The 72,089-nt window shown below is 43.7% G+C and overlaps 3 protein-coding genes across 3 annotated transcripts; 1 reads left to right on the top strand and 2 right to left on the bottom strand.

The window, feature by feature from the left end:
- The first annotated feature begins 35,168 nt into the window (after nucleotides 1-35,168).
- nog1 (noggin 1) lies at nucleotides 35,169-35,834 on the top strand. The gene has a single exon (XM_034539928.1). It carries the CDS (start codon nucleotides 35,169-35,171, stop codon nucleotides 35,832-35,834), a length of 666 nt encoding a protein of 221 aa, XP_034395819.1.
- Nucleotides 35,835-50,758: 14,924 nt separating this feature from the next.
- cbx2 (chromobox homolog 2 (Drosophila Pc class)) lies at nucleotides 50,759-56,205 on the bottom strand. Its single transcript, XM_034539925.1, has 5 exons — nucleotides 56,075-56,205; nucleotides 55,835-55,878; nucleotides 54,367-54,432; nucleotides 54,210-54,279; nucleotides 50,759-54,132 (listed from the first exon to the last, which is right to left on the bottom strand). Exons 1-5 carry the CDS (start codon nucleotides 56,144-56,146, stop codon nucleotides 52,792-52,794), a joined length of 1,593 nt encoding a protein of 530 aa, XP_034395816.1. The 5' UTR covers nucleotides 56,147-56,205; the 3' UTR covers nucleotides 50,759-52,791.
- Nucleotides 56,206-57,899: 1,694 nt separating this feature from the next.
- LOC117734710 (ectonucleotide pyrophosphatase/phosphodiesterase family member 7-like) lies at nucleotides 57,900-65,980 on the bottom strand. Its single transcript, XM_034538963.1, has 6 exons — nucleotides 65,710-65,980; nucleotides 65,206-65,351; nucleotides 64,345-64,974; nucleotides 60,833-61,079; nucleotides 58,178-58,280; nucleotides 57,900-57,957 (listed from the first exon to the last, which is right to left on the bottom strand). Exons 1-6 carry the CDS (start codon nucleotides 65,978-65,980, stop codon nucleotides 57,900-57,902), a joined length of 1,455 nt encoding a protein of 484 aa, XP_034394854.1.
- Nucleotides 65,981-72,089: the final 6,109 nt, after the last annotated feature.

The raw sequence follows: 72,089 nt of genomic DNA, 5'->3' as shown, positions 1-72,089 counted from the left end.
TAAACCCAACTAAGTAGTGTTGTTGTCTAAACCTAACTAAGTAGTTTAGTTATTTAAACCTAACTAAGTAGTTTTGTTATCTAAACTTAACTAAGTAGTTTTGTTATCTAAACCTAACTAAGTAGTTTAGTTATTTAAACCTAACTAAGTAGTGTTGTTGTCTAAACCTAACTAAGTAGTTTAGTTATTTAAACCTAACTAAGTAGTGTTGTTGTCTAAACCTAACTAAGTAGTTTAGTTATTTAAACCTAACTAAGTAGTTTTGTTATCTAAACTTAACTAAGTAGTTTTGTTATCTAAACCTAACTAAGTAGTTTAGTTATTTAAACTTAACTAAGTAGTTTTGTTATCTAAACCTAACTAAGTAGTTTAGTTATTTAAACCTAACTAAGTAGTGTTGTTGTCTAAACCTAACTAAGTAGTTTAGTTATTTAAACCTAACTAAGTAGTGTTGTTGTCTAAACCTAACTAAGTAGTTTAGTTATTTAAACCTAACTAAGTAGTTTTGTTGTCTAAACTTAACTAAGTAGTTTAGTTGTTTAAACCTAACTAAGTAGTTTTGTTGTCTAAACCTAACTAAGTAGTTTTGGCTAAACCTAACTAAGTAGTTTAGTTGTCTAAACCTAACTAATTAGTTTTGTTGTCTAAACCTAACTAAGTAGTTTTGTTGTCTAAACTTAACTAAGTAGTTTTGGCTAAACCTAACTAAGTAGTTTAGTTGTCTAAACCTAACTAATTAGTTGAGTTGTCTAAACTTAACTAAGTAGTTTTGGCTAAACCTAACTAAGTAGTTTAGTTGTCTTAACCTAACTAATTAGTTGAGTTGTCTAAACCTAACTAAGTAGTTTAGTTGTCTTAACCTAACTAATTAGTTGAGTTGTCTAAACCTAACTACCTAACGTGTTGTTGTTTAAGATGGTTGATGAGGATATGTTGTATAGATTCAGTGTTATAAGTTGAGTATAATTATCAGAATAAAACAAACATGCAGGCTCCCTCTTGTGGCTCAAAGGTGAACTGCAGATAAATATAAGACTAAGAAGAAGTTCAGCTTATTTATTTGATGATATTAATAAAGCCTGGCCCCGGTCCTTTGGACATGGTTTACAGTAGAAGCCCACAGCTTGCTGCCCCAGAGGAGTTCTCAGTGGAAACAATGAATTACGGGGTCATTTCCTTGTTGCCCCGATAATCGCTCCTCTACCACGGAGTTAAAAGTGAAAACCCGGATGTGACAACGCCCTCCCACCCCTGATCCTGTTCCTTCTCTCCGCTGATCAGTTGTGAAACTGAAGTGTTGGCCCAGATGTTTCCTGAGGGAAGAACAGGTCACTGTTTCCTATGAGGTCACTGTGATGGTTTTGCTGTTTCACGGTCTGTCTCCCACCGTCTCTTTACGTTGATCCAAATATTGGACCCGGAGAAAGTAGTTATCCAAGTAAACTTGTGGTTGAACATGGACAGCAGACCAGTGTTAAGATCTCCACTTAAATAATAAGCTCCAGACCAAGTTGATGGTCTTTTTTTAAATCTTTAGTCCAGTAAAGAAAGCTTAAATATAATTAACACATCAGCTGGTTCGAGATGGAGGTAATAGTGATGCTGATGAAGTATTAAATTGCACATGCAAAATGAAAGCAGACTATAAGGAACTTTATTTTTTTGCGTGGATTTTGGCGCACCCTGTGGACAAAAGCGGTAGTGCATCCAATGAGCACCAGCAAAGATGTGGATCCGGCTAACGCGTGCATGAACTCACCTCAGTGGTGCGGCCTCTCGACTTTATACAAGCTACCGTCGCTCGTGTGCGTCGGTCATTGTGTGTTTGCTCAAAGCCGCTAGCGTTAGCCACATTCAACTGGCGTTAGCTGAAGCGTGAGCTAGCTTTGTTTTAGCTAACAGCGTAAATTCACATGTCGGTGTAAAACCATGTATTCTAATGTATTTTATGAATGAAATACACATATCGCATACCGGTCTTGGAGGAAGGGGGCCGAGTCGGGATCTGTTTTTAATCTTTAATCTGTTTTTAATCTTCTCGAATCCTGCACAACTCTGTGTCTGTTGCTCCATCACTGTCCCTTTTTAGTTTCTTAGTGTTTAGTCCAAAGACATGGTGAGTCGACTAACGCTCATTTAGTTGATTTTAAGCAACAGATCTGTAAAACTGAGTTTCTCCACAAGGAATCACACAAAAAAGCAACGGATACAAAAAAAGGATGAAAAGGATTTCCACACGATTAAAATGCTTTCTTTAAGCATGAAGCAATTGTGTTGGTCCAACTTAATTTACTTGGATTGGATCAACTTAATTTACCAGGGTTGGGTCAGACTTAACTTAAATAGTGTTGGTGGAACTCGTTTTACTATTAACATTTTTTTTTTAATTCCTTAAAGACAGTTAACTGGCTATCGAACTTCTCCCTGTGAAACGGGTGAAAATATAAACATGATGCCGGGGAGAATCGAACCAGGTGGCTCTTTAACGTGTCACATTGGGAAAACATGCTTTTTCTTTATAAGAGAAAGCCTAATAATTAATATTTTTGAAGGTTCTGCAGTTTAGTGTGCATGAACCACAGCAGGTTAAGATGTTTGCATGAGATATTTATCTGTTTTTCATACAAAGAAATACAAAACAAGGCGGCTCTGAATGAGGAGGAGCTGACAGCTCAGACAGATTTGTGATGTTTTTACTCCCCCTGCTGGTGGAAGTCGTACATTGACTGTTTAAAGCGTTGCCTTTGGTTTATTTACTCCATGAAGTATCAACAACAGCTTCCACATGTATTTTATTGTCAGGGACATTGTTTTAACGCCGGCCTGGAAACATCTGAATGGGGAAATGAGCAAAATATAATGACAGTTACACTTCTATCCTCAATGCATTGATTTATTAACAGTTTCTTAATCATATCGGAGACTGAACAATATGCTATTTACATTTATTCATTTGGCAGATTTATTTTTGTTGCAAAAGTACATTTCAATGAAAGCCTCAGTAAATAAACATAAGTGGAAATTACAAGGCAGGACACTAAAGGCAAAATTAAACAATCTCACCTGGCTTTATCTAATTTTCTGATTTATTTTCTGGAAATGTTTGCAAATTAGCACATAATAAAAAAAAAAAACTGAAAACTTGTAATACAAAGAAATTATAATCTTAATTATTATTATATGATGATAATAAGTATTGTTATTGTAAAATGTCTCTTATCGGCGTGTACCTCTTTGAACCCTTGTGTAAAGTTTAGATCCCCCCAAAAGAAATGCATTCATCCCTAAAAACAACAACCTATACATAGTGTCAGCAGTCAGTTATTAATGTAACCCTGTAAAAAACGTTCTGACTTAATCCCGGTTTTGTGGGAGTGAACCGCCTCGATCTGAAACGGCGAGATCGAGTTTCAAACGAAGCTCTCGTCCGTTCGTTTTGGGAATAAAAAGCGTCGGCGGTGACAAAAGTCAGACGTTCGAATCCCTCTTCGACGCAACATTGTATCCACTGGAATGTCTCGGTGAATAATATTCAGCCCCGGAGTCTTTCCACCGAATGGAAGGCAAATATGTTCCTTGGCCGGCCGTCGTGCTTCAGAGTGGGTTCTTTTGATTGGTAATACACAGAGCTAATTAGCTAAAGAAAGTGATATAGTCTTTCTGCTGGACCAGCTGCCCCCCCCCCCCTTAACATCAGCTCATATTTCCCAGGTGCCTCTCTGTCTGCCAGAGGTAACAGAGTAATGGTTTCCCTGCTTGGAAGCCTATTGCTCAACGTATTTAAGTGATTTTTAATAGATTACTATTAGAGATATTGGTGCACTCGAGGGGAATCGTTGACCCTGGCCATGTGTTTTCTTCTTCTTCTACACTCCGTGCCTGATACATTTGGGTGGAAGGCCGCCTGCACCATTATGCATGCAGATTCGCGTGAAAGCTCAACGTGAGCCAGTTTTATAGAGAGAAGGGGAAACAGGAGGTACCCGGTTTCATTCCTTTTCTTCTTGGGACCCTTTTCTAGGGAGTCCTATCGAAGACGGTCATGTGTTCATGAGGTTCATGAGGTTCACGGTGTTTGTGGTGTTCATGAGGTTCATGTGTTCATGGGATTCATTTTGTTCACGTGTTCATGAGGTTCACGTGGTGTTCATGAGGTTCACGAGGTTCACGCGGTGTTCATTAGGTTCACGTGGTGTTCATGAGGTTCATTTTGCTTATGTGTTCATGGTGTTCATGAGGTTCACGGTGTTCGTGGTGTTCATGGTGTTCATGAGGTTCATTTTGTTCATGTGTTCATGAGGTTCACGGTGTTCATGAGGTTCACGTGTTGTTCATTAGGTTCACGTGGTGTTCATAAGGTTCACATGGTGTTCATGAGGTTCACGGTGTTCATGTGTTCATGAGGTTCACGTGGTGTTCATGAGGTTCACGGTGTTCATGTGTTCATGAGGTTCACGTGGTGTTCATGAGGTTCACGGTGTTCATGTGTTCATGAGGCTTCACGGTGTTCGTGAGGTTCACGGTGTTCATGAGGTTCACGTGGTGTTCATGAGGTTCACAGTGTTCATGTGTTCATGAGGTTCACGTGGTGTTCATGAGGTTCACGGTGTTCATGTGTTCATGAGGTTCATGGTGTTCATGAGGTTCATTTTGCTCATGTGTTCATGAGGTTCACGTGTTCGTGGTGTTCATGAGGTTCACGGTGTTCGTGGTGTTCATGGTGTTCATGGTGTTCATGAGGTTCATTTTGTTCATGTGTTCATGAGGTTCACGGTGTTCATGAGGTTCACGTGTTGTTCATTAGGTTCACGTGGTGTTCATAAGGTTCACATGGTGTTCATGAGGTTCACGGTGTTCATGTGTTCATGAGGTTCACGTGGTGTTCATGAGGTTCACGGTGTTCATGTGTTCATGAGGTTCACGTGGTGTTCATGAGGTTCACGGTGTTCATGAGGTTCATGGTGTTCGTGGTGTTCATGAGGTTCATCGTGTTCATGAGGTTCATGGTGTTCGTGGTGTTCGTGAGGTTCACAGTGTTTGTGAGGTTCACGGTGTTCATGAGGTTCATGGTGTTTGTGGCGTTCATGAGGTTCATCGTGTTCATGGTGTTCGTGAGGTTCACGGTGTTCATGAGGTTCATGGTGTTTGTGGTGTTCATGAGGTTCATCGTGTTCATGAGGTTCATGGTGTTCGTGGTGTTCATGAGGTTCATCGTGTTCATGAGGTTCATGGTGTTCGTGAGGTTCACAGTGTTTGTGAGGTTCACGGTGTTCATGAGGTTCATGGTGTTTGTGGCGTTCATGAGGTTCACGGTGTTCGTGGCGTTCATGAGGTTCACGGTGTTCGTGGTGTTCATGAGGTTCACAGTGTTTGTGGTGTTCATGAGGTTCACGGTGTTCGTGAGGTTCATGAGGTTCACGGTGTTCATGAGGTTCACAGTGTTGATGAGGTTTGTGGTGTTCATGAGGTTCATGGTGTTCATGAGGTTCATGGTGTTTGTGGTGTTCATGAGGTTCACGGTGTTCATGAGGTTCACAGTGTTCATGAGGTTCACGGTGTTCATGAGGTTCATGGTGTTTGTGGTGTTCACGGTGTTCATGAGGTTCATGGTGTTTGTGGTGTTCATGAGGTTCACGGTGTTCATGAGGTTCATGGTGTTCGTGGTGTTCATGAGGTTCGTGGTGTTCATGAGGTTCATGGTGTTTGTGGTGTTCACGGTGTTCATGAGGTTCATGGTGTTTGTGGTGTTCATGAGGTTCACGGTGTTCATGAGGTTCACGGTGTTCATGAGGTTCATGGTGTTCGTGGTGTTCATGAGGTTCGTGGTGTTCATGAGGTTCACGGTGTTCATGAGTTTCACGGTGTTCATGAGGTTCATGGTGTTTATGGTGTTCATGAGGTTCACGGTGTTCATGAGGTTCACGGTGTTGATGAGGTTCATGGTGTTTGTGGTGTTCATGAGGTTCATGGTGTTCGCGGTGTTCATGAGGTTCACGGTGTTCATGAGGTTCATGGTGTTTGTGGTGTTCATGAGGTTCACGGTGTTCGTGGTGTTCATGAGGTTCACGGTGTTCATGAGGTTCATGGTGTTCGTGGTGTTCATGAGGTTCGTGGTGTTCATGAGGTTCACGGTGTTCATGAGGTTCACGGTGTTCATGAGGTTCATGGTGTTTGTCGTGTTCATGAGGTTCACGGTGTTCATGAGGTTCATGGTGTTTGTGGTGTTCATGAGGTTCACGGTGTTCGTGGTGTTCATGAGGTTCACGGTGTTCATGAGGTTCATGGTGTTCGTGGTGTTCATGAGGTTCGTGGTGTTCATGAGGTTCACGGTGTTCATGAGGTTCACGGTGTTCATGAGGTTCATGGTGTTTGTCGTGTTCATGAGGTTTGCGGTGTTCATAAGGTTCACGGTGTTGATGAGGTTCATGGTGTTTGTGGTGTTCATGAGGTTCATGGTGTTCGCGGTGTTCATGAGGTTCACGGTGTTCATGAGGTTCATGGTGTTTGTGGTGTTCATGAGGTTCACGGTGTTCGTGGTGTTCATGAGGTTCGTGGTGTTCATGAGGTTCATGGTGTTCGCGGTGTTCATGAGGTTCACGGTGTTCATGAGGTTCATGGTGTTTGTGGTGTTCATGAGGTTCATGGTGTTTGTGGTGTTCATGAGGTTCATGGTGTTTGTGGTGTTCATGAGGTTCATGGTGTTTGTGGTGTTCATGAGGTTCACGGTGTTCGTGGTGTTCATGAGGTTCGTGGTGTTCATGAGGTTCGTGGTGTTCATGAGGTTCGTGGTGTTCATGAGGTTCATGGTGTTTGTGGTGTTCATGAGGTTCACGGTGTTCGTGGTGTTCATGAGGTTCGTGGTGTTCATGAGGTTCGTGGTGTTCATGAGGTTCGTGGTGTTCATGAGGTTCATGGTGTTTCCAGTTTGATACGGGAGTTTTAGTTCTGATATAAAGGCTGTGAATTTGTGCAAAATTAATTTACGAGTATTAAATTAATAAAAGATAGTCTCAAGTTAGAAATGTTCCCCGGGGAATTTTTAATTATAAAGGATCGATAAACATATTTCGATAACTTGTGTCCACGCATCGATCGTCATGGATACATTATATGAAGTATTATTTATCGGTGGCTTTGAAGCCGATGTTCTCTTCACTGCTTTTTTTGACTAAATTTCGTGCGGTTAAAAAAAACCTCATCGGCAACACATTTTTTTGTTGTTGCTCGGTTCAAAAACCCACTTGTTTTATGAGTTATAGACACCGGACCGTAATTGTCGCGACGTCTGCTGATCATTAATCTTCAGACGACGCAGGTTTCCTTGCAGTCGGCCGGCTCCGGCTCCACACAGCTGCGTTTCTCTGGAAGGGAGCGGCAGGCGAGTAAATCAAACGCCGAACACTCTGACAGTAATTCCGCCTCTCGGTGATTGATAAGATTTAACTTGTTATTCCGATGAGGGGTTTCCTATAAAAGAGGCCGGTTGTCTTCGGGAGCCGTAATTTAGATTTGATCTACGCGAGCGCTTCGGGGACCCGAGGAGGCCACTCGCGCTTGTTTTCTTTACTCTAGATTCCCCCTTAAATTATATGTGAGACATATTAAAGAAAAACAACATTACTTTATGAATGGCAGCTGTCATGTAGCCCCCCCCCCCCCCCCCCTAATGGTCATCTAATGCTGTGAGATCAAAATATAAGATTTTAGTCGACGTGAAAACTATCTTTGAAGCAGTTTTTCCTTCATCGGTTAATAAAAAAAACCTATTTTTTCTTTTTTTACACACAATATTCGTCTCCTCCGCTCTCACCTGCTACAAAAAGCCGTCTTTCGGCTGTTTTATATTCTACATTTTGGACCACGGTGACTTTTAAAACCTGAACCTGTTCGGTCCGGTTAGTTGGGCTCGTTTTGGGCATTGGTGCGAAAACAAAATGGCCGAACCCGGACCGGTTATTTCCTCGCTAGATCTTTGTGACGCCTGTCAGTCAAAATGTCAGAGTGAACAGAACCGGAAACAGAACTCATCATCATTTACCAAACTGAAGGCGGGACATATCGTTGGATTTTAACTTATAGATTTGTTGAAGTCTTTTGGCCCGGCACGCCTCATTGAAGCTTTGTTCTCTTCCTTCTACACCAATAACACGGGGAAGAAGTCGGCCATCTTTTTTCTCAAAAGCAGCCGGCTTGGTGTTCGATGTGCCGTACGAGTGCAAACCAAAGAAATAAACCGCATGCAATGAAGTTAAAGGGAGTTTTGCGGAAGGCCGTCTGGTTTTTAAAAAGTTCTTATTCTGACTTAATCAATCAACAATTTCTATCGCCGTTAAAAAGCAGCGACTGTCGGGACACGCTGCGATTAGAAGACCTCCTTTTCTTCTTTTTTCTACCGTACTCTGTGGATTGACGCCGGCTGCGCGAGCCGCCTGTCTGTGCCGGTGTAGATTTGATTGCGCAACAGTAATAGCACTAACAGCTCTTGGGGGCTGCCAGCGTAATGCCAGCTATTTGTTTTTGCTGCGTCGCGTTCATTAAACATAATTGTGTTTTTCTCCCCCCCCCCCCCCCCCCCCCCCCCCCCCCACACCGCAGACTTGGCACCTCCTCTGGAGTCACAGCTCCCTCCGTGTGGGCCAACATAAGCCCCGCATACCAAGGAGGGGACCGAATACCGGCCGACTGAGGGTCCTCTCTTTTCTCTTTTCTCTTTTCTCTTCTTGCTTCTGAGGCTTCTGGCACCAGATCCCTCCGTCGTGTCTATCGCTGCAATCAGCAGGCCGGCCGAGCAGCTTGAAGCAAAGCAGCGTTTCTTTGGGGAGAGCAAGGATCTCTTTCTCTCTCTCTCTCTCTCTCTCTCTCTTTCTCTCTCTCTTTCTCTCTCTCGTCGTCGGTGTGTTTTTTTCTCTGCGATCTTGTCGGACACACGAGGTGATTTAGTGCGATTGCCGATTGGCTCCCGAGCTCGTCCGTCTCTCTCTCTCTCGCCGTCTCTAAACGCAGGATTCCCATAAACCTCAAATTGAGTCTTCAATCCCTCCAGCAGATGATTGTTTTTCTTTTCTCCTCACCGCGCACATAAAAACCAAAAAGTGTGCGTGTGCTGATGTGCTGAAATGTCTTTTATTTAAATTGGAAGAAGGTGTAAAGCATCCAGAAAATAAGGGCGCGGGGTTAAAAATGCATGTAATGCAGAGACATGTTTACCGAGGAATGATAAATAGCATGATTTGCGCTGGCACCGCAGAAGTGCTTTTCTTGGAGCGCAGCTTTGCCTTCAGTGAGTATTTGGATTACACTAAATCACACTAATTCCCCTCGAGAAGCGGCAGAGACATTCGAGACCTGCGGTGAAACAAGGAGAAGTTTTCTGTCTTTGAAAAAGGAAACTCTTCTGGCCCCGTGACCGGTGTCGCTTTACCGAGTCGTCCTACGACAATAGGGAGGCTTCGGAAAAAAATCATTAAAAGGATTTTTTTTTATTATGTTGCTCAACGGCGAATCCCTTTGCGACAGATCGTGATTTTACCATTTTAGGGATTCTAGAATATCTTTTCAAATGTATGTTTGTTTTTTTACAATCAAATGGTGCAATCAGCTCTTTAATCCGTGTCCTTTTCTTATTGTTCTAATACAACTACACGGGAAGACAAAGGTTCTCTAATTCTACACATGCTGCCTTTAAAAAGTAGCCTCGTAATCAGACTTAATTGATTATTATTATTATTATTATTATATACTAGGTCATTCTTTAGTGATACAGGGTAACTTATTAGATACTAAGTCATTATTAATAGATACTAAGTCTTATTTTGTGATACTAATGCATTACTTTGAGATAATAAGTCATTATTTAGAGATAATAAGTCATTATTATCAGATATTAGGTCATTAGTTTGTGATACAAATGCATTACTTTGAGATAAGTCATTATTTAGAGAAAATAAGTCACTATTATTAGATAATAAGTCATTATTATTAGATAATAAGTCATTATTATTAGATAATAAGTCATTATCTTGAGATATTATATAAAATACTGAATAAAAAAAGGTTTTGTGTCACTCCATTCTCGTCTTCCGACCCCTCAAAGCACTTCACACCACATGTCGTCATTCACACACTCATGCACACTCACACACAGTCACACACACATTCATGCACACTCACACGCAGTCACACACACATTCATGCACACTCACACACATTCATGCACACATTCATGCACACTCACACACTCATGCACACTCACACACTCACTCACACATTCATGCACACTCACACACATTCATGCACACATTCATGCACACTCACACACATTCATGCACACTCACACACATTCATGCACACTCACACACACTCATGCACTCACACATGCATGCACACTCACACACATTCATGCACACTCACACACATTCATGCACACTCACACACACTCATGCACTCACACATGCATGCACACTCACACACATTCATGCACACTCACACACATTCATCCACACTCACACACATTCATGCACACTCACACACACTCATGCACATTCACACACATTCATGCACACTCACACACAGTCACACACACATTCATGCACACTCACACACATTCATGCACACTCACACACATTCATGCACACTCTCACACTCACACACATTCATGCACACTCACACACACTCATGCACACTCTCACACACACACACACTCATGCACTCACTCACACTCACACACACTCATGCACACACTCACGCACACTCACACACACTCATGCACTCACTCACTCACACACACTCACACACACTCACGCACACTCATGCACACACTCACACACACTCATACACACTCACACACACTCATGCACACTCATGCACACTCACACACACTCATGCACACTCACACACTCACTCACACTCACTCATGCACACTCACACACAGTCACACACACATTCATGCACACTCACACACATTCATGCACACATTCATGCACACGCACACACATTCATGCACACTCACACACATTCATGCACACTCACACACACTCATGCACACTCACACATGCATGCACACTCACACACATTCATGCACACGCACACACATTCATGCACACTCACACACATTCATGCACACTCACACACACTCATGCACACTCACACATGCATGCACACTCACACACATTCATGCACACTCACACACATTCATGCACACTCACACACAGATTCATGCACACTCACACACACTCATGCACACTCACACACATTCATGCACACTCACACACAGTCACACACACATTCATGCACACTCACACACATTCATGCACACTCACACACATTCATGCACACTCACACACACTCATGCACACTCTCACACACACACACACTCATGCACTCACTCACACACACTCATGCACACACTCACGCACACTCACACACACTCATGCACTCACTCACTCACACACACTCACACACACTCACGCACACTCATGCACACACTCACACACACTCATACACACTCACACACTCACACACACTCATGCACTGATGAAACAGCCGTCGGGAGCGATTTGGGGTCAAGCGTCTCGCCCCCGAAGGGGCCTGGGGAATCGAACCGCTGATCTTCTGTTTGGAACGCACCCCGCTCCACCTCTTTGAGTTACAGCCCCGGTGCAAAAAAAAAAAATTGAGAAGGTTTTCCAGTTTTTTGAGATCACAAATCACACCAAATGAGCAGAACACCAGATCCATGTGGGCAGCGGTTCAGACGTCTGGAGCCGGAGCCGAGTTGAACAAAAGGAAACACAAACACACATCCCCATGATTATGTGCAAAGGAGGAGGCGGAAAAGAAGTAAAGATGGTAGTCAGAGTTAATGGTGGGGCTTAATAACCAAATACTAGAGGGTCCCTTCATGATGCACGACCCTTATCAATGTTGTTATTGACCTTTTATTACGGTTCCTTCCCTGCACAGTGAAGCCAGAGTCTTATTGCGTCACTGATTCTCCTTCAAAGAGAGAGAAGCTTCAAGCTGCAAACTGAGTGTCATCTTTTGTCCTTTTTTACACACATTGACCCCCGCTGCTCCGGCCTGTGATCACGTGTTGGTAATATAAACTTTGCACCTAATTTTCTTTAAACGCAGGCAAGCACTTAAAGTCTGTGGTTTTGCATTTATTTATTTATTTATTTTTTACACACGCGCAGCCATTATCGAATTAACCAAGAATGGCGCCGCGCCGCCTGTTCGGTGCACGTGAGCGCGCACGTCGAGCAGCCGACGTGTTTGTTGTTTCACGCCGAGCGCACGGAGCCAGCAGTAAACCCGTCTGTGAACTTAAGTGCTCTTCTATAAACCTCTCAACAGTGGATTCACTAGTTAAAGATGGATGGGGGGCATTTTGGGACCAATAAACCCCCAAAATACACAAACACCTCAAATGAGATGTCTCATCGCGGCCCCGCGGGCTGATTTACCGATTCCCAGAACCGAAGGCCGAGTCGCCCTCGCGCCGCCGCCTCTTCGTGGGGAGCGACGCGCTGCGACCATATCGACGCTGTTATCATTCCACACCATCAAATCGCTGGCAATGAAGATAATTCATGTGCTGCCTGCAAGACGTGTCCAAACCCTTTTTGTTTGCCTTCTGAAAACCCAGAATGCAATGCTTCATCCTGTAAGGAAACAAAAAGAAAGGCAAGGCTGCATATGAGAATAGATGGCTGCACATCCCTCCCCCCTGCTTTCCCATAATGCACTTGGATATGATTGGATCCTGCTCTCCTTTTAAGGGGTGGGGGCGGGGGGGCACATATTGCAGCATCATTACTACCACCGCTCATTACGGCTCCGCCCCTTTTGAATCCGTGGGCCCACCAGCCAAAACATGAATTATTCAATTTACCCCCATTTAAGTCTGATTATTTACTTGGCGTGCCCATTTTGTTGTTGTTGTTGTTGTTGTTGTTGATTGGAACCCGGAGATAGGCCGACGTACAGTATCTGCAAAATACTGAAAGGAATTCAGGCCGCAGACGGGATCCTCACAGCGCTCACCATCCAGGCTGGTCTGGATGAGGCTGGTGCCACGGCTCTTAAGTGGGATGATACCACACACACACACACACACACACACACACACACACACTCTCTTTAGAGTAAGGACAAGTACACAATATGTAGGCTGAACTGTACAAATATTGAGAGAGGAAGACTCTTGATCTTGGAACACCGATCTTTACAATAAATACGGGATGAGTCCATCTAAAATCTGAGTTTGTTTAAATAGATATTGGATGAAGACTTTAGTGGAGGCCCTCCCCTTCTTCCTTTCTTTTCATAACATCAGCCTGTTGCTCATGTTGCATGTATTGTTTGATCAAAACCAGCCCCTGTATCTCCACGTGCACATTTCTTCACTCTATTACTTTGGAGTGACTGATACCTCTCTGGCTCTCGCACTAGACAACAATTATCCAGACGTGTGCCAAAGGCTGCAGATCGTTAGACGTTTCTGGATGCCGACTTTTGGTACACGTAATAAATATTAGTCGTTGCTTTACCTTGAGAAATGTGAACTTTATTTCCTCCCCCCTTTTTTTTTTTTTCAAAGCACAATGTTTTCTATTGTAATATGTCTAAATAGAAACACAACTTTCAAATATTACAAAATCATGAATGGAAAACGTCATTTTTAATGCGGATACTTCGATTAAAAAGAGCAAAACTTTTGACTATATGTATATATATGTATATTAAATAAATATATATATATTTATACATAATATATAAAGAAAATATTTATATATTTAAATATATTTCTTTTGAGTTAAAATACTAAAACCGTTGCTCCATTAATATATATATATATACATACATGTATATTTATTATATATATAATAAATATATATGTATATATATAAAATATATATATATATATTTATACATAATATATATATACAACATATTTATATATTTAAATATATTTCTTTTGACTTGTTTAGAATATTAAACTTTAGTTCTATTAATATATATATACATATATTTATTATATATATAATAAATATATATGTATATATATATATATATCAAATAAATATATATGTTTATGTATATTAAATAAATATATATATTTATACATAATATATATATATATAAATAAATAAAATATGTATATATTTCTTTTGACTTGTTTAAAAAACTAAAACTTTTGCTCTATTAATATATATTTACATACATTTATTATATATGCATGTATAATAAATATTATTATATATACATATATAATAAATATGTATATTAAATAAATATATATATTTATACATAATATATATATATAAATAACATATTTATATATTTAAATATATTTCTTTTGACTTGTTGAAAGTACTACAACTTTTGTTCTATTAATATATATATATATATATATATACATGTATTTATTATATATACACAGTATAATAAATATATATGTATATATATATTAAATAAATATATATTTATACATATATATATAAATAAAATATTTATATATTTAAATATATTTCTTTTGACTCTATATAATATACATATATATTTATTATATATATATAATAGTATATATATATTAAATAAATGTATACATAATATATATATATATATATAAATAATTTAAATAATTCAAATTTAAATAATATTAACCAGTTAATTGTCTAGAAAATAGTGAAACATTTTCAGAAGGAGTTTACAGATCCTAGCTTCCATGCCGTCCTCAACCAAAAACATTTTAAATAACACTGTGTGTTTTATCATGAAAGAATCACCTGGATTTGATCTTTTTAGTAATTTTTGTACTTTTCGTTATTCTAATCGACCCATTTGTTCTTAGGGTCAATCATCGCAATTGACCCGTTATTAATATCTCAACGAGCATCGATCCTCAGACGTTCATATACAGACTGTCCGTTATCGGATGATCTGGAACCCTTTAAGTGGTTTAGCTGCCGGCCGCTCCGGGTGCTGGTCTGGATTCAAAGTGGATTGAGAGGAGCAGCTTCGAGCCTTTGTAGTCCCCCAGAAGGGGGTCCGGGTGGGGGTGTGGGGGTCTTTGTTTAGTCTGACCCTTTCCGTGCTTCTTCTGCTCCTTTAAGCCTTTGGAGACGCCAACCTCAGAGTCCGAATGAGCGGCGGCACATCCTTCACTGTCGGCTCCCCGGAGATCTCCACCTCCGCCACCTCCTCCACGTGCTCCACCACGTGCGCCACCTCCTCCACGTGCTCCACCTCCTCCACATGCTCCACCTCCACCACCTCCACGTGCTCCACCTCCATCACGTGCGCCACCTCCTCCACGTGCTACACCACCTCCACATGCTCCACCTCCACCACCTCCACGTGCTCCACCTCCATCACGTGCGCCACCTCCTCCACGTGCTACACCACCTCCACCTCCTCCACCACCTCCACGTGCTCCACCTCCACCACGTGCGCCACCTCCTCCACGTGCTACACCACCTCCACGTGCTCCACCTCCTCCACGTGCTCCACCACGTGCGCCACCTCCTCCACGTGCTCCACCTCCTCCACGTGCTCCACCTCCTCCACGTGCGCCACCTCCTCCACGTGCTACACCACCTCCACGTGCTCCACCTCCTCCATGTGCTCCACCTCCTCCACCTCCACGTGCTCCACCTCCTCCACCTCCACCACCTCCACGTGCTCCACCTCCACCACGTGCTCCACCACCTCCACGTGCTCCACCACCTCCACGTGCTCCACCTCCACCACGTGCTCCACCACCTCCACGTGCTCCACCTCCACCACGTGCTCCACCACCTCCACGTGCTACACCTCCTCCACGTGCTCCACTTCCTCCACATGCTCCACCTCCACCACCTCCACGTGCTCCACCTCCACCACGTGCTCCACCACCTCCACGTGCTCCACCACCTCCACGTGCTCCACCTCCACCACGTGCTCCACCACCTCCACGTGCTCCACCTCCACCACGTGCTCCACCACCTCCACGTGCTCCACCACCTCCACGTGCGCCACCTCCTCCACGTGCTCCACCACGTGCGCCACCTCCTCCACCACGTGCGCCACCTCCTCCACGTGCTCCACCACCTCCACGTGCTCCACCTCCACCACGTGCTCCACCACGTGCGCCACCTCCTCCACGTGCTCCACCACGTGCTCCACCACCTCCACGTGCTCCACCACCTCCACGTGCGCCACCTCCTCCACGTGCTCCACCACGTGCGCCACCTCCTCCACCACGTGCGCCACCTCCTCCACGTGCTCCACCACCTCCACGTGCTCCACCTCCTCCACGTGCTCCACCACGTGCGCCACCTCCTCCACGTGCTCCACCACGTGCGCCACACGTGTAGTGACACGCTATTAAAATGACATTATTGATGCATTTGTCACGGTGTGTGCGTGTGTTTATGTATGTGTGTATGTATGAATGTGTGTTTGTATGTATGTGTGCATGTATGAATGTGTGTGTGTATGTATGAATGTGTGTGTGCATGTATGAATGTGTGCATGTATGTATGTGTGTGTGTATATATGTACTGTATGTATATGTGTATGTATCTATGTGTGTGTATGAATGTGTGTATATATGTATGTGTGTATATGTGTATGTGTGTGTCCACAGGATACACACATACATATATAGAACCTATGTGTGTGTAGGTGTGTATGTGTGTGTGTATATATGTAGGTGTGTATGTGTGTGTGTATATATGTAGGTGTGTATGTGTGTGTGTGTGTGTATATATGTAGGTGTGTATGTGTGTGTGTGTATATATGTAGGTGTGTATGTGTGTGTGTATATATGTAGGTGTGTATGTGTGTGTATATATGTAGGTGTGTATGTGTGTATATATGTAGGTGTGTATGTGTGTGTATATATGTAGGTGTGTATGTGTGTGTGTGTATATATGTAGGTGTGTATGTGTGTGTGTGTATATATGTAGGTGTGTATGTGTGTGTGTATATATGTAGGTGTGTATGTGTGTGTATATATGTAGGTGTGTATGTATGTATATGTGTATGTATCTATGTGTGTGTATGAATGTGTGTATATATGTATGTGTGTATATGTGTATGTGTGTGTCCACAGGATACACACATACATATATAGAACCTATGTGTGTGTAGGTGTGTATGTGTGTGTGTATATATGTAGGTGTGTATGTGTGTGTGTATATATGTAGGTGTGTATGTGTGTGTGTGTGTGTATATATGTAGGTGTGTATGTGTGTGTGTGTATATATGTAGGTGTGTATGTGTGTGTGTGTATATATGTAGGTGTGTATGTGTGTGTGTATATATGTAGGTGTGTATGTGTGTGTATATATGTAGGTGTGTATGTGTGTATATATGTAGGTGTGTATGTGTGTGTGTATATATGTAGGTGTGTATGTGTGTGTGTGTGTATATATGTAGGTGTGTATGTGTGTGTATATATGTAGGTGTGTATGTGTGTGTGTGTGTGTGTATATATGTAGGTGTGTATGTGTGTGTGTGTGTGTGTGTGTGCGTCCGCAGGATGCAGAACCTTTGTGGGTTTCATTTACAATAGTTTTGAAAGCATCATTTCTGAGCCGGTCGAGCTTCTTTAAACTTGAGGATTCACATTCGGGGGTTGAACCCTGCTAGCGAGCGCGTCGCGTGCCGCCACCCGACCACCAAATCTCAGCCGGGTTCTCACAGTAAACGCAGACTTTTGCCGCGTCGAGGACGGAAAGCAGAAACCCGTAGAAAGCCAAACCCCGACCGCAGGCTCCTCGTTCCCCCCGTCCGGCCTCACCAGATCTGGCTTGTTTGTTGCTGCAGAGAGTTCCGGGACACGGAGGTTACGATATTAAATAACTCTCGCCGTGTCGTAACTCGGGGTCTGCATCGAAGATCCGGCGCCCTTCGTGGTCTTTGAACTCCTCCTGACCTGTTTACTTGTCTTGTTTTGGGTTATTGTTCCGTCTTAATCGACGCTGTGATGTTTTTTTTTCATTCGCTGTAATCTTACACGTGATCGACGTGGACGGCAGCGGCGTCTCCGGAGGGGAACTGGGTGGTCCGGGTCGGTCCTCTTCGCTCTGTGGGAACGGTCTCCGGGCCACTCGGGGAGTTTGAGGGACTCGAAATTAATTCATCGATTAATCGATGAATTAATTGCTACGACGTCTTTACTTGCAGACCTCAGTTAACATTTAAAGTCCGGTACCGGGCCTCGACTTGCGTACTTCGGTGTCTGGAGTCGCTGAATTGGAGCGATACATGTTCAGGGGTGGATTAATTTTTTTCTACATGTAAAATATAGATAGAATTGAGTATTTAATGTTAACCTTATGACATAAATTACACATTTACTGAAATTTTTCTTGACTTTACTGAGACTTTGAAAAAAAAAAAATATTCTATTCAGAGAAAACACAGATTATAAATTTAAGATTTTAGCACAAGAATTTTAATAATATTCCATTTAAACTTTCCCTGTCTTCTATTGTTATATATATATATAAAAAATATTATATTATAATAATTTATATATATATTTTATATAAATTATAATATATATACATGATCCTATATATATATAAATTATTATATAATATATATAATAATAATTTATATGTATATAAATTATTTATTATATATATATAAATATGATATTATATATATATATATATATAAATTAGCATTTATTTTTTTTGAAAAGGTAGTCAATATCATATTTCCAGGGACTCCAACATCTTACAACCGGAGGAAATAAATGTTTAAAAAAGCCTTTATTGTCGAGGTGAAATCATAAAAAAAAGTCAGCATGTTTCGACCCCTTCAGGTCTTCGTCAGGGCGTGAAATTGCATATAATAAGATAATAATAATAACTTTATTTATTTAAGATAAGGATGTTGTCCTTATCGTCTAGTATATTAGCTGTTATATAAACGTCCACATGCCCTTTTCACTTGGTAAGCGCATTCTTTTACCGTCTAAAAATAGCTTATTTTTCCCCCCCACCCCCTTTTTTTTAAGGAGGTATCACTCGTACACATTTTAACCCATAAAAGTTACATGGAGCTGTTGCGTAATCTAACCCTTTTCAAGGACGGCGAGGAACGGAGCGTTATCTCCGTTTGGGGCGTCCGGGCCCGGCTTCTGTTTTCCTTTAATAAAAGCAGCAGCTTTGGGATCGACCATCGAGACGAGTTAAAGATCTTAAGCTGGGTGTCTCTGCTCTGCACCCAGCGGGGCTTAAACATATATCACACTGGCAGCAGGCTGTTTGCTTTCATCAAGCCCCCCCCCCAAACCACACACACACACACACACACACACACCAGGGCCGCTGATCCGCTCTCTTTGTCTCTATCTCGCAGTGAATCTCCGCTCGTCGGGGGCACAACGTTGAGTTTTCACAGTCAAGCGGCACCCGTGGTGGACCCAGAGGGTCTTTGATCCCCCGGAGAGCTCGTACCGGACCCCCCCAAACCCCCCCCCCACCAGGTTCATGACGTGGGCTTTACCTTAAAACTAACATCAAGAAAGCAACAATCAGCTGTTTGAAATAGGTCAAATGCATCTGTTCTGCTACTACCAAATTAATTAATTGTCTTTTTATTGTAGTGGTGCTTCGTAAGTCTTCCTGGGAAGAGCCAACAGAGACCACATGAGACCACGTGAGACCACATGGAGGGAGTCCACTGTGAAGCAACAACAACACATCAGAAATGATCATTCAGCACCGAGTTTAGAGTTGAATTTAACAAACGGCAGCATCTAAAATCAGAAATGGGGGTCGCGCTTCACTTTTAAGTCGCCTGATTTACGTCCATAAAGCAGCGCACTTTAAATTCATCCTCTCATAACAGGCGATGACGTGTTTATTGATGTCAACAACTACAACTTGTCCGACGTCATTGCACCTGTGACTTCTATGTGCTTGAAACTATGCTCTAATGGGGTTATTAGCCATTTATTGAAGGTCTATAAACTGAGTGCAGCCCCCCCCCGTGAAGCCGGTGAACCGTCCCCCTCGACCTCCGGCGACTCCTTTGATCCCTGGACCTCGACCTCGGCGACGGGTCGCACCATTTCACGGCAAATTTTCCGCGCCGACAACTCGACAGAAACCATCTCTCAAGCTTTTAAATGCCCCCCCGAAAAAATTAGTTAGATGACTGTTTGGCCATTTTAGATGTCAAATTCATAATTTAAGGTACTTTCTTAAAGTTAAAAAAATACCAATGTATTCTCAAATGTGAAGATTTGTTGCTTCTAGCTTTTTTATATAATTGTAAATAAAGTATATATATATATTAAATATAAATAAAACAGTTTGATATGATACGAATAATCTTAATCTATAAAAATATCATTTCTTTCTTATTTTCTTTGTATTATCAATTGATTTCATTTTTTTATTCTCTATATTTTTTTGGTCAAATTGAATATCGTCCTATTTTTTGGTTAATTGTCTCGTCCTATTCTGGGATTTAATTTTTTTTAACAAACCATTAAAGTGGGAACATTTCAAACGTCTTTTCCTTTTGCATTTGATTGGACCGCTAGAAAGTGGGCGTGGCTAAGCACAGAGGACCTGATTGATGGATGCCTTGATATTAAAGGTGGACGTTGGTTGGTACTAGCTTATCAAATAGTATATATATATATATATATATATATATATATATATATATATAAATAGTATATATTTTTGTTGCATATATTGTTTGAATCTGTGTTTTCATTTCATCTCCAGTTAAATAAACAATGAAATTATTAGTTTCTGCACCGGTTCGAACCTCCAACATGTCCGGGGAGAAGATGTGAAGGGTAAAGTGTCACATGTGACCTTATTTGGGATAGCAGATATCACCGTGGTTCCTTTTTTTTGGAGCCCAAATTGTGAAAGCAAACTCTTCTCCTTCTGTTTGCTATCACAGTTCTTCTTTATATATCTTATCATCCGCTCCGGCTCCTCATTCATACAGACACATATATATATATATATATATTTTCACGTCTTTCGCGGTAACTTTGTGAGGACCGGATGCGATGTGTGTTCTGATGTGAATGCCGCGCCGGGTGTCCGTGGAGGAAGCCTTAATATTTACATTCTGCGTGAGAAAGAATATGCTTCAGAAAACAACGTGGAAAATGTCTCTTTTTCTTTTCCGTGTTTATTTGTCGGTGTAATTTAAACCCAAAACAGACCTCATCGGTACAAATTGCCCGTTTATTTGCTTGTGTGCGGCGCAGATGTCCAATAAATCTGCCCACAAGAATCCCTAAAAGGGTAGCCTGCTATTCAGCCCTCGTAAGTATATATATATACACATTGACGTTTTTAATGTACATATTTAATACTGTTTCAACTGCGTCTTACTAAACAGACATTCCTTATCTGTTTATGCAACAGCTTCTACATTAAGCCACCCTTTCATCTTCTCGTAACTACATTATAAAAGGATTATTAGCCATTCATGAAATGTGGTAAAATGTTACAAAAAATCTGATAAAATTCCACTTTGAAAACCCGTTTTTAATGGTTTCTTCACACTCTACGACTTCTTTGTGCTCTCACAAGGAATTCTGGGCAATAAATCAAACTCCATCAGCCACCTGAGCAGGTACAGATTTTCTCACCGGTATTAAAAGAAAAAGAAAACTTTTGTTAAACATTCGACAAAAAGAAAGACGAAGTAGAACGACCGTCACATTTCTTTAGTGTCTGAGCGCAGGTTCCCTCTGGAAGAATGTGTCTCTCCCGCTAAAGCGTCGCCTCTTTAAAAGAAAAGCATATTACGTTACATCATTGGTGGGACACCGGGGTGGGAATGTCTCCCCGGGGAGCAATCAGACTTTTAAAAAAGTCTCCTCTCCCTCCCGACCACTCCTCATTCTTCAGACTCCTGGAATCAGTGGAAATCCAAGCGCTCGGCTCAGTTACATTGATTAGAAATCAATTAACATTTTCCTGTTGCCCCCCCCCACTCCCCGAAAAGTCGATTTGTAACTCGACTCCGGGCCGGAGATAAATCACGAGAGAGGAGCATTTTCCTGCAGAACAGAAAAGAAATGAAACTCTGCTCCGAAGTTTTAAGAACAAGAAATGTAGAAATGCAACTAATGCAAAAAAAAGTTATATTCGTCAGAACGTAACTTAAGTGTCTTGTATTTTTGGCATAAAATGAATAAAAACACAAAGAATCGTATTTAAACGGTTTTAAACTGTAAAACAAACGCTCGTAAAATAAATTTGTATTTTGTTTGTTTTAAGAACAAGAAATGTAGAAATGCAACTAATGCAAAAAGTGTCATAAAATGAATAAAAACACAAAGAATCGTATTTAAACGGTTTTAAACTGTAAAACAAACGCTCGTAAAATAAATTTGTATTTTGTTTGTTTTAAGAACAAGAAATGTAGAAATGCAACTAATGCAAAAAGTGTCATAAAATGAATAAAAACACAGAATCGTATTTAAACGGCTTTAAGCTGTAAAACAAACGCATGTATTTTCACATGTTGCACCTCGTTTTTTAATAATCTTTTCTTATTGGTCAGTACATCTTTCTTATTGTCAACAAATCCCTCTCGATACTTCCTGACTTGCTGAGCTGATTTGTGTTCCGCACATTTATTTTCAACTCAAGAAAACATCTTTTCCTTCAGCAAGCGGACCATATTTTTTTAAATAAATAAGATGAGGGAACCGCTGTTGCAATCTGTTGCCAGCATGTTTTAATATTTAAGTACATGGGACGCAAAACAAACTGGCAGATTTTCCTTTGATTTTCTGTCTTTTCGGGGTTTTTTCTCGTTAGCCGTCAACCGCCACCCTGGCTGGACGTTAGCCGCTTTCCCCTCTTAAGCGAGTGGGATTTATTTATACTACGACCGTCACAATGAAACGATTAAGCCCACGAGAACATCAAACGGGGCACGGAGAACAGATACGCCGGAACCGAAAGTGGCGTCGAGGAGGCTGAAAAACAAAAAAAGGCCAGAACGCATCCAGTTGAGTTATTTAAAGACCCCGGAGGAAAAAAATAAAACCTTCTCCAACGATGAGGGGCAGAGAGACAGTGAACCGTCTCTCTTCAACGCCCAGCAGGCTCTGGTTAAAGGACGCAGCGGTTTGAGAAATGTACTGGGGGGTAAAGGGGGACCAGACCTGGTCCAGCCTGTGAACAACAGCAAAGGGCATCTGCTCAGTGGGACCGATGGGTGGCTGTATAAGGTTGCACTCTTTAACATTTACACACTTGGCAGCGGCAACAAAGCAGCCATTCCTCTGGCAGCCACCGCCGGTCATTAAGCATAATTTGTCTGGTATCCCCGTGTTGAAAACGCACAAAGGAGAGTGAGTAAAGCCAGCGTGAGGTTGTCTTCGGAGGCTGTCATGTGGAGGGATGGTGGGGGGGCCCCATGCTGGGAGGAGGAGGTGGGGGGGGGGGGGGGGCAGACAGCGACAGTGAGGCTGGCTGGAAGAGCTCCCACAGGACTGCTTGGGGACAGCAGCAGCAACCCGAGAGGGACCCCCCCGACCCCCTTCCTCCCTCTTCCCCTTCCAAATCCCACCTACAACCTCAACCCCCCCCCCCCCCGGTTAAAACAACAGCCCCCGTGGCCAGCCAGGCTCCATCTCCCTTACTGGATTTACGCTTGTTCCTCTGTTCCCACCAGCCTCTGCTCCACCCTCCCCTCCATCGGCCAGGAACCTTCTCCTCTTCCTCCTCTTCCTCCCTCTTTGCTCCAGTTCAAGGATTCTGACATCGTGAAGACATCTAGGATATGAATCTATTTTTAGCCCGCGGACAGAGGACTTTAGCGAAGACAAAACTTTCATTTTATTCGGGGTGTTTGATGCATTTCGGTGATGCACAACCACGACGAGGAATAACTTGAGGACGAGGTTCAAGTCCTCACAGCCAGATGACTAAATACCTTCCAAAGGCTTGCACCTTTTTAAAGGGACAGTGTTATTTTTTGAAGCAGGGTCGTGTGAGGTACTATCCAGAGTCGGTGTATTACCTTGAGTAGATGACAATTGAATAGATGACCAAGCAATGTACTGCTGTGGACGGGGGACGCCTAAAATAACTCAATATCAGGTAAATGAGACATCAACTACAGGTTCTTTAAGTTTGTTTGAATAAGTGACAAAGTGGCTCGTTGTTCTGGAGATGAAAGTTTCCATTTTTACATCGTCTCCTTAAAGTTCGCCGGTCTACACCGAGGTACCAAACCAATCATGTGTTAAAGCTGCATTCTCCCTACTGACCACCAGGGGGCGACTCCTCTGGTTGTATAGAAGTCTATGCTTCATGTGTTAAAGCTGCATTCTCTCTACTGACCACCAAGGGGCGACTCCTCTGGTTGTATAGAAGTCTATGCTTCATGTGTTAAAGCTGCATTCTCTCTCCTGACCACCAGGGGGCGACTCCTCTGGTTGTATAGAAGTCTAATTCAATACAGCATGATGTTCATTTAATGATGGTTGTTTAGAGTCAAACAGACCATAAAGCAGGGGATGCTTTAGGGCGGGGCTACCAGGTGATTGACAGGTCTGGGAGTTGTCCGTGTTTTAGTCTTTTAATCCTTTCACAGTGTGTTTTCAGTCCATGAAAGTTCTACGACGAAAAGGAAAGAAGAGAATAAATCAGAGAAAAGACGCCGGCGTCCTGTTTGCATTCCCGGCGTCAACGCCGTCGCACGTTGAGCCGACGCGGGGCGGCGGAGGTGCGAACTTCAGGAGGTGTGAGGAGCTCATAGAGCCAATAAAGTGATTATAGGTTCCTTCCTATCGATAGTTCCAGCTGATAGTTCAATAAACTGTGTTGGTTTAATCTTCAAAGCCTCAAACACACGCGAGGCCTTTTAATTGATCTTCTTTACATTTATTTAATCTGATTTTTAACTGAACACCGACATCACATTTACATTTACAGGACCGACGACTCCGCGGTAGTCACGGCGATTTATCGGCAGCGATGGAAACGTGACGAGATAGTGAAGTGCATCAAATGGTGACATTTATGTTTTATCTGTACACACACACACACACACACACACACAAAGAAGCCTACGGCCAATTTTAAGCGGGTTTTTGAGTGGAAAATAGTTTATATTTGTTCCATTTAGGACCGCAGCTATTGAGTTTTTTCTGGACTTCCATTTCTTAAAAAAAGTTTTTTTTGGGGGATTCATAATTTTGGCTGTTGGTTGGCAAATAGTGACGGTGACGTCTTAAAATTGATCGTTGTGTCTGATTGACAGTTCAAAGATCTTTCAAGGGGCTTATTTCTTGAAAATATATATATTTGGAACCGGAAAACGTTTTTAGCATAAAGAAAAATAAAGAATGACTCAATTAGCCATTTATCTTGTCAAAATATTCGGCGACGAATTATTGTCGATCGCCTCTTTGATTAATTAACCGACGGTTTCCGTTACTTTCGTCGTCTCAAACACCGAATATCAACGCGGTGATATTAATGTCTGTAAAAAACATGCATTCGGACCCAGAGCAGACGATGAAGTCACGTGACGCGTCGTCTGACATGTCGAAGCCACGTGGAGGCTCGCCGCCGCTCTCGCTCGCCCCGCCGCCGGTGTCTCTCTCTCTCTCCGCCGTGGACGCGCCTTGTGTGGCAGGGCAGCGACACACGGGGGCCTCCCCGGCTGGCGCCTGTAATTTTACCTTCCCATTCATCAGCCGGAGATATTAATAATAACAGCACATCTGGATTCACTTTACTGTCTCGCGTTAACCCTTTCCACTGCAGCCAGTGACTACTACTGCACAGGGCCAAGCCCCGCCCCCTCCCCCCCTTCCTCCTGCTGTCAGTCTCCATCTGTCCGTCTCCTCCACTGCTGCAGTTTCACCCTTTTTGGAGCTTCGGCTCACCTGAGACACGTCACGTGCGCTCACGCCTACTTCATATTTTCTGTGTCGACAAGTCGGGAGTCGCCGTCTCAAAACTCATTTAGACCGAAGCTGTTTATAATCTTTAAAAGCCTTTTTATTTCCTGTTTCTTTTTCCTCTTTTTATTAGCGTAGCCACGCGCTAAGCAGGGATATGCTCAGCATGTCGTGTACCACAAAGTAGCGATTGTTTAAAAAAAAAATCAATATTAAATAATGATTATTCATTGATGTTTTAGGGACAACATATTTTACCGCATTTTCACTTTTTAAATAAACTAAAGCGATGCAGGAAAGTTGTCCACTGTCGGCAATACGGCTCCCCAAAAGAGAAGCCCAAAAAACACCTGCATCGCCCCCTGGTGGTCATTCAGAAAACACTTCATTTGATACGCGGCGCATTTAAATGTACAACCAGCCTCGTTTCCACCAAGAAGTAACCCGGTAATTCTAAACCTGGGACCACTGTTCAAGGTTCCTTCAGCCCATTGTTGTCTGAGTTCCTCAGAAGGTTCCTTCAGCCCATTGTTGTCTGAGTTCCTCAGAAGGTTCCTTCAGCCCATTGTTGTCTGAGTTCCTCAGAAGGTTCCTTCAGCCCATTGTTGTCTTGAGTTCCTCAGAAGGTTCCTCGTTCCTATGCGGCTGAAGGCATGTCGTCCACAAGCGTCTACTTCCTGTGTAACGGCGCATATAAATGACCTCATTATAGTCACATGACACTTGTGAGGTTGAGGAAGCATGCAGGATATAACCTTCTCTCTCAGGCTCCTTGCTGCAGATCACAACTGTGTTTCTCAAAACGACGTTGAAGGTGGATTTAAGGTGGAAGTAAGTGGTGAAGATTATAGTTATTTATTAAACACCCGCCGGCGTGAAGGAAAAGCACGATTTCTTTAAACAATCGGCAAAAACTTCCCCTTGTTATGTGCAGCTGCAGGTAACTGGACCCAAACGCCGTCAACACTGGAAAAGGCAACTTTATTGCTCCACAGGATTTAAGAGGATTCAAAACCAACAAAACAAGCTCACACACACATGATCTTGACGAACCGACAAAGGGGAATGAACAGGACTTGAATACAGAGGGCTGGTGCAGGTGATCGGACACAGGAGGAAACAATCAGGGACAGGAAGAGAAACAGAGGACACGAGAGACAAGGACTTCAAAATAAAACAGGAAACACGACACTACAGATCCTGACACCCCTTTAATAAGTCGGACGCTGTATTTTCATCTCGAAGTCGTCATCAAAAAACATTTTATTCTTCTCGTTTTTTAAATGCCGCCCCAAATAAAAAACGTTGACTCCAATCAAAACCTGTTAAAAACGATAAATTCTGAGCTCATCAGCGCGACTATGAAGCCACGTTTTGATTTGTCTGTCAAAACAATTATGTGAAACTTTTGCTATTCATTTTGTTATTCTGTCTCTACCCGAAAACTCCGGTTGTTAAAGTAACTTTAACGTTATTTTCTTTACTTTGGACCCGTTACCGGTATTTCCCCGCCGGCTTCACTCAAACTTGATATCCCGTTTGCCTGATTACCTGCGAATGCAGCATTGTGTCGTTATTTTTTTCTTTCGTGGAAATATTAAAAGGTATATAGTGTAAAAAAAAAGTGTAAATATTACACACTTCTTAATTTTGGGGCGTCTCTGTGGCTGGACGGCGCCACCACGAGCATCGGGCTACAGCACCTGTGCCAACGGGGGGCCGTCTGGTCCCGGTATACGACCTCGACTCGCCTCGAGACGGGGGGCTCGAGACGGGGGGGCTCGAGACGGGGGGGCTCGAGACGGGGGGGCTCGAGATGGGGGGGCAACGCGACGGCGACGCCGGTTTCAAGCGGCCCGAATTCGTCATCACCTGATTCGGCGGAGAAAGAACCAACGAGCCGCCGATCCGACAGAATCCCGATATGTGAAGAAAACGGAGAGACGTCGGGCCGCCGCTACTACGGAGTGTGTGTGTGTGTGTGTGTGCACGACGTGTCCGTGGACACCTCTGCATGCAGACGGGGTAGATCTCCCACGCGGAGCCCGTCTGTAGGTGGAGCCGGTGCCCCCCCCCCCCAATGGGTCCCGCCAGGCCTTTGGCTCCACGCCCTGCCGCCCCCGAGCTCTCCCGAGCGAGCTGGTGGCAACAGGTGACAGAGGTCTGCTGTGTGTAGAGCTGACAGCCCCCATGCATAGGAACACTTGCTTCATTACCAGACCCCCCCCCCCCTCCACACACACACACACACACTCTCCCCTGAGCTGTAGAGACAGACACAAGTAGAGAGGCTTTACTGCTGTTTCTGTGGCACTAAACACGAGTTAGAGAGGAGGCAAAAAGCTCAGTGTGCATCACTCATCTGCTCATGAGTCAACACTCATGATGTCACACTCTTACCGTGCCAGCCTCACACACACAACTATACTGTATTACCATTTTTTCGTATAAAAGACCTTATTTATTAAAAAAAAAAAGGAGGCATGGTGGTGGGGGTGGGTGGGGGGAGTCGGCTCTTTTTTCCATGCAGTGAGACTGAGCCGTACCTCCCAGAGAGCCCCGACTGTTAAACCGTCGTGCCACAAACAACCTGCTCAAAACACTTAGAGTTATTTCGCCCATGCAGAAATAAACACTGGCCAATTAGTGTTTCTTATTTTTGGAACTATTTTAGCTGCCAGAGGAGTTGAAAACATAACCGAGCAGACGTGGGCCCCCGACGATTGGGAGTGGTGGTGGTGGGGAGTGGTGGTGGTGGGGGGGGGGGGGGGGGGGGGGGGGGGGGGGGGGGGGGGGGGGGGCTAAGCGCAAAACAGCCGCCGAGGGCCACGGCACGCCAGGGGCCTTTTTTCGTTTTTCGGGGACGTAGTTTATGTCTCTGAAAATGAATCCTCGCGCTGGAACAATAGCGCCACTATTAGAGAGAGAGAGAGAGAGAGAGAGAGAGAGAGAGAGAGAGAGAGAGAGAGGGAGAGAGAGAGAGAGAGAGAGGGAGAGAGAGAGAGAGATTAATTCACATGAGGACAGGTCATCTTGATTTATGAAGTGTGAATTAGGAGCTGAGAGTTTCGAGACCGAGGTGGGGTCGGGGGGGGTTTGCGTGGCACAAACAGCCGTCTGTGTTGTAGGGGGCTGGAGACATCGCGACCTCCCGTCATCCCCCCCCACCTCCCCACCTCCCCACCCCCCAACCCCCCACCACCACCACTACGCTCTCTGACTCCCGGCCTGTTCGCTCATTCACAGGAGCCTCTGGCACACGGCTGCAGCTCTTTGGGCTTTCTGGCGACCTGTAGGAAATCCAGCGCAGATCGCCATGCGGGGATCAACCCCTCGGCTTCGGCCAAACAAGCCCCACCCCCCCCCCACACACACACACACACACACACACACACCCCCGACCCCTCCCCAGATGCCCATGCTGTGCGTCTGTGCTCCATTTATGTCACATGGCACGTTGACGGAGTGCTGACTCGTCCGTCATGAGGCACAAAGTGTTTACTTTGATTCCAGGAGAATGAAAAAAACGCCGAAACCGCCGACCTGGCGAGTTGGAGTAAGAGAGAGAGAGAGAGAGAGAGAGAGAGAGAGAGAGAGAGAGAGTACGCGGTGGTTGTGTGTTTTTCCAACACCAGAGTCTGACCACGACAAGCTGATGAGGATTTGATTCTCTTCACACCTCCACGTTGGCGTCTACGGCGTCCGCGGCAAAAACAATTTCGAGAATAAACTCGATTTTTGGAAGAAAATGTAATTTGTAAAAACAAAAAAAAAAGAAGAAGAAGAATCTGCAGTTGCAAGTTTAATAGCGTCACCACCAGATGTGATGATCAAGTGATGATTTGTTACAGTCGTGGATGAAAGTGACTGAAAGCGTCTTCGTTCCATTTTCTTTCCTCTTGTTTTTGAGTCTCTTGAGGAAAACAGTTCCAGTTTTGAACAATGTTAATGTAATAATGATTAAAGTACTTTGTACATTGTTATATTAAGTGTCTGCGTTTGTTTTTGGGTGTCTAAACATTCAACCATCACGTTGAAAGTATTTTGCACAACTCTTGAGCTCCTTTCTGTCCTTCAACAAAACAAACAACAACAATAACAACACCAACTTCCTCTCTCCAACTGTCACTCACATTTCCACCGGCGGGCGTCACGGTTCCTCCTGTGTTTAAATCAGAAGGCGAACTAGTTACGTTAGCAAGCGAGCTAGTTACGTTAGCAGCGCGGCTAACGGACATGCGTTCCTGCTCGGTAAAAGTGAGTATTGGGCAACGGTCAATTATAATTATAATTATTATAACGTTCACAGTAATCTTGTAAAAGGAAGTGTCAAAGAGTTTTTATGAATCCTAAATAAAAAAATAATTTTTACCTGTTAACACGAGCTCTATAATACTTCAGTATTAAATTAGTTTTAATCCATGAAAATCCAATCTTTTATGATATAATCATTTGAATTGTGTGTTTTTATAATGAAAATAAACTATGAATGACTATAACAAAGTAAAAGTATACCGTTGAGAATTTCTGATGGTTTACTGACTATTTTCTTGGAGTCGATGAACAGAAGAGTCCATATATGGACTGAGGAGGATTAACGTAAAGACACCGTATATATCTGGTGGAGACCTGTCAATCACCTTGTAGCCCCGCCCTAAAGCATACCCTGCTTTATGGTCTGTTTGACTCTAAATGGACCATCATTTACTAAATAATGCAGCTTTAACACATGAAGCATAGACTTCTATACAACCAGAGGAGTCGCCCCCTGGTGGTCAGGAGAGAGAATGCAGCTTTAACACATGAAGCGTAGACTTCTATACAACCAGAGGAGTCGCCCCCTGGTGGTCAGGAGAGAGAATGCAGCTTTAACACATGAAGCATAGACTTCTATACAACCAGAGGAGTCGCCCCCTGGTGGTCAGGAGAGAGAATGCAGCTTTAACACATGAAGCATAGACTTCTATACAACCAGAGGAGTCGCCCCCTGGTGGTCAAGAGAGAGAATGCAGCTTTAACACATGAAGCGTAGACTTCTATACAACCAGAGGAGTCGCCCCCTGGTGGTCAGGAGAGAGAATGCAACGCCTCACTTCCTTTTTTGCTTACATTGTGTGTTTTTGTGGTTTGTAAAAAATCAGTTGTTTTCTGCACGAAGTTTATATTGTTTTTCAAATTGAATTTAGATTAATTTGGACAAAACATTTTTTTCTAAGAATGTAAAATACTGGAAAAATAGTTAAAAGAATTCACACGCTAAACAAAAACTACTTGTGACACAACCGAGCTGACCCATTTGTGTACTACATTGCGTAACACTCCATACTCGTCACCTGCAGGCCTCAATACAAAGTCAACCCTCAGTAATCACTGACGACTTTGTTCTGAGTTTTAGGATTTAATGACTTTGTTTGGATGCAGAGATTCTCTCTGTGAACACTTTTATAGCAGAGTGGAAGGAGCACATACACACACACACACACACACACACACACACACCAGGCTTTCTGGGTGCTTTGAGCATCAGCTCTGCAACCTGTGGGGAGAAAAACAAGCTAAATGTGCTAATTATAGCTCTCGTTAAAAGCCACAGATATTTATGAGTGTTCTCCACAAGCTGAGGATGAGGAGAGACTTTGACGTAAACAGTCCGTGAGAGTAATTTAGTATCAGACTTTAATGATCACAATGGACAAAAGGTCCAGGGTTCAATAATCCTCGTGTTTTAATACCTGGAATTATCGTATACTGCCTCCTCTTGTAAAGGACTAAATCAAACCTTTAAGGTTCCTTTTAGTTTAGTTTTGTTCGCTTCTTATCGCGGACCAGATAGATTCACTTCCTCTGTTCTTACCTTTCACAATAAAAGCCAGAGACACAGTCGGTCCGTTGATTGCGTAAAACATTTCGGGACCTTTTATTGATATTATTGATCACCGCTCAGCTTCAGTTCAGCTTAAGACGGTGATTCACATCATTATTGTGGTTTATTTTCTCACGTCCCCGGTGTGTTCAGGGCCTTTTATTTGAAAGAAAGACCCAAAAAGAAAAGGAGCACTTGGAGCTTCGGGCTTCGGCCGTCTTGAGAAGAGGCCGTTGACGCGGTGAGCTGCGGGGATGCTAACGCGCCATCCAGCTCACGGCCCGTGGTCAGGAGGAGCAATACCTTTTAATTAAGCTCACAGCGGGAGTGATTATTGTGATTGTGTGTGCTCTCGGATCGCAAGAGGAATTGGAAAATAGCGCTTAAACAAACCTAGCAAATTGCACACCTCCCCAAAGTGCCAGAGTCAACAGCGCAGCACCCACCACTCCGTGTCTGTGTGTGTTCAGCTTGGCAATGTGGCCTCAATTAGCCCGAGGTGTGAAACCCGCGTTTCGGGAAAAAAGTGAGAGAGATAAAGCGCGTGAAAGGTGCTTTTGTGTCTCTGCTCCCCCTGAAGAGGACGGCCCAGAGTGCTTTTCTTCTTCTGTCGTCGATGACGACGTGGAGGAGGATCCCGAAGCGGACTCCCCTTTTCTGGACGCCTTCGTGGTGGACGAAAGCTATCAGAATCCTTCCGTTGGTTCGGTGTGTTTCTATCCCAGTCCCACACACACACACACACACACACACACCGAATGCTCGCCGAAGGTTCCCCCCCTCGCCGAGAGCAGAACGTCTGCTTTTCCTCACTGAATGAGAGGAACCAGCAGGGAACGCTACGATGACCGCGGCTCGAAACCAGGAGGTTCATTATCAAACGCGTATATATCCTTGAGCGCAGGTTTTAAAAAGTCTCGTTTTAAGGAACCAGACCCCGCAAAAACAAAAGAAAAAAGGTCATTACATTCGCCGGTTTATTAGCCAAAGAGAACTGTGTTTGGTTAACTCAAGAACACACGCACACACGCACACGCACACGCACACACACACACACACACACGCAGTTCCTCGATTAAACAGGCGTCTGTCTCAAGCAGCCTGTCTTTTTCAAGGAGGAATATTTCGCTATCAAAATGTTCCTGTGGTAAAACAGTAGGAAGGGGATTAGAAGAAACGAAAACAAGCTTGGCGTTAAACGAGCCGGGGCGAATCCGGGCGGCGCTTAATGAGAACCACGTTTTGGACTTCACCGCACGCGAGCCGCGATAGAAAGGGAAATATTCCAACGGGGCAGAAGTAGGCCCTTCTCTTTTATTTTGAAAAAAAAGAGAAAATCCTCTGCCAAGCGAGTTCAACTGCTTTTTAAAAAAAAAAAAGAAAAAAAGAAGTGATTAAAATCTTTTGTTTCGATTGAAAAATGCAGCTTTTTTTTTCTTCTTCTTGTGTATCTGGTGCTTTTTAAGCGGTGTGTAAACGCGTGAATGCACAGGATAGATCCATCAGAGCGCGTTTGAGGGGGGGGGGGGGGGGGGGGGGGGGGGGGGGGGGGGGGGGGGGGGATGCTTTATGATACAGGTCAGATGAAAAATACACGGGTGACATTTTCCAGACTTTTTGCCATCACTTAGCGGAGGAACCAAGTGCGTCGCTCGAGTGCTCCGTGTGAATTAGCTCATTCAAAAAGCCAAACAGAGATGCATTTATCTCGTGGCTGAAGCAGCATGCTGGACAAGTTCTTCCACTAAATTATTTATATAAATTATTATATATACTGAATTATTTTTCAGGGTACCGTGCGATGCACTTTCCACGGGCCGCCGCTTAGCGAGCGCTGTTTATCCGGGAGCTCATTTGGCTGCGCGGGCCTTTTTTTTTCTTCTTCTTTTTTTTAAAGGAGCGGCCGTGGGCGGAGACAAAGGACGCGGCGGACACCTCACGGGTCGTTTCTATGTCGCGTTCAAGCTGTAAATGGCGTCTTTCTTCAGAAGGCCAGAGTTCTGCTCATCGTTAGGATCGCCTGCTCGGTCTGAATCACGCTTCAATCGAGACGTTAGCGAAGGAAATGAACATCTTGAGAAAGAAACGTCCCGCTTTCCTCCTCGGGGCCACTCCCTTCCTCGCCGCCTGGCAGCGTCGAGCCTTTCAGCTCCTTATTGAAGCTTCATAATGTGGTTTCACAGAGTTGAAGCTTCATGAATCAAGACTTTAATGGTTTGATCAAACGGAAACGTTCTCACGTCTTTGTGAGTCACTTTTAAACAAACATTAAACCCGGCACATTGGGCGTAAACCTTTGGATCCTCCACTAGAATTAAAGATAAAGTTTAGTGGTGCTGCTTATTAATAATGTGAGATGTGTGAGTGGATTACGTTTTTCAAGGTGTAGATATTTCTGCTTTATTTGGAATACAAATGTCTGAACAGACATGGCCGTCTTTGAGCGAATGCTTAATAAGTGACACTAACATTTAAAATGTTGTGCATCGCGGTGATGCTTCATTTAAAGCAACATGCATGTCCAAATGTATTATTAATGCACCCATTATGATCTTTATTTGCAAGCTGTTGCATAAGATCAAAATCCCATTGAGCAGTTTTTTGCTGACCCGTCCCCTTTTGGTTTAATGTAAAGTGATATTTTGATCATAAATGAGCAGAAATGTTCCCGGTTGCACGAGAAAGACGTGAAAGTGAATCTGTGGTGTGAAATCTTTCTGGACTTCTGACTTGGTTTTTAAGAAAAAGTGAACTAAACGTATAGTTGAACACTATAAACGTTGCTCTTCCTAGTTTATTGTTGTTGTTTTTGTATCAATAAGTGATGTTCTGGGATGTGTAGGAGCTCCAGCAGAAGGATTCCCCAGATGAAAGACAATCATTCCCACTGTGAGGCTGATTTAAGGACGTCTGGAAAACCGACAGGGGGCGTCTCCTCTCGCTGCATTCCCCCCCCCCCCCCCCCCCCCCCCCCCCAGTGCGGTGGAAGAAGGAGGTATTGGGGGATCTCCTCCTAGACAACAAACCCACATTCAAAGAGAGGCACGCGTATGACGTCACCCTCCGTGTGGAGGATATAACGGAGGTCGCGCGCTGCCGCTCGGCGCTTCAGAGGAGACACGGGTGGGGAGCATCATGCCGAGCCCGCGCGCACGGAGCCCGAGGAGACATCTGAGCTTTGTCATAAAGAAATAGTTCCTCCACCGATGCTGCTGCGGATGAACTTGTGCTTATTGCTGTGACGGATTTCCATCATGGGAAAGTGACGTTCTCAAGGGACGCTTCGAGAACGCAGGTTTTTTGGATACGGCTCACGCGTAATTGCGCACAAGAAAGTGTCCATTTCGCAGCTCCTCGCGCGCGCGCACTGATCTCACCGACACGGACCGCCTGGACATGGATCAGACCCAGCAGTGTGTGGCCATGTATCTGCTGGTGCTCTCCCTCGGACTCCTCACGGAAAGGGGGGTTTGCCAGCACTACTACCTCCTCCGCCCCATCCCGAGTGACAGTCTGCCGCTGGTGGAGTTAAAAGAGGACCCGGACCCCGTCTTCGACCCCAAGGAGAGGGACCTTAACGAGACGGAGCTGAAGAGCATCCTGGGGGACTTTGACGGCCGCTATTTGTCCGTGTTGCCCCCCGCGGAGGACAAGTACACCGGGAACGACGAGCTGGATGACTCCGAGGCGCAGAAGGGCGGCGTGCTGCCCAAAGACATCCGCGCGGTGGACTTCGACGTCCAGTTCGGCAAGAAGCACAAGCCCAGCAAGAAGCTGAAGCGGCGGCTGCAGCAGTGGCTGTGGGCGTACTCGTTCTGCCCGGTCGCGTACACGTGGACCGACTTGGGGAACAGGTTCTGGCCTCGGTTCGTGCGCGCGGGCAGCTGCCTGAGCAAGAGGTCGTGCTCGGTCCCGGAGGGGATGGTGTGCAAACCGGCGAGCTCGACCCACCTGACGACACTGAGATGGAGATGCGTGCAGAGGAAAGGGGGACTCAAGTGCGCGTGGATACCGGTGCAGTACCCGATCATCACAGACTGCAAATGCTCCTGTTCGAGTTAGAAGAAGAAGAAGAAATAATAAATTATAAGCTCATTATTTTTGTGATTCTTTTGTGTTCTTTTCTTTTTGGTCACGTGCACTACCAGAGTGTAGGAATGTATTTTCTGTGCATGCTTCGCCATGCAGTTCTATATAGCTCCCTGTACAAAGTCAGTATTATTTGTAACCAGAGCCTACTTTATTTGTGGAGAATATTGGTTATATATTTTGTATTTATGGAGATATGGCGCATATATAGAGAGCCACGCAAGGACTTGCTGTTTTTTCCCCTCCATGTTTGGAGAAAGCAGATTTAAAGAGTTAAACGTGGACTATTGATACTTGTTTTATCCTGTAAATTAAGGACATGTGCTATTTATTCTTTATATTCGTACAATAAAACAACACTGAAATGACTTTTAAAGGCTTTTCTCTTCCTTCTCGTGGTCACGTCTACCTGGTTGGATACCTGTCATCACCTGCCAGTGTTCCCAACGTGAAGCTCAACACCATTAACGTATAAAACACTTTAAACAACGGTGCATTGTGGGTCTCTTTCTGTACACCGGACTCCAGTGTCATGAAGGAGGATTTGGTGGACTGTTGGTAGACATGATGCATATTTATTAATGTTTGACTTAAAGACAACATGGCCGACAGATCTCCTCCAGTCAACCAACACGGCGTCTCATCTGTCCGTCAAACGTCAGAACCCGTTACTGAAGGAGCAGAGATTCGATTTGAAGGAATCAGTTGCAACAGCTCTCATTCTTTTTCCTCTCCTCCTCCTCCTCCTCCCTCCTCCTCTCCTCCTCCTCCTCTTTTCATTACATTACATTACATGTCATTTAGCTGACGCTTTTATCCAAAGCGACTTACAATAAGTGCATTAAACCATGAGTCCAAACTCAGAACAACTCTTCCTCCTCCTCCTCCTCCTCTTCTTCCTCCTCCTCCTCCTGGAGACTGGTGCATCCATTAAAATATGATCCATCTCTCATGTGACTCGGTGAGGAAGAACAACGCTTCTCATTTAATGGTTGGTGGGGAAACAATGTGCAGATAAAAATGTAGAATCAATAAATCGATTAATTAAACGATCGGCATGTGATCCATTGAAATGGAATCCAGAAACACAACAACAACGAGCACTTAGCTGCAAATCTCGAGGAATTTGCTTCGTTGCATATAGACAATAAACCTAAATATACATAAATATACAAAATACTAAAGTGTGCAGGGTGTCACTTGAACACGGGCTAGGCAGGAATATACAAACATGTACATTCTCTATATATACTATCTACATAGTAAGTTAAAAGTATTCAGAATAAACCGAATATAATGATATGAGATATAAAAATAATGATGATCATGAATAATCAAAAAACAAGTAAACGTTTAACTCCGCTAAATTGTGTAGCTTTCATTACTTTTTGTATTACTTTTTATATTATATTTACTTTTTAGATTCATATTTAGGATACAAAACATCAACTCACGAAATAAAACAAGTTATAGATTAAAATCAGCGGTGGATAAAGTTGTAACACGCTTAAGTTTCCAATAATTAAAAAAATATGATATGATATTAATGGGTAATTATATAATGTTAATACTTGAAGCTGGTGGAGGTGGAGCTAATGCATTTTATTAACTGCACCATAAGTTTATGCATGTAACATATACATTGAATGTTGATATAGCTGAATATAGTGCATTAAGTTATCTTACATGTAGAATAATCGCGCTTGTTTAAACAACTTAGTTGTAATAAATAATTAAAAAAGGCAAAACTTTTACTGAAGTAATGGATCTGAAAACCAAACTGCGGTGAGATCAGTTATTGCGTCACCGCCACCGCATAATAACCGTTTTCTATACTGACTCTGGATCAGCCCATGCCAGTTCATAAACTCTTCAACTTTCGGCCTCAGATGGCGCAAATCGTAGTAAAGGTCCTGTGCGCCATTTTTATGATTATTGTTACTGACTTTTTTTTGGGGGGGGATTGGGATCTTCCCCAGAATCTAAAGAAACAGTTTCCCACCGGTGCCCCCCCCCCCCCTCCAGTGGGGTAGACTGTGGGGCACCAGGGAGCCTGTGTTTGGTTTCACTCGTGTTTAGTCCGTAATGATGCTCCTCAGCCTCAGAGCCGTCAAAGCTCCGCACGTATGCGCGCGCACGCAAAGCGGACACGTTACCCCCGTACCTTGTCACCGGCGAAGACCTCCACCGGAGACCGCGTACCCAAACACAATGAATAACCCCTTGGGGCGCGTGCGCGCGCGCGTGTTTGCCAGTGATCCTCCATGTCTTTTCCCTGTGGATCATGAGATCCACGCGTGCGTGTTCAGGTTTTACGCGTTACGCGTCGGGATTAAAGGCCGTGGAAAATACACATCGCGAGACTTCCTCGTGACTTCCACTTCCTCCTCTCCTCAGGTGTGTTTCTCTCCTCAGGTGTGATTAGTCTTTTCTCTTAAGTTTACATCCACCTCTACACCTTCTTCCTCTTCTTCCTCTTCTTCCTCTTCTTCAACACGTGTTGACAGCGGCTCCGTGGCTGCTCATGCCCTTCGTCACTCTGGAGCCCGGATCCCGGCTCTCGGCTCTCGGCTCTCGGCTCTCGGCTCTCGGCTCTCGGCTCTCGGCTCTCGGATCTCGGCTCTCGGCTCTCGGATCCCGGATCCCGGCTCTCGGATCTCGGCTCGCCCTGAGGTGCCAAACGAGGTAAATGCTTTGATCCACCGGTAATCCATTAATGTAATGATCTCTTTGAGTATCGGCTATTTAATTACTCCTCCCCCCAAACCTCTAATCAACTTTTGGAGATATTCTGAAGCCAAAACCTTGTTGCTGATTAAATTCTCCTGCAGGGTTCAGATATTTATTTCCTGATCAAAGCAAAATTCTCCTCATTAGTTTTTTTTTTGTGCCAACAATATCAAACATAATTTTTTTCTTCATCTCAGATGATACGATTGGTTTGAATACCTTTTGGCTCGTTAACGGAGGTTACTTTCAAAATCCTCGAGATTTTGTTTCCTCGAGGTGAAATTAAAACATAAACATCTTTACTCAAAGTTCCACTCATTCACTTTTTCCAGACCTGAAATCAAGGAATTCAACTCGATTAAACACATAACAACCTACATTGTATTGATTTATGTATTTGTCTTTTTTTTTTTTATTCTCCTGATTACATTTCAATAACCTTCCCAGAATCCAAGCCAAGAGTTTATCTATTATTATTATGATCATTTTTATTAGTAGTCGCTGTGCAGATGTCCGGGCGTGGCTTCATTCCCTGAATGCATGCAGGTGTTCGCTCAGCTCAGGTATGAATCTCACGCCTCGTTCTCCTCCCCTAATATTTGAGTTGTCAAATAGAAAGTTTAACTACATTTGACTAGATTTTACACGTGAACACATCATAATGATGTTATATATTTTTTTACCTTCAGCCAGTCACTCATTTTCACCGAGCGGAGCCTGAACGCATCACCACGTCACAGTGGAACCGCCGCTGGTTCTCCCTTAGCGGCGCCGCTAACGCCGCTAACGCCGCTAACGCCGCTAACGCCGCTAACGCCGCTAACTCTCCTCCTGTCCGATTGGTTGTTTACGATACAAACGCATGTTTATGGCACACACGGCTAACTGACTGAAGGGTAATGTCCTTTTTGGGTTTTAATTTCACCACCTCTCAATAATACCGTGGCTTTTTTTAAAGTGTTCTACTCACATCTTTGTATTATCACTCTTTTAATGTGTAATTTGTGAAAAAAGCACAGAATAGGAGCCGCTGGCGTGCAGTCCTCTGAAAGGCAGACGCGTCCTGTCAAAAGGTCCATTTGTTTGGACGCCGTTTGGCATGCGGCCCGGTTCATGGTGCTCTCCCACACATCAGATAATTGGAGGTTCTTTTGAAATCGCCTCTCTGCTGCTGCTCCGTGGTCACGACGTTCAAACTTGAGATGCGTGGCAAGGTTGATGTCGACTTTTTTTTTTTTTTTCCCAGCATATTTTTTAATTTTTTCGTCCGCTGTAAATTTCACCGAGCCGGGTTTTGATGACTTGTGGGGGGGGGGGGGATCCCGCTCGTTTGATGTCCAGAGCTCGTTAATCCAAACCTCATCTGGTATGCGAGGTCAGACCCTACTTTGATGTGCGCGGAGGGCCCGACGCTGCCAAGTCTACAGAGTCGAGGAGGGCGCTGGTTCGTTTACCAGAGATCAGGAACCGCTAGCAACCCCGACAAATCTTGGCTTACGTCCACCGACTACTGTGAGGATGAGGTCTGGTTTGGTAAAGGGGGGGTGGGGGAGGGGCTCTTCAGCCGAGCCAAGAGGCTTCAAATGAAGCGCAATCGAATACAAAGTCGTTTCCCCCCAAAAAACACGCGGGGTAATCGTTGGAATGCGTGGAACTTTTTTTTTTACCTTAGAGAGACACCAAAAGCACGCAGAGAGGGCCTGAATATATATATATATATATATATATATATATATATATATATATATTAGCCGTTTGTTCTCACCATAGAACCCCCCCACCCCGACCCACATTACAACAAACAAACAATACTTAATGATTTATTCGTCTCGTGAGCTCCATTTTGCATCTTTTGGTTCGAGTTCCTTGGAAACGAGTAGAAAGAGTTGTGTTTGTTATGTAAAATAAAGCAACAACGAGCCCCCCACTTTGCACCCGGCAGAGGAATTCACTGCAATTAACTCTTGAGCGTCACATGTAAATATGAAGGTTCGGACACTCACACTCTCTCACACACACGCACACACACACACACACTCTCACACACACACTCACACACACACACACAGGGGATCCTTTGCCTTTGTTCTCCCGGGGCCTTGGCCGCCCGCCACTCTGCCTCAGTTGGCGGCACCTAGCTATAATTTCCTCACAATGGCTGGCGTGTGAGCCGTCCATCATTCCTCTCCCGTGTCTCCCTGTTTTTTCTCCCAGCACCATCCCCCCCCCCACCTCTCGGGCCTTGGAGCGGCGTATTCGGGGTTGACCCGGTTACTGTCGTCCTGTCGTCTTGCAGCACGACGACAAGCCACCTGGAAAAAAGGTCTTTGAAAATAAAGCGCTTCACACTCGGCTTGTGGTTGGATCTCATTTTCTAAGGGGATCATTTTTATTTTATTTTTAGAGGTCCGTGAGATTCTCAGATGCATTTCTGCAAATAGTTTCCAGCCCCCCCCCCCCCTCTTTCAGATTCATACTCTCGCCTACAATAACTTCAGAAGGCGAAGCCAAGGAGGGCTGCTGTGGAATCTCATTACAGAGTCTGAAACTGTCCTATCTCAGTTTAGGATGACATTTAGGATTCTTTTTGGTTTCACTGAAAAACACGTTTCCTAACTGCATTTTAAAAATAAAACCTTATCGAAAGGAATTTAGTGGGTGAAGACGGTGCAATCCCCGTCGGAAATTAAAAAATATGTTTTTGACGTCTCGACGGCAATCGTGTGAGGACGCTTTGAATTTCGCCAACTGTGTATAAATAGGTACATCTATCGATTGCCGAGAAAAGTTAAGATGGGACCTGTGGTTCCTTTAGATACCGTTCCATATTCATACCAACTATTTAATATTGGGGGGGGAGGGTGCAATGGTGGTGCCTAAAGGACGGTTTCAGCGCATTAGAAAAGAAACAGCCCAAATAAAGTCGTTTGATCACGTTTAGATTGTGTCATTCATTATTTGTTGATCGTCACATTGCTCACACTCCTCTTTAGAGGTGCACATTTGCTGCCTGACATTTCGGTCCACCATGTAACCCCCAACGTTGGTTTCAATCGGGCCTCGAGATTGATCCCCCCCCCCCCCCCCACAGGTTTCTCTCATTCTCCACTGTTGGTCATAAAAGCAAAAACAACCTGAAGAATATATTCGGAAGAAAAGAAACATGAAAAGCCAACCGAGGAGCTGGAAGCTTGCCGACGTCCTGGATTCGTTTTGTAACTAGAATCCAGTGTTACGGTCTTCATCCTTCGGCCAGAGGGATTCGGTTCAGGACGGTTCGGAAACAATTCACAATCCTTGAGATTCCTACTCGCAATGGGCGAGGTGAGGTGTCTGGTGGGAAAGTGGGGATACGTTCCTTGGAAAGGCTCAGCTGGATGGTCTTTCTCCGGGTGTACACCAGCTTTATAGTAGAGAAGCATCTCTTCAGGGTACCTCCTGAGTGTTGGAAGCCACATTCTGCCTTGTTTTCACACCTATATGGTCCGAATCAAGGGACCGATTAGATAAAATATCGTTTGGTTCACGTTCTCACTGCAGCATTTACAAGCGGACCGATATTCGCGATGCCCAAAGGAAACCGCTCTCCAACAAAGCCAGAACTTCTGCTCTCGAGAAAACTCCCGGAAGTAAACCAAGAGAAGACGGAGAACCGACGCGCCGCTTTCCAGTTCCACAACGGAGGCACAACTATGCGAGTTGTACTTGGCCCGGGTCAGAATGTATTTAATTATTTGCATTTATCACTTTGGGCTAAATATACTGTTTTTGATAATGAGGCGCAGCTGCAGCTCAAACATACACACAGCTGTATGCAGCTGTGCTATGGGAGCAACGCTTTCCTCCGGTTGGGTCAGATCGAGGTCGATGAACGTTCTCAAACTGCAACGATTCTTTCGTTACTGGACGGGATCTTTTTCTACAAGGTTGTTTTGTTCCAGATTGCTGCGTTCAAATGAAGGACTGTCTAAAGGAGTCAAGTGGTCCAGACGCTGGAAAGGGAAAGGGTTGGCGGTGCTTCCTTGGCAGCTTGGCTTGGCTTGCATATCAGGACGGGAATGCGTGCGACACCCCCCCCCCCCCCCCCCCCCCCTCGAGATCAGCTGACGATGACGAAGACAACCTTGCCTCAAAAGCAGAGTTTGCTCAATGTTTGTAAAAACTGAAAAAAAGGTTATCGGGAGCAAAAAGCCCTCCGGCAGCAGAGACCGAGACTAAACCAACCTCGCGTCTCCATCCTGATGACAGGGCGCCCTCATTAACACGCCTGTGGGTTGCTGATATAATTGCGTATTGTCGAGGCGCTGCACAAACATGTCACATTAAATACTGTGTTTCGTGGAGCAGGACGGGTGCCCCACTTCAGGCTTAATCCCAGATTTCGGCAGTGAGATTTAAGCACTTTCGTCTGTCGCAGAGATGCGTTTCTTCATCGTTGAAAACAGAAGCTGCCGGACGAGTATCGCACATTTTGTCAAATACTCACAGTATTATAGATTTGTTTTTTACAAGGATTTTCATAGTTGTCACGAAATTTTTAAAGCAATTATCTCCTAAAACTACGAATTGCCTTTTTTGAGATTTATGTTCGTGGAGGTGTCAAACAATCAAGATGCAACATGTTAATTAGTGAGCTTCGGGTGGACAAACTTCCTGGATACAACACAAGTAATATTAATGCATAGAAACTAGATTGGCCCTTTTTGTATAGTATTCAAACCAAACGGCAACCTCCGGTTCTCCGGATGCATTCTGTCTAATGTCCACCAGGAGGAGACTCCTCTGGTTGTATAGAAGTCTATGCTTCATGTGTTAAAGCTGCATTCTCTCTCCTGACCACCAAGGGGCGACTCCTCTGGTTGTATAGAAGTCTATGCTTCATGTGTTAAAGCTGCATTCTCTCTCCTGACCACCAAGGGGCGACTCCTCTGGTTGTATAGAAGTCTATGCTTCATGTGTTAAAGCTGCATTCTCTCTCCTGACCACCAGGGGGCGACTCCTCTGGTTGTATAGAAGTCTATGCTTCATGTCTTAAAGCTGCATTCTCTCTCCTGACCACCAGGGGGCGACTCCTCTGGTTGTATAGAAGTCTATATAAATGACTCTACTTCTCTTGATGTATTCCCTCAGTAAACATTGTAAACATTAGTTTTTGGTCTCAATCTCTAGTTTCAAGTCTTCTTCAATACAGCGTGATGTTCATTTAGTAGATTATGGTCATTTAGAGTCAAACAGACCATAAAGTGGAGTATTTTACAGGGCGTTGGTACCTTTTGATCGACAGGTCGCTGTCGCTACCAGAGACGTATACGGCGTCCCTACGTCATTCCCTCCTCATGCCAAATATGGTCACTTCCTGTTTACTGGTTGCAAAAAAGCTCAAAAACGACGAACTCCACTTCTCGCCTACAGTCTGTGATCATCACATTTTACAGATGTGAGGTGCCTACTGTTTGAGCATCTTCTCTGGAAACCTCCCGCGCTCAACGACATTTCCAGATCTCTCAAAAGCGGCTGCTTGAAGACTTCCTGCTGTCTGAGCAGAGAGAGAGAGAGAGGGAAGAAAAAGAAGAAGAACGCTTATAAAACAACAGAAAAAGAAAGAGGGGAACGAGGGAGGCTACAGATTCATCACCCCGGCCCGTGGAGTGGAAAGAAGGAGTCTGCAGAGCGTGTTTCCACTTCAGTTTAATTCAGTGTGAAGTGTTTGAGCCACGCGAGTGTGGTTTGGGGAGATAAATGTGAACGCCGCCGTGTCCTCGCCCGTAATGAACTCTCCTTACCGGTCGCCACGGTTACTTGTTGACAGGTTATTCAGGGGGGGGGGGGGGGGTAATTTGCCGCGTGTTGATTCAGCATTCGAAGCGTGTCTTGTTTGGGGTTTGAACTGATTTATTTATTTATTTATGAAAATTGCTTTTTTAAAATGTTTTACTCTAAATATTTCACTGAAGGAATATTAATAACAGCTGCTCAACGGTACGGCACGTATTTCAGGGGATACCTGCCATCTAGTGGGACAGATGTGTGCACACATGCTAACTATAGCACTAATATTAGCACGTTAGCGCAGCTTTTATCTTGATGCATTTAGAGACGCACAAAGGAATCTCTTCCAGTCCAAGTGGAACCTTCCCCCTCCAAAAGAAGAAGCTACAGGATCCATTTTAATCTCTTTTTGATGAGCTCTGAATGACCTCGGCTTCGACCCTGAAGCGCCGCTCGAAGGAGCCGCGTGAAAATGATTACGTCGCAAATTAATACCGCACGACTTTGTTGCGACTCCTCGCCGCCCGGATTGGCTTCGCCGCTCCTAACGAGGCCGACGGCGTGAGGAGGAGAGCTTCGGGATCCCGTTATCTCTGAAGAACAGGGAGCAGCCGGGAGACTCTCAACCCAAAGCCCGTCAGGCGTTCTCACACGGGACAGGCCCACGTCAAACAGAGGGGGTTTTGTACCCTCAACCCCCCCCCCCCCAAGAGGGCAGAAGCACAACCCAGGCGGTAATAAAACTCAGGCAGACCGTGTTGGTCCTGTAAACGTAATCTGCAAAGTGTTAATTACAAGCTGGCGCCTGTGTGTGTGTGTTTGTTTGTGTGTGTGTGTGTGTGTGTGTGTGTGTGTGTGCTGGAAGTCAGCTGAGTCGTCAGCGGTGTCCCGATCGCCCTCCCCGAAACAACACCGGGGGCTCGAGGCCGCGGCGACGGACCCCTGGAAACGAGATTTTTCTCTCTGTCGATTTTCTTATTTTTTTTTGTTGAATAGGTCAGATGGCGTGTTTGTGTGGTTGCCCCCCCCCCTGGGCAGCCACAGGGGGGGGGGCAGCCACACAAACACGCTTTAGTGCTCAGAGGGCACTAAAGCGCTCCACGAATAACTTATCGTAGTTATCGAGTATTACTATTTGTTTGCATTGATTATTTGACGACTCAATTTATCAAACATTAATTTGCAACTATTTTTGGTAATCGATGACTTTTTTTTTAAACAAACATTCTCTGGTTTGATGATTTTTTTTTTTAAAGGATATTTTTAAGACGCCCCGTTTTTAAAATAATTATATAGACAAAACTGAGAATGGATTAATTGAGAAAACGCATTCATCAGTTCAGAAAACGGTCCTCAGTTGCAGCTGGATGGCGGTTTCTCTTTTTACTGTTTCTTATTCACATGTATTTAATTCATCCCTCCTCTCTTTGGTGAGACTTAAATCCTCTCTCCCTCTCTGTGGCCCCCAGAGGACGATGGGGGGGGGTTCAGTCAATGAGCCCCTCTCTCAGATTGTGTTATTTTGTTATTGTGTAATGGCCTCTGAAGGTTGAAGGATGGCTCCTCTCCGGGTCTCCCCGAGGAGCGAGCCCCTCTATCTAGACATTAATCTACTGCTGGGAGACAGACGCGCTTGTTTAGCTCGCACAAAGCCCAGTAAGCTGTTGTCTCTGGGAAGAAGAAGAAGAAGAAGCCGGGCCGTCTCCGGAGCCACTGGAGGCTGCTGGTGGCTGGAGCCAGAAGTAATGACCTGTGAAATCCACCGGTAGAGGTACAGGTCCGCCGGCACCGGGCCTCGTCCAGGGGGGGGGGGGGGGGTGATTTATACCGGTGCCATCGGCTTTACGGAGAGTTTCTCCAAATTGAATTGGTTAAATTGACGATATGTGAGCTCCAATCTCCACCCGTGTGTCATAGCAAATATCGACGCGGCTTCATCCTGTGGAATATTGAATATTGTCTCTCCGGGGCCCAATCGGACGAGGAACCTCAGTGAGGTTAAGGAGCCTTTTGAAGGCGGTAAGGAAAGGAACTGAGGAAGTTTCCTCCTGATTTCCCTCGGACGTCGACTTCCTCCTTCCTCTCGTATTCCGCTCTCTCTGCTATTTTGTGGTTTACCATATTGTATTATTACTAAATCATCGATTGGCAACACACTTGTCAGACGTCTGAACTACGTCATTCGGGGTTCCTCAGGGCTCCGATTTAGGTCCCCTACATCTTTTTTTTAATTTTGTAATAAACTTCCATCTGATTTCCCCCGAAATAGCAATTAATCCTTTGTGGTTATCCCAAATGTAGCTGACGAGGACCGGAGGAAGTGGAATATAGTAATTTAATTAGTTTTAAAGTCGTGTGCTCGTCATATGCAACATCTATCAGGGTTGCCTTGCCCCCCAAAAACTAGGGTATTGTTTTATTACATTTTAATCTTATAATTATAATTTTAAAAGCCGACACAAGCAGAAATAGTTTATATTGTTAAACACAAGCTCCAATTATTGATTTCTCATGTATCGATTATTTTCCTGCTTTTTCCCCCAATTGTGAAATGTTCATTATATTAATTTTCTAACACTGGAAACCCCCAAAAAATAATTTCCTTAAAACTTCACGCATGTTTTTATTTTATGTTTGTAATTTTGTAAATTCTTTAATATTATATAGGTGGAGTCTTCAAATAAGCCCAATAGGCTTTTTGCCTCTTCCTGCACTGTGATATTTTATTGTTTGAATTAAATAAAAATAAATATCTATTCATTTAGTTACTTCATATTTACACGTTTTGTCCATACTTTAATGTGCTTCAGATTACTATAGATCCTCACGTCTCTCTCTCTTTTATACAGATAAACCCAATCGATGGGTTTCCTCTCTCTCTCTCTCTCTTTTATACAGATAAACCCAATCGATGGGTTTCCTCTCTCTCTCTCTCTCTTTTATACAGATAAACCCAATCGATGGGTTTCCTCTCTCTCTCTCTCTCTCTCTCTTTTATACAGATAAACCCAATCGATGGGTTTCCTGTCTCTCTCTCTTTTACAGATAAACCCAATCAATGGGTTTCCTCTCTCTCTCTCTCTCTCTCTCTCTTTTACAGATAAACCCAATCGATGGGTTTCCTCTCTCTCTCTCTCTCTCTTTTATACAGATAAACCCAATCGATGGGTTTCCTCTCTCTCTCTCTCTCTTTTACAGATAAACCCAATCGATAGGTTTCCTCTCTCTCTCTTACAGATAAACCCAATCGATAGGTTTCCTCTCTCTCTCTCTCTTTTACAGATAAACCCAATCAATGGGTTTCCTCTCTCTCTCTCTCTCTCTCTTTTACAGATAAACCCAATCGATGGGTTTCCTCTCTCTCTCTCTCTCTCTCTCTCTCTCTCTCTTTTACAGATAAACCCAATCGATAGGTTTCCTCTCTCTCTCTCTTTTACAGATAAACCCAATCGATGGGTTTCCTCTCTCTCTCTCTCTCTCTCTCTCTCTCTCTCTCTTTTACAGATAAACCCAATCGATAGGTTTCCTCTCTCTCTCTCTCTTTTACAGATAAACCCAATCAATGGGTTTCCTCTCTCTCTCTCTCTCTTTTACAGATAAACCCAATCGATAGGTTTCCTCTCTCTCTCTCTCTTTTACAGATAAACCCAATCGATGGGTTTCCTCTCTCTCTCTCTCTTTTACAGATAAACCCAATCGATGGGTTTCCTCTCTCTCTCTCTCTTTTACAGATAAACCCAATCGATGGGTTTCCTCTCTCTCTCTCTTTTACAGATAAACCCAATCGATGGGTTTCCTCTCTCTCTCTCGCCCTTCAGGTGTTCGTGAATCTAGAAGGCGAAGGAGGCGGAGCTCATCTGGCGTAAAAAAAAAGAAGTAAGCTTGGAGGAAAATGTGACGAGAGAAAAGAGAGAGAAAAGAGAGAGAGAGAGAGGCCTGTTGCCAGCGAGAGAAAAGCGAGAGTGGGACTGTCAGACATGTCGACTCCGGCGCAGTGATGGATGGAGAGTGAGGTAAGACGGATGACATCGTCCGTCTGAGGCCGTGTTGTCATAGTGGAGGATGGCCGCTCGTCTCGACCTCTCAATATCAGAGGGCTTGTTTACACGGCTCCGGTGGAGTGATTTAGAACGAGGGGCGAGAGGGAGTCGTGTGTGTGTGTGTGTGTGTGTGTGTGTGTGTGTGTGTCTGCTCGCCGGAGGGCCGGGTCGGGTTTCTAAACACTCTCTTTGAAATCGAATAGCGGCCGTCCCGGGACGTTTTTTTTTTTTTTTTTTCTCAAACCAGCTCCCCGTTTTGGTTGCAATCCTCAAAGCGGAGAGAGTCCAAACACAAACAGACAAAGGGGGCATCAAGATGAGTATCGGCCTTTAAATACTCCCATTAGTCAACATCCAGCCGGGAGTCTGGACCAGTGATGGAGGGACACTACAAAGGCTTTGGGGGGGGCACTCATCTGCATATATATATTCTATATTTTGTATTATTGATTCACACATGAAAAGGTGAGTTTAAATCAAGTTTCCGTCAGTGCATCGTGGGATGGAAAAAAGCTTATTTCTGTCTGTCTTTTAAAAAAAAAATGTAAATATAGTTAAAAAAGCAAAGAGCTGATTTTATTTTATTGTGTTGCTAAAAACAAATAAGGAAGGAAAACAACAACAATCATCCACCGGAGATGAACTCGCTGAATGCTCTTTGGGGTTTTAGGCTCCTTCCCAACAGCCTGAAGTCGCTGTTGGGTGAGTGTGTGTGTGTGTGTGTGTGTGTTGGGCTTAGGGGAGGGGGGGGGGATTACACTGTCACACTGTTCATAGTGTTTATGCATACCAGGCCACTGTGAGTGCCTCTTTGTCGCGTAAGTGTTTACTTGAATTTATTTTGGGTGAAAAAATTCCTCGCGACCCCCGGAGGGGGGGGGGGGGGAGGGGGGGAGAGGGGATCTCTATAAATTATGTAATCGAGCGCTTTGTGTGTAATGAGAACTTCTGTCATTTAATAAATTTAAGGGAGGATGGTGGGGGGCTGCAGACTTTAGTCTCTCCGGTGGAACAATAACAACGCACCGCTTTCCTCCACTTTGGCCTCATTTATGATGCCGAGACCCAGAATGCACTGCAGCATGCTGTTGTATTCACACCGTTAGTTGAGTATTTCTCTTTTTAAAAAAAAGTTCTGCCTCTTAGACACGTTTTTAGTGGGAAACATCGTTCTGGTTCAGTTTCGACGTATAAAATAAAATATGTACTTTTACTTTTGGTACTTTAAGTATATTTTGGATGCTGATACTTTCGCACATTTGACTTGATTTTGAATGCAGGACATTAACTTGTAACAGTTATGTTTTTGAACACTAGTATCTGAATACTTCTACTTCTGGACTCAACAGTTTATCAGTTTAACGTGTCGTATTTTTATTTATTTATGTCGAAACTTGAACCTGCAAAAACCCAGTGATGCATAAAGAAGGTAAATACTCCACTAAAGTGTGGACGCATCACCTGTACTCGAGTACAGTTCTTGAGTACGTAGAAGTAGCTGCAGTGCATTCTGGGTCTTATGAAACCCTCAGATTATCTTCTGCCTGAGAGAATATTCAGAAATGCTTCTGAGCCTTCGCTTTGAGCTGAAGCAGTGTGTAAACCAACAGATTATGTAATTATGGGTAATTGGGAAGCTGAAGTGTCCTCACCCTCAAGTGCAACAGCACCCTCTAGTGGCTGTTTAAAGAATATTAACACATCCACACCGATGCAGGGGGTGAAATACTATAAAATATATAATGAGCAAAGGTCACAATAGACATGAGAAAGTGCCATCTCAGCTATAGGCTGAAACATGTGTATATATATATACATATATTTATGTATACGTAAAACACACGCTTATGTATGTGTGTGTGTGTATATATATATATATATATATAAATATGTATATATATATATATATAAATGTGTGTGTGTGTATATATATATATATATATATATATATACATATATATATATATATATAGATACACGTATGTATATGTACACACGTATATAAAGATATATCCGTATGTATTTACATATATACACATATGTAAATTCAAGAATAACAAGTAATACATAAGATTTTTAAAAATACGGCCTGGTTACATAAATCAGAAAATATATTGCACACGTATTTTGTGTGATTTTTCAACACTTAAAATAATGTTCGACACAACTTTGATATTGATATTGTATGATAAATTGTCAATAAAAAGGTTATTTGTAGTGAGGGAATCAGAATCTTAAGACCCGCCCCTATTGCTTCGTCTGTGAAATATAATTCAAGTATTATTATTATTATTAACTTGCCAATTGTGAAAAATGTCTGACAGGAAAGACAAAATAAAGCAAAACAACCCAAAGGAGTCAGACAGAAGGTCGTCTCGTTTATTAGTCGACCCCCCGCTTTGTAAATAAATAGACGTAAAGAAAAACATTTCATCGAGATGGTTAGTAGATCTAAAAAACAACAACAACAAAAACATTTATGCCAAGTTTGTTCTTTTCATTAATTCAGGAAAAACATACAATAAAGAAATATTAATAAAAAAAACAAATGTTCATAGACAACCGCGCGTTGCCCTGACGACGATGGAGCGACCATTGATCTGCGGCATCGAACGTGTGTCCCTTCCGTACTCGTCTGCCGCGTTATCGAACCGCCTGTGGGGTCACCTTTGTGTTTTTAGTCTTTGAGAGTAAACGAGTTAAGAGAGAGATAGTTAAGAGCAAAAAGAGAGTTAAGAGATAGCTGAGAGAGATAGCTGAGAGAGATAGTTAAGAGCAGAAAGAGTTAAGATCGTTGAGAGAGATAGTTATAGAGAGATAGTTAAGAGCAAAAAGAGTTAAGAGAGATAGTTGAGTTAAGAGAGTTAGTTAAGGGAGCGAGATAGTTGAGAGATAGTTAAGAGAGATAGTTATAGAGAGAGATAGTTAAGAGCAAAAAGAGAGTTAAGAGATAGCTGAGAGATAGTTATAGAGAGAGATAGTTAAGAGCAGAAAGAGTTAAGATCGTTGAGAGAGTTATAGAGAGATAGTTAAGAGCAAAAAGAGTTAAGAGAGATAGTTGAGTTAAGAGAGTTAGTTAAGGGAGCGAGATAGTTGAGAGATAGTTGAGAGAGAGAGTTAAGGAGAGAGATAGTTGAGATAACAGTTGAGAGATAGTTAAGAGAGATAGTTGAGAGAGAGAGTTAAGGAGAGAGAGAGATAGCTAAGAGAGAAAGAGACGGGAGAGTTCAGTCCAAGTGCTTTGTTGCCGTAACTCTTAAAAGTAGCGCACGTTGTTTTGGTTTCTTTTTCCATTACATCAGATATCTTTCAATATTTTTTTTATTTCCGTTTTTTCCGGGAGGCCCCTGAACCCGAGCAGGCGTGTGACACGAGACGTCTGCAAGGAGGCAAAACAACAACAACAACAACAACAACCACCACCACCAAATGTGGCGTTTCAACACCGGCAGCAACCGACTCGATCCACGTTACGTTTCGCGAGCACGTTTTTCTTTTTCTCTTAATTTTTTTTCCCATATTAATTACAAGTCCAGGAAGATTAGAGCTGCCGGTGAAGACGAAGGACGGGACCGACCGACGCGGAGGAGGAAGAGCAAAAACCAAAAAAAACCTTGAGGCCGAGTCTTATCTGAACACACCGGGGGCGGAGCAGAGATACCGTAATCTGACTCCCGCACGCCGCGGCCGCCTGGACGAACTCGAGGCCGACAAACCGGCGGCGCGGTGGAAGGAAACTTTGGGCCGATAACGGGGCGCCGCGTGGGACTCTGAGGCAGTTCTTTTACCCCATGACTGAAGCAATTTTTTATTTATTTAGATATATATATAAAAAAATAAGGACACAGTGATACCCTGGAGGGAAAAGGTTTCCCACGAGAAAATATTACACAACTTCGAAAACAAAAAAGGAGGTAGCTAACTTATGAAATGTAAAAAAAAAAAAAAGGTAAACGATGCTATACTAAGAATAATAAAAAAACAAACTGGTTTACGTTAGCTAGAGATTTGAAATGAGCTAAATGTCCGCTGCCCGTAAAAAGACACGCCCCCTCCCGTCATGGAGGGACGGGGGTCGGCGTGAATGCGGGACACCGGAGCTCCATCTCCACACTTAAAAAAAGAAAGAAAAAGAGGAATAACTTCCAGGTTTCCCGTAGCGATGCAGTTTCACGTGGACCGTTTTCTTCTTCTTCTTCTTCTTCCTTCAGATCTTCAGTTTTCTTGGTACAATTTGTAGACGCGAGCAAAAATAAATTAAAAACACAATCAACACCTGACTTTCTGTCCTTTTTGTTATCTTTTTTTCCCTTTCAAACCTAAAAAACTGGTCTTTTATTAAAGAAAGATGAAGCGCAAATGAACCTCCCCCCAAAGCCCATCTGGTCCCGTCAGTAGTTGCGGATGCTGAAGAAGCCCACGCTGGTCGGCGACTCCTTCACCGTGACCGTGACCAGGTTGGCGGTGACGTCCGTTACGAACACGTGTTCGATCAGACTCCGCGTGGGCTTCCAGTCCTGGTTCTGGGCGGCGACCGAGCGCTCCTGCTCGACGTAGCTCGGAGAGTCCTGGTCGGAGTCCGAGCAGGACTCCTCCTCGCCGGTGCTCATGTCGTTCACTTTGGCTTTCTTGCCGTCCTTGGCGGCCGATCTCTCGTGCTGGCTCTGGACCTCCGCGGAGGCTTTCGGCACGCCGGTCTTCTCCAGCCGGCCCTGGACCCTGGGGGTCTGGATCTCGGTCGCCTCCTTGACCTTGTCCGCGCCGGGCTGGCTCTTCCTGGTCTGAAGCCGCCCGGGGGTCGCCGGCGGACTCTTGGCGGGATTAAACTCCCGGTTCTGCGAGACGGCGGGTTTCCTCGTCGGGGCCGACGCCGGAGCGTCGGCGTTTCCGGGAGCGTCGGCGCCCTGCGCTCGCTTGCTCTGGAGGTTGAGCGGCTGGGGGCCGGGGCTTCGTGTGCCGGGGGCGTTTTTAGGCGGTACAGAAGCCACCGCTTTAGTGTTGGGTATCCGCTGCAGCGTTGACGCCGGGGCCGGGGGCCTCTGTTGCCCGTCGGGGGAGCTCAGAGGATGCCGGGTGGCCCCTTGAAGGAGGTGTTTGGAGGTGTTCAGACTCAACGCCGCCACCCCTTTTGATTTACTAGTGGCTGCTTTCAGATCCAGACTCGTCCCGCCCGAGACGGGCGGTTTGCCCGCGCCGACGTTCCTGCTCTGGCCAGCTTTGTTCAGGGAGAGGGAGGCGGGCTGGATCGACCTGCCGGGTCCCGCAGAGTTCTTAACGGCCCCTCCCTGAGTCAGAGGACCCCTGTTGTGACCGGTGGCCACCGCGTCCCGAGGCGAGCCCCGGTGGAACCCCATGAAGGTGAAGCTCGCCGGGTGAACGGGCTTCTTGATCGCGCCGGGAACATCTGAGTCCTTGGGCGCCTTGAGGAGCTTGCGGGGGCCCTTGAGGAGCTGGAAGTCCTTTGCGTCGGGCGACGGGGGTTTCCGGCTCCGCTTCTTCGGGGGCTCCGGTTTCGCGACGATGATCTGGGCCTTCTTCTGGGGGACGGGGTGGAGGTCTCGCGTCCGGACTCCCGGTGGCGCCGGTTTGACGCGGCTGCCGGCAGCGTCGTCGTCGTCATCGTCATCGTCGTCCGACGAGGACGAAGAGGAGGAGCACGAGGAGGAGGAATCGGAGGACGACGAGGAGCCGGACGAAGAGCTGCTCGACTTCGGAGCGTCGGCCGCGTTATCCTAAATTGAAAAGCGGATATTAAAAAGCTGTGTAGTGAATAAAGATTTAATGACGGTCCGCTTCGAGTTGTACTTACGAGAATTTTCCGCGGCCGTCCTCTCGGCCTTTTCCCTTTCTTAAGCATCAGAAGCTCCTTTTCTTGCTCCCTTCAAAACAAACAAACAAACAAATAAATTAATGATAATTCGCCGTCTTTGAGCCCCACGGAGCTCGTTTTAAAGCTCGCCACTCACTTCTTGTTGAAGGCAGCCAGCAGTCTGGGGTCCAGGATGTTGTCTTGGGGCTCCCAGCTGTTGTGTCTGGAAGAGAGAAACACGATACAAGTTTAAATGAATGACCTTTCAACGGTTTGTTCACATGGAAACGGAGGACTTTGTGTTATTTAATCCATTAAAAATGTAAAAAAAAGTGTTTTAGCAAAGATTGCATGCGTTTGGGAAGTAAAAAGTAAGACGACTGAATAAATGACACGTTTTTCTGTAGTTTAGCGCGTTGTCAAACGCTTGTAAAGACTTTCTTCAAGAAATTCAGGTGAGAAACGTTGTTTTGCGGGTGAAGTATTTCCTGGAAAGACCACTGAATAAATATATTACTTGTCAACAGATGATCAGACGACAACAAGGCCGGTTTTCAGTTCCCCTTTCAAAATAAAGTGGAATATTTCCGCGGCTAAAATAAGGATGCAGGAAGGGGGGAACTTTGGTGACAAGACGGTGCTTTTCAGATTCTGTTTGAGTTATTTCTCCTCCTCTCTGCAGAGAGAGAATAAAACGTTTTTAGATCGGAGAAGAAACCTTTGACAACGAAAAATAACCTTTGTTTCTTTTTTACTTGAACTGCACTACTTTTCAAATCCTTTTGGACAAGTTTAAACTCGTATCTTCAACCACACGCATTTTAATGACCTTTTTTTCCTTCTCTCCTCATCACTTGTTGTTGAATGGCCCATTCTGATCGGCAGTCACCGCTGAAATAATCAACCCCCACCCTCTCCACCCACCCACACACACACACACACAAAGGATGTGGGTCTAACAGAAAGCCATGGAGCTGGCAGGCAACAGTGTGCATTGATGGTGGATTACAGCAACAATGTGGAGTGAACAGAAAAGGGCAAGTGACAAAAAACGACGGCAGAGTGGAGCCTTGCAAGCAGCAGCATAAAAATAAAGTATATATATATATATATATATATATATATGTAGAAGTGTGTGTTATGTAAGGAACATAATGTAAAGTCAATTAAATGTCAAATAGTCCTCGTAAATTGGACACATCGGTCACACAGTTAACTTGTTTACGCCGATATGGGATAAATAATAAAACGTAACTATTATTGGATTAAATTAGGGATGTAATAACAAAAACAAAAACACGTGTGTAGCCTAAATAATGTGTTTTGGATTTGGAGCTATAGCTTCCCAAATGTAAAAGGTGTTATGAACAAAAGGGAAGCAAATGTTTAAAAAAAAAGAAAGAAGATACATTCTGCAACAAAGTAGCGGCCAGAAAAACGCGACGTGACGACATCGCTTGTTGTTGGTCGGACTTCGTTGATTGGACGGTTGAATAAATCAATCAATCAAAAGAAATCAAAATAACGGATCGGTGAGCAGTTTTTATTTATTTATTGCAAAGCAACAAGCGACACGTTGTTGTTGTTGTTGTTGTTTTTTATTGTGTCGCTGCGCTTGTACTTACTTGGACGACCATCCCCTCCACTTCACCAGAAACTCCAACTTTCCCTGAAAGAAAGAAAGAAAAAAAAGGAGAGAGAGAGAGAGAGAGAGAGACCCCCCCTCCACCCCAAAGAGCGGAAGAAACGTCCGTAAACAAGCAGTTAGAAGCAGAAGGAAAACAAAAAACAAACAAACAAACCAACAACCGACGACGACGACCACCGCGCGGGTGCAAAGCGGACCGTTCCCCGGCGGCTCTGACCTTTTTCAGCCGCTTGTTCAAGATGCATTCCGCGTCAAAGACCTGCTCTCCCACGGCGCTCAGCTCCTCCATGTCTGCCTTCTGCCCGGGCGGCGGTCCTTTATCACAAGGCGCTGTGGGGCGCAGCGCGCTCACGCATCCACCGGATGGCCGCAGCCCTGCGCCTTCACAATAAAAGCCTTCCTTTCGGGGCTAAACCGTGGAAGAAGGAAGATCACATTCTTCTTCAGCAAAGTAACTAGATGAATACATTTGAGGTACAAATTAATAAATAATAATGATAAAATAATAATATTGAGAGACACTTGCTTTTGGTCTTTTGATGGCATTTGTTTTATGGCATTTGTTGCGCAACATTGTCCTCATTATTTAACACCCCGCCACGCATCAGATCTCTTTTCTTTAAATATTTCCAAAGTTACCATAAACAATAACAGATCTGCTTTCTAGTTCAGTGGTTCTCAATTATATTTTGTAGTAGTGTCATCAGTGTCTGATTTAATATAAAATATATACACACTCATATGTCATTGAACATTTACTATATTTAAAGGATTTTTGAATGGATGCTCATTTTAAATATATATTTTTTTTTAAACTCACGTTGCCTTCCGGGTGTCTCTTTGAAGTGACTACGCGTCTCTTTGTAGCCTAATTGTTTTGTGTCTCTTTGTCGTCATTGTCTTTCATTTTGAGGTCATATTTGAAGTCGCTTTGTATCTCTCTGCAGTTGTTTTTGTGTATGTGTGTCATCATTATGTGTCTTCTTTGTTTGTCAAAAGGTCACTTTGTGTGTCTTTGAGGTTGTTATGTGTTTTTTGGGCAATTTACAACAAAAAAACACCCGAAAAGCAAAGTTTGTTGTTATAAGATTGACGTAAACACAATAATAAATAGCACATACACTACTGCAAGTTGTGGAGGGGGTTATTATTGTGCATTATCATCTTCATTTAAATTAAAAAGTGAAAATACCTTACAGAAACTTTGTAATTCTAACATTCTTGGTAATAAATACATATATAAACAAAAATACTCACGTGATGGTGGTGTATTGGGGGGGGGGGGGGGGAACACCCAAAAAGGCGACAGGCTTATTTCTATTTTGAAATTCATAACCGGAAGTGTCTTTCTCTCGTGCTTAACTTGACGACATTGCGCGAAGAGAGGCGGGCAACTGAGAATGCGGTCGCTTCAAAATGTCCCTCGGCGGGCACCGTCCTCTGATCCAAACGCTTTATTAAACATATTGTAGGTGAAAGTAGACGCATGCACGTGATGAAATCAACGCCGCTTTATTCTCAAAGCAAACCGGAAACGCGCTTTGTTTTCCAATAAAGTTATTTATCTTCGTTTTTATTGCTTTCGTTGACGTATTTTCGTCTTTTTTTTGCTTGTTTTGTTTGTGTTTAAAAAAATAAATAAAAACAAAAACGTCTTGCATATCAGCAGTTATGATATATAGGTGTGTTGTGTTCAAGGCTTCGTTAATAAACATTTTATTACAACAAACTAATAGTAATACACATAAATCCTCTTCCGTCACAATGCATCAGAAGTTTAAACAAAATAGAAAAAAATTAGCTTGTCAAGTAATTTTTATTAATTTGACTATTTTCCCCCCAACTCTGTTAATTAGTATTCTACGTTTCTTCGTTTATATATAATATAAGTACAAATAAACTCTGCTCTTGGGGTTCCCCCCTGGGTTCCCCCCTGGGTTCCCCCCTGGGTTCCCCTGGTCCCCCCCCAGGCAGCTGTTGCTCAATGTCACAATGGAGCAGCATTTATTTCGTGGGTTTACTTTCCGTCTCCCGCGTGACGATCAAAGGGAAGTTTGTTTTGTCTTTTCTTTTCCCGGAAGAGGTTCTGAACTTCCTGACCTGCAACACAAAACAAAAGAAATTCATTCACAATGTGACACCAGTCAATAGTTAAGTTTTAGTATTTAAAAGAAATGATACAAAAAATACAATTGCCATGTTAATATCAGAATAAAGGAAAAACTAATCTCACAAGTTGAAATGGATGTATTGTTTTGAGCCGTATTGCTCAGTGAACCAGTGATGACGAATAAAAACACGTTGATTATCCAGTCGTTACCGTTTGTTCTGCAGTATTTTGTGGGACGTCGTCGCCGCCAGAAAAACCACCAGAAGGAATCCGGCCGCCGCGGCCGAGCCGGTGAAGACGCTCTGCAGGAAACCTTCACCTGAAACCGAGAACATGGCCAGTGGAAATGTGTTTTAGAGTCACAGGAACGGCAGCTATTAATACATAGTATACACATTATATATATATATATGTGTATAATGTGTTTTAGAGTCACAGGAACGGCATCTATTAATACATAGTATACACATTATATATATATATATGTGTATAATGTGTTTTAGAGTCACAGGAACGGCATCTATTAATACATAGTATACACATTATTTATATATATATATATGTGTATATATATATATATATATATATATATATAAATATATATATAAATGTGTTTTAGAGTCACAGGAACGGCAGCTATTAATACATAGTATACACATTATATATATAGTATACACATTATTTATATATATGTGTGTTTTAGAGTCTGAAGTCACAGGAACGGCATCTATTAATACATAGTATACACATTATTTATATATATATATATATATATATATATATATATATACATATATATATGGATATATATATATATATAGTATACACATTATTTATATATATATACACACACATATATACATATATATATATATATATATATGTATATATATAATATAGTATACACATTATTTATATATATATATATATATAATGTGTTTTAGAGTCACAGGATATATATATACACATGTATATATATATATGGATTAGTGTTCTTTTTGTGCAAAAACAGCAAAACCCACAGCGATCAAACTGCTGCCTCTACGCAATGTCATCTACCAACCACATGGTGGCGCTATAACAACTTTAAAATTCTGTGTAATAAACATAAACGTCTTCTTCCCCAGAGCACCATGTGTGGATTGATCCGAGGCAGAAAATAGTCCCGAACAAATGCACTATTTCTAGTAACGTTTAATTTAAATTAATTTAATTAAAAAAACTACAGCCCCCAGCTGTTTTTAGCAAATGAGTAATCCTTTATATTTGTGGGCATATTAAAAAAAAAAAGATAATTTTCTTAAGTATAGGAACCAATGGATTTTGGACTAACTTTTTCAGACAGGATTGGAAAGTCCAGAAATACTGAGAGACAAATTAACTAATAACTAATAACCACTAATACTTCTGGTCTTTTCTTGGCATTTGACAATAAGAAAAATCTAGAATATTGCCAACATTGACCTTAATATTTAACACCTGACACAAATCTTTCCAAAGTTACCAAAAGCAACAACAGATCTACTTTCTGCAGGAGCTCTACACAATATGTGCTCATTTTGTGTCTCTGAGGTCATTTTAAATAGTTTTGTGTCTTTGAGGTCATTTTAAAATAGTTTTGTGTCTTTGAGGTCATTTTAAAATAGTTTTGTGTCTCTTTGAGGTCATTTTAAATTGTTTTGTGTCTCTTTTTAAAATAGTTTTGTGTCTCTTTAAGGTCATTTTAAATAGTTTTGTGTCTCTTTGAGGTCATTTTAAAATAGTTTTGTGTCTCTTTAAGGTCATTTTAAAATAGTTTTGTGTCTCTTTGAGGTCATTTTAAATAGTTTTGTGTCTCTTTGAGGTCATTTTAAATAGTTTTGTGTCTCTTTGAGGTCATTTTAAATTGTTTTGTGTCTCTTTTTAAAATAGTTTTGTGTCTCTTTAAGGTCATTTTAAATAGTTTTGTGTCTCTTTGAGGTCATTTTAAAATAGTTTTGTGTCTCTTTAAGGTCATTTTAAAATAGTTTTGTGTCTCTTTGAGGTCATTTTAAATAGTTTTGTGTCTCTTTGAGGTCATTTTAAAATAGTTTTGTGTCTCTTTGAGGTCATTTTAAAATAGTTTTGTGTCTCTTTAAGGTCATTTTAAAATAGTTTTGTGTCTCTTTGAGGTCATTTTAAATAGTTTTGTGTCTCTTTGAGGTCATTTTAAAATAGTTTTGTGTCTCTTTAAGGTCATTTTAAAATAGTTTTGTGTCTCTTTGAGGTCATTTTAAAATAGTTTTGTGCATACTTTGTGGCCATTCTGTGTCTTCTTTGGTTATTTTGTGTGTCTTTGAATTCATTGCGCGTGTTTTCTGTGTATTTTTGGTCAATTTGTCATCACTTCTTGTCTCTTTGAAAAAAGTATATTTGTAGACGGTTTTTTTCAGTCGTTTTGTGCCTTTGAGGGAATTTTTTTGGGTGTTTTGTGTCTCTTGATAATTGTTTTGTGTCTTCAGCGGTTCCATGTGTGTGTGTGTGTGTGTTTGTAGTCACTGAGTCTTTTCTGGTGAATTCTGGGTGTTTTATGTCACTGTGTAGTCGTTTTAAGTCTTTTAGAGGTCATTTTGCATCTCTTTATAATATTGTTTGGTGTTTTATTCGTGTTCTTTCAGGTCCTTCTGTTTTATTTGCGGTTGTTTTGCGTGTATTTGTCGTCTTTGTGTGTCTTTTCTGGTCATTTTGTTTCTCTTTGTACTTGTTTTGTGTCTCTTTGAGGTCATTTTGTGTCACTTTGTGCATCATTGTTGTCTTTTTGTGATCATTTTGCTCCCCAGCTCTCTTTGAGGCCTCGTGATGGAGGAGCATGTGTTATCAGACTCATGAGTCCCGACGTAAACTCACCCCGAGCCGGAGCCGGAGCCGGAGCGCCGGTGACCAGCATGTGACCGGTGGCGTTCAGGTGGCCGTCGTTGACCTCCGGCCGGATGCCCAGGATGTGACACATCAAGGGGTAGATGTTCACCGTCTCGAAGGGCCCCACCTCCAGGTTCCTGCGAAACGCCGGGCCCACCGCCCTGAAGAAGGGCTTCATGTCCATGTCCTGGTTGTCAAAGCCGTGCTCGCCCTTGTGGAACTGAACGGGGAAGTACTGCAGAGGGACACACGGCGCGTTAAGGTTCAACCACGGGGTGAAGGTTCTCTGCTCTCATCCCGTCAGCAGAGGGAGGTGTTGTCCAGGACAACGAGGTCCTCTCCCTACTGGACAATCTCTTTGTTATCAACCGAATGGCGAAGAATCGGGAATTTTAATCTATACCTCCAAAAGTATAAACACAACACGTAAAAATCCCTTTTTGATAATCTTTGCAGTAAATATCCTGTTTATCGCAAGCGGTATAACGTGGTGGAGATATTAGGATGCAGAATACCCTCCTTCATCCCGGCAGTTACGCAACAGCCCCCCCCCCCCCCCCCCCCCCCCAAAAAAAAAAACACGCTTATCCTCCTCTGAGATCAGACCGAGAGGAGTTGAAGTGGCCATAAAGCTGCTGATGGGAACTACTAATTAGTTCTGGTAGAGTACTACTTACTACTATTACTACTACTATTACTACTACTATTACTAGTACTACTACTATTACTACTACTAGTACTACTACTACTACTACTACTACTAGTACTACTACTACTACTACTACTACTACTACTACTATTACTACGACTACTACTACTACTAACTACTATTACTACGACTACTACTACTACTACTTACTACTACTACTGCTGCTACTACTACTGCTACTGCTACTACTACTACTACTACTACTACTACTACTACTACTACTGCTGCTACTACTACTACTACTACTACTATTACTACTACTTATATTGCTACTACTACTACTACTACTACTTATATTGCTACTACTACTACTACTACTTATATTGCTACTACTACTACTACTACTACTATTACTTATATTGCTACTACTACTACTACTACTACTACTACTACTACTACCACTACCACTACTGCTGCTACTTCTATTACTACTACTGTTACTACTTATATTACTACTACTGTTACTACTTCTATTAGTACTACTGTTACTACTTCTATTACTACTACTGTTACTACTACTGTTTCTACTTCTATTACTACTACTATTACTACTACTGTTACTACTACTGTTACTACTACTGTTTCTACTTCTATTACTACTACTGTTTCTACTACTATTACTACTACTATTACTACTACTGTTACTACTTCTATTACTACTACTGTTACTACTTCTATTACTACTACTGTTACTACTACTATTACTACTACTGTTACTACTACTGTTACTACTACTGTTACTACTACTATTACTACTACTGTTACTACTACTGTTACTACTACTGTTTCTACTTCTATTACTACTACTATTACTACTACTGTTACTACTACTATTACTACTACTGTTTCTACTTCTATTACTACTACTGTTTCTACTTCTATTACTACTACTATTACTACTACTGTTACTACTTCTATTACTACTACTGTTACTACTACTATTACTACTACTGTTACTACTTCTATTACTACTACTATTACTACTACTGTTTCTACTTCTATTACTACTACTATTACTACTACTGTTACTACTTCTATTACTACTTCTATTACTACTACTGTTACTACTACTATTACTACTACTGTTACTACTTCTATTACTACTACTATTACTACTACTGTTTCTACTTCTATTACTACTACTATTACTACTACTGTTACTACTTCTATTACTACTTCTATTACTACTACTGTTACTACTACTATTACTACTACTGTTATTACTTCTATTACTACTACTATTACTACTACTGTTTCTACTTCTATTACTACTACTATTACTACTACTGTTACTACTTCTATTACTACTACTATTACTACTACTGTTACTACTTCTATTACTACTACTATTACTACTACTGTTACTACTTCTATTACTACTACTGTTACTACTACTGTTTCTACTTCTATTACTACTACTATTACTACTACTGTTACTACTACTGTTACTACTACTGTTTCTACTTCTATTACTACTATTATTACTACTACTGTTACTACTATTATTACTACTACTGTTACTACTTCTATTACTACTACTATTACTACTACTGTTTCTACTTCTATTACTACTACTATTACTACTACTGTTACTACTTCTATTACTACTTCTATTACTACTACTGTTACTACTACTATTACTACTACTGTTACTACTTCTATTACTACTACTGTTACTACTACTGTTACTACTTCTATTACTACTACTGTTACTACTTCTATTACTACTACTGTTACTACTACTGTTACTACTTCTATTACTACTACTGTTACTACTTCTATTACTACTACTGTTACTACTACTATTACTACTACTGTTACTACTTCTATTACTACTACTGTTACTACTACTGTTACTACTTCTATTACTACTACTGTTACTACTTCTATTACTACTACTGTTACTACTACTATTACTACTACTGTTTCTACTTCTATTACTACTACTATTACTACTACTGTTACTACTTCTATTACTACTTCTATTACTACTACTGTTACTACTACTATTACTACTACTGTTACTACTTCTATTACTACTACTGTTACTACTACTGTTACTACTTCTATTACTACTACTGTTACTACTACTGTTACTACTTCTATTACTACTACTGTTACTACTTCTATTACTACTACTGTTACTACTACTGTTTCTACTTCTATTACTACTACTATTACTACTACTGTTACTACTTCTATTACTACTACTGTTACTACTACTGTTTCTACTTCTATTACTACTACTATTACTACTACTGTTACTACTTCTATTACTACTACTGTTACTACTTCTATTACTACGACTATTACTACTACTGTTACTACTTCTATTACTACTACTATTACTACTTCTATTACTACTAAATCTTTGGCTCGCTAACTCTAAAATACAAAAAGAAGCATATTCTCAATTCCTCATCTCTTTAACCATCAGTTTAGTTTTTACTCTAAAACTAGTTTAAATTTAATTCTGTCGCACCAAAACTTTAAACGCTGCCTTTTTTTGGGATATTATCAATTATCAAGATCTCCGAAGAAAGTAAAGCCGTCATAAAACTGATGCACATCATGCTCTGGTTAATCTTAAACCTGGTTAATCTTAAACCTGGTTAATCTTAAACCTGGATTCACTGATATCAAACACAGCTTTGCTAAACCCTGGTGAGAACTATCGGACAGGCCGTGGTGATAACATCCAACATGTTGCTTCTCCCGGCAGCCTCGCAGGACTCAAACAGACAATTCTCGAGCGAAGAAGCCCCGCCCCCCGTCCGTCCGTCAAACGCACCCCGTTGATGACGTATCCGGCGTCGGCCCACAGAACGATGGGGAGGATGCGGTCGTTGTTGGCAAAGCGGAGGCGCTCCGGCATCTCCTCCTTCTTGAACACGTGCAGGTGCGGATGGGCCCCCTTCAGGGCCGCGTAGACCTTCTCCAGCTTGCCCGGCTTCGGCAACAGCATCCCGGAGGGGCCGAAGTCCACCAGGTGGAAGGCCAGGTCGCGGAAGGAGAAGCCCGGGATCTCGGACAGGGTGATCTCCTCCGCCAGGCCGCCGCGGTACACCGAGCTCATGCCGTGGTCGGAGGTGACGATGATGTTCAGGCGGTCGGTCAGCCCGCGGAGTTCGGCCGAGCGGCGGATGTAGCCCACCGTCCGGTCCACCTGCCGGACCATGTCGCGCAGCTGCGGGGAGTCGGGCCCGTACCTGTGGCCCACGCCGTCCGGCTCGCCGAAGTACAGCGCCACGAAGTCCAGCTGCCGGTCCGCGAACCAGCCCATCACCTTGTCGGCGTTGTCTCGCCACGCCGTCTCGTTCTTGTAGTTGTACAGCGGCGGCTCCACTTCCCGCACCATAGCAACCTGTCCCTGGTAACTGGAAGCTGTGCCGGGAAAGTGAAGAGAGCCAGCTTTTAGGCCCTGGAGGGGGGAGGGGGGGAAGACACATCAACCCCCACGCACATTTATATATAAACGTATGTACTTTTAAACAGAATGCATTAACAAGCGTGCAAAAGGGTTCAAACGTGCAGGGAAACCAAATCAGCAGCTGTCATCTGCATGCAATGCACACACACACACACACACACACACACATATATCTGTATATATAGACAACTGCAGGGATCTCGGCGAACGATGGAACCAGACCTGTCTCTGCGCGGTGATCCAGATGGGCAGCGAGCCGTTGTCCCACCACTCGTCCACAAACTGGGTCTGGTAGTACGGCTTCTTCTCCGTGGTGGTGGTGTCGAACCACATGTTGTGGATCACCCCGTGGTTCTCGATGTAGCGGCCTGCGCCGGTAAAAAAAGGGAACCCACAGCGTGACACGTTGAAACATCAACTGAACGGGACGAGGTCTTACGACCGACTTCGGAGACGAGAGGAATCTCATTTCGAGGAAGTGACATTTCTTTTTTTGAGAGTCAAAATAAGAAAAAGGGAGCAGCGACTGATCCAAACATAATTGTCTCACTCAGCTATAAAAGCTGTTGGACCCTGGGACATTCAATTACAACTAATTCCTTTTTCACCACGGCTTCTTTTCCTCCTTCCCTCTCTCCAATCCTAGCAACGTTAACGGTTTCTCGCTCCTCCACGACGTGCGCATCTCGCTGTGGAAAATCATTTTAAAAAGAAAAGCCTTTTTACCTGTCAAGAGGGTGAAGTGTGAGGGACTGGTGATCGTGAGGTAAGGGGGAGTGACGTACAGGGCCTTGACCCCGTCCTCGGCCATCCGGTCCAGGTTCGGCGTGTCCACGCCGCGGTCGTAATCCCACCGGAACCCATCGAAGGAGATCAGCAGCACCTTCGGCGGCGGCGGCGTCCGCTTGCCCACCGGGGCCCCGACGACGACGACCGAGGCCCAGAGGAGGCCGAGGCCGGCGGTCCACAGAGCGGCCGACGTCTTCGCTGGCGCCATACCTTTTATTGGGGAACGCTCCGAGAAGGTAGATCGTCCTGAGTTGATCTTGCCTGAGGCTTGTGTTGCCAACGGCTTCCGAGCAAAGTCCCCCTCTCCTCCCTCCCCACGTATCTTATCTGGTAGATTGGACCGACTTTATCTCGGCTCTATCTACATGCGGCCTGCTAGTGTTTATGAGCCAATTCTTTTACGACTGGGAGTCGTGTTCGTTTTTTTTTTTTGCTCTTGAGGACCGGCAGTAAAAGCAGATTAATCTCTCCGGGCCCATCGGGGCCGTTTGTCCCCCCCCCCCCCCCCCCCCCCCCTTAACTCGCTTGTTGACGCTGTCTTTCTGTTTGTCTGCCCGGGACCCCCGTCTGTGTGCCGGAGAGCTTCCTGTGAATCACCGGCGACGGAGAAGGGGGCGACACTTTGATGGCTTTCACCTTGAGTTGGGATGGCGCATGATTGATCTGACACCGGGAAAATGAAGAGGAAAATGAGAGTATATATCTCTTCGTCAGCCGGCAGCGGTCTCTCGGGGAAGAAAAGGACCCTAATGGACATATTCATTTTAATAACTCAAAATGTGTGCATTAGCCCCGGGATATTGTTCAAAGATCTTATAAAAGTCTACATTGATTTTTCTTTCTCTTTTTGGGGGGGGGGGGCAATTGGACCGTGGACCAACTATTACACAGTGATGTGCAGCCTCCTCGGCGTTGGGGCCTCACATCGCAGCCTCGTCCAGACGTCATGTATCACCGCGTCGTGACGCAACCGCATCAACGTCCATCAAATCGCCAGACAAGCCAACTCTTTCAAATGCGTTCTTTATTGTGTGTGTCCTTGGCAGAGGTTCAAGGGAAGCGTCCAATCTTCATGGAGATCAGGGGTAACATTCATCAGCTTTCATTTACCTCATTCATATTCATTAGCTTGCTGGTGTTAACTCGGCAGGATCCGGAGTGTGTTGGGACGGTGCGATGAGAACTTTATCAAACGCACTCTGACCTCCGAGCACATCTGACCCTCTCAGGCCTGCACACACACCTTCCACATCTTCTTCTCTTCACCTTTAGCGCTCCCTGTTGCTGCAGCGCCCCCTAAAGACCGGACAACGTCACGTTGCATGACTAATGCACAACATTAAATAAACAAAAACATGGTGTTTTCCCCGGCTGAAGATGTAGGATTTAATCCTCGAGCGAAAGCGTGAGTTATGTTTAACTTTTATGATTTTACATCCTTTGAACGATCAGTTTGAGACATTAAAAAGTTCACGTGACAAACAACTGTGATTCAGCTCACTTAAAAAGAAGGAAAGAGATCCGATAGCGAAAAAATATAAACACACACGAACGCCCCCGTTCCTCCCGACTGCATTATTATTATTATTATTATGTTATTCTGCTCGTGCCGCAGTTTGAATGGCACGCCGCCTCTTTCCCCCCCGCCGTGACTGGGAGTAGACCACCAAGTTCACGCCGGCGTGCCGAGATCGATGCGTTTTGAATTGTGAGCAAACAAAACTTTGAACGCACAATTGTCTAATTATCATCGGGCCGCACGCCAGGAAGTCCGAGCGCCACACGTCAAACCGCAGGAGGAAACGCCGCTGGATGGCGGCTCCAGAGGGCTTTTTCTTCTTCAACGCAACTCTTTTTTTTTTAAAGCGTCCAGCGGAGTTAATTGCAGCCACGCTTTGTCGTTTTATCCGTTTTTGGTGGCGAGCAACGAGAGCGCTTGAACAAGGCTGAGTGTACAATATTGATCATAACATTGATCCAACTATCTGTGTAAAACACACGCGCACAAAACACTAACTTTTGCATCCAAACTGTGAGCAGCTGAATTATTGTAATTATGTCCTCGTTTAGAGGAAACATCACGTCAACCAAGCTCATGTCAACATTTTTCCTCAGTTTACAATATGTATCGAGATTTGAATTGAATTGATCATTGAAGAACTTTCAAAGGCAACAATAATTTAACACTGACTTGATATTTCTTCAGTTCTACTTCAGTAAAAATGTGAATTTGTGATAGTAGTATTGCCGCGTTTACTTAATGCATCTATAATCCATATGTTCACAGTAACAATCTATTGAATTTTAAATAAACCGTTGAAAGATTTGACTTGTTTCCATCGTGAATCTGCAGCTCCCGTCGGCTTTACAGACACGTTACCGTCTCGTCGTGATATCTTCAGCTTTTTTAGCAGAAAAAGGTGTAAACAGACGCAATTAGCGGAGCGTTTAGCAGCTAACGTGAAAACGTGTTTCCCTTCGGAGTCGGTGGAGACCAAAAAAACTAAGCTAAAAGAGACTGAAAAATGTGAGTTTTTACAATATGCATGGAGATTTGTGACGTTTTCATTATTGTCCTTCATTGAAGAACTTGTACAATGTACATTTTAAAGGCAACAATAATTTAACACTGACTATTTGTACTTTTATTTGATATTTCTTCAGTTCTACTAGCAGCTAACGTGAAAACGTGTTTCCCTTTGGAGTCGGTGGAGACCCAAAAGAAACGGAGCTAAAAGAGACTAAAAATGTGATGAATGATAATGTTGCTGCATAACTGCTGGATGTGTAAATAATAATTCAAAAAAAGGGGAACAAAAAAGAAATCAATATTTTGACTTCTCTTACATGCGCAGTGAAAGGCTCCGTGGTGCACCAAAGCGCCTCTCGAGAGCCAGCTTCCTGCACCCGTACCGAGCGTTGCCATTCCACATAAGTGGCTCATCATTCATAGCGCCTCGTACCCCCCCCCCCCACACACACACTCCTCAGTACCTGGCACGCTGTGATGCATGCTGATGCCCCCCCCAGATGGAGCAGTCTTATCAGGGAAGCGGACCGGTTTCCAGCCGGGGCGCTGGACTCCCTTCACACCTGTCAAACAGCCACTCTGACGTGAGGGTGAGAGAGAGTGTGTGATGACGGCGGAGGTCTCAGGGCAGCACCAGAGATCCAGAGGTAAGGGGGGGGGGGGGGGGCTAGAAAAAAAAAAGAAAAGTTTTTTAAAAAGCATTTCATTCACCTCCGTTGTTATTGACTACCTAACGTCCGCGTCGGCACTTAATCAAAGTGAATTTATACTCAAAGCGACCTTGAGCGTCTGTCGGTATCCTTGGACCGGAGCCTCCACGTGAACGCCGCCGCCCGCCGCCGCCGCTCCTGTTATGCGCGTTGACGTTGATTTGATAACAATGAGATTAACATTTAGAGAGGGTGGCAGTCAGTTCCGCCCGAGCGGGCACGGCCGCACGTAACTCACCGCATTACAATTGAGCAGCAGGTACGATGACAGCAGATATTCCTATAATAAAGTATCTGTTCTCCTCCGGCGGCGGCGGGCCGCTAGCATGTCATCGCTTCCTCTCACAGTCGCTAACCTGCAGGTGTGTCGGCTTTCCTCTTCATTAATTCCCCTCGTTCGCCCTCTTCGAAACAGCCAGCAGAGTAACTGCGACTGGTCGTTCTTTATTTCTCGCTTGCGGAGGTTTGTGTCACCAGCAGTTTATTTAGTGCGGCAGCAGATGGAAAGAAGAAGAAAAAGGACGTCTGGTTAATGATCGGCTAAAAGCTACACCATAAAAATAGACCATAAATATGTATTATACTGCACTGCGGGGGTACGCCTTGAGTTGTACCTTTACCTTGAAGCTTACCTTGCTGCGTGCGATCGCGTTAAGATTACCAGATGACACGGGTTGAATAAAAAACAATATTTTTAACGACATTTTGTGTAGCCAAATAATTTTTGGGGGGTTTGGATTAAACAGCCTTTAGAAAATATGTCCACGACAAACGTGCCAGGTCCTCCGTTTGTATAATCCTACAACGACGAGCATTTTCAGACATTTCTGAGATTATTAAAACTGTTCCTCGTATCTTTTTAAAGATTTAAGTCTTCAGTTGCATGGAAGTCAGAGAGTATACTGGTCCCAATTATAACGAGTGGCAGGTCTGAAGATGCACCAGTTGTCCTGAGGGTTGCATTTCGACTACTTTTAGCACATTATTAACTAGCGTTAGCTCATCTATGCTATATGCGAGCTAGTAGCTCGCATATAGCATAGATGAGCTAACGCATATACCATAGATGAGCTAACGCTCATAGGCTTCATCTTTTTAACCCAAAATGTGATATTCGGTAACGTAGTTTTTAAAATCACGTAACCAGGAAGCCGCCTTCCGTTTGTGTGAGAGGGCGACGTCGACGAGCGCGGCGACGCGCCACAAAGTAAACAGGCCGCCATCGCACAAAAATATCTCACGACCCGAGCGCGATATGTGCATTTGAGAGACGAGAGAGCGAGAGGGGGAGAATTAAAAAAGGCGAGAGAATGAGTAAGAGCTGCAGGGAGCCGAGTGGAGGAGGCTCGGGCTTGTGGAGGCAGCTCGGGCGGATTCGCGGGCTTCATTCCAGCGTGTGGGCCCTTTTTTTTGTTTTTCAGGCTCCGTCGCCCCGTAACGCCGCTCCTCTCCCCCCTTGGCCCGGTGTCTCGTCGCGACGCCTCGGGGGGGGGGGGGGTCCAAGTGTGCCCGACGTTTCTTCACACGGCAGTAATTGATTTCTTTAATTTGCTTCAAGAGAAAACTGTTGTCAGCCAAGCAGGCAGCCATTTTTCAGGCCACTTTAATTAAATGCCAGGTCTTTTATGTGTGATATGAAATTCGTTTGGCTCCTCTGATTTCTCTACCGACTCCTCAGACAATTCATTAACATTTTCATTTCTGCCTTTTGTGTTTTTTTCGCACAAAGCTTCTAAAGGGAGCTCATCAGTGACATTTCGTTTATTTAAGTGCATTTAAACTAGAGATTAATTGCAGTGTGGCTGTTTCACGCGAGATAATACAGAGTCTGTGGAGCCTCAGTCGGCGGAGGAATTAAGGGAGAGTGAAAAAAAAAAGAAAAAAAAGCAGACCTCATGTTGGGGCGTCTTTTTATTGGAACTCCTGTTCTATATTGTGTGCCGTTTCAGGTTACTAAACTGTGCCCAGATAATAGGATTCACCGTAGCGGATGTCAAACAAAAAGTTCATATTCATCACTTTTCTAAAATCTTCCCGTCATTAATCTGCAGACTAATAGACCTCAGGTCCCTTTAACAACAATCAAAAAGGTCTCTCTGGCCCTGTAATCTGACGGGGGGGGGGGGAATTATAGGTTTCAAAATCTCTTCCACGTCTCACACGTAACACCCGATGAAGCAGCAGGTGCACCTCGGGCGTTTATTTCAGTCGTAATAGCAGGGCAGCGTGGCACACCTCCCTAATAATATCCCGATGCCTCCCCCACTCGCTCTGACTCAGAGATCTGCTCCACTCGTCCTCTCAGAGCGGCCTGCCTCTGGTGGAGATGAACGGCGGCTGCCTCTTCCTGCCTCCCACCGTACGTCGACACAAAAAAACACCACAAGAATATGAGGCTCGCTAAAAACCCGACAGAACCGCAGCTCATATAACAACGGTGGGATGTGTATTGACAAGCGAACATCTTGGTTACGGCCAGACGGAGCTTGCGGAGCAGCAGTTTGCGTATTAGTTGTGGAATTGAGTGTAAAGACTAGGGAACGTATGAACATCATTTAGCTGCAGGGGGTAAAAGAAAAGTTGTTTTATTTTCTCTTCGCAGAGCTGTTGGGTAGTCCACACTTTTGGCAAAGCTTTAGGTCGATACCTCCCACATTCATGGTCCCCCGGAGACGAAGCGGTTCCCCTCTTGTGTGGGCGACATTGCGGGGCGTGTTAGCATGCTACGTATTTAGCTCAAAGGACCACATGTGTGGTTTCTCCAGACTCGGCGTTCACGGTGCATTAAGACGCAGAGAGATGCTCTCCGGAGGCTCGAGTCGACCCCGATGTCCGCTCAGAGCCTTCGGGGGAGTCTTCAGGCATTCCAGTAATTGTTGAGGGTATTTTGTGTTGCTACAAGAATATTGAACGCGCGTTTGTTCACGATTAATGTGGCCGCGGACACTTTGTGGTTTCAAATCGCCGTTTCGTCTTTACGTTTCATACACTTCCTGAGTAATGTCCATTAACAGAAAGAAAAGACCTGCTGTGTGTGGAGAGTCAATAACTGTGTAACACATCATTAAATACGAACG

This window comes from Cyclopterus lumpus, chromosome 8 (genome assembly GCF_009769545.1).
Source record: "Cyclopterus lumpus isolate fCycLum1 chromosome 8, fCycLum1.pri, whole genome shotgun sequence".
In the NCBI taxonomy this organism is placed as follows: Eukaryota; Metazoa; Chordata; class Actinopteri; order Perciformes; family Cyclopteridae; genus Cyclopterus; species Cyclopterus lumpus.
Note: the sequence above shows the minus strand (reverse complement) of the source record. Positions and strands in the feature narration are given on the sequence as shown.

Bases quoted from the DNA above. Each gene is read 5' to 3' on its own strand.
- nog1 (XM_034539928.1), top strand. From the start codon at position 35,169: ATGGATCAGACCCAGCAGTGTGTGGCCATGTATCTGCTGGTGCTCTCC.
- cbx2 (XM_034539925.1), bottom strand. From the start codon at position 56,146: ATGGAGGAGCTGAGCGCCGTGGGAGAGCAGGTCTTTGACGCGGAATGC. The intron at 55,879-56,074 runs GTCAGAGCCGCC...TCTTTCTTTCAG, and splicing joins TGAACAAGCGGCTGAAAAAG to GGAAAGTTGGAGTTTCTGGT. The intron at 54,280-54,366 runs GTGAGTGGCGAG...TTTGTTTTGAAG, and splicing joins CTGGCTGCCTTCAACAAGAA to GGAGCAAGAAAAGGAGCTTC.
- LOC117734710 (XM_034538963.1), bottom strand. From the start codon at position 65,980: ATGGCGCCAGCGAAGACGTCGGCCGCTCTGTGGACCGCCGGCCTCGGC. The intron at 64,975-65,205 runs GTCTGGTTCCAT...TCCCCCCTCCAG, and splicing joins GGATCACCGCGCAGAGACAG to GGCCTAAAAGCTGGCTCTCT. The intron at 61,080-64,344 runs GTGCGTTTGACG...GTCCCTCTGCAG, and splicing joins CCGGATACGTCATCAACGGG to TACTTCCCCGTTCAGTTCCA.